The 72,089-nt window shown below is 44.9% G+C and overlaps 1 long non-coding RNA gene across 1 annotated transcript; it reads right to left on the bottom strand.

Annotated features, from left to right (window-relative positions):
- Positions 1–16,528: 16,528 nt before the first annotated feature.
- Positions 16,529–46,186, bottom strand: LOC144772435 (uncharacterized). The gene is made up of 2 exons (XR_013599743.1): positions 46,093–46,186; positions 16,529–18,017 (listed from the first exon to the last, which is right to left on the bottom strand). It is a non-coding gene; the product is annotated as an uncharacterized LOC144772435 (long non-coding RNA).
- Positions 46,187–72,089: the final 25,903 nt, after the last annotated feature.

Here is a 72,089-nt window from a genome sequence, read left to right as displayed (position 1 = left end):
CACACCCTAATATACACACACATCCAAGAGACGGGTCTCAGCGGAGAGTCCAGTCCCTTCGCACATCGTACTATGCACACCTTATACCTGGTAGAAAGGTCTTGGCGGAGAGGCTAGTCTCTCTCCACACCTTACTACGCACACCTATCATCCAAGAGAGAGGTCTCAGTGAACAGGCCAGTTCCTCACCACACCACACTACTGCACAGACCTGTCTCGTATGTGCGGACAGGCCAGTCCCTCCCCACACCCTAGCTGTCATTCCTGACAGGAGTGTCAGTGGAGAGGCCAGTCCCTCAACACACCCTACTATGCACACCTGCCATCCAAGAGAGAGATCTCAGCAGAGAGGCCAGTTACTTGATATACCCAACTACACACCCCTGTCATTCAGGAAAGAGGAGTGAAAGGAGAGACCAGTCCCTTCTCAAACCCTACTTTGCACACCCTACAATCATCCTACATACCCTGAAGAAAGTTTTGGACCTTCAAAACCACATATGGACTGAAACATGTTGGCACTAGGGTCATAGGACCATAATACTCCCATTGACCCATTTTTAAAGATTTTTTACTAACCCTGACAGACCCAAGAATAAAGGGAAACCGGGGATCTGTCTGAGGTTTTTTATCTTTAATGTCCCCCTGGTCTTCAACTATTCCAAAGAGCTCCCAACACTGTGGATGAGCCCACCCCGACTTATAGGCATCGGGGTGACTCGATGATGAAGCATAACACCACTAAGGTGTGTGAGGGTAACTAAACAAAAAGAAATTGCTCCTTGCTCACCTTATGGTGAAGGTATATACCTATCCTCATACTTCATACTTCGCCCCTACCCATCTAAGTGCAATTTTCGTGGTCTAACAATCTGATGTAGGAGGTTTTACTCCAACCAAGGATCCTCCTAAACCTCTAGGCACTGGAAAATGTTTTTTTCCATAGCCTCTTTGTGGACACGTCTGTAGACCTTGGCCTGGTTTAGACCCCGAAAGGCAGCCTGTCGTCCATCAGGGCCACTCCAGCTAGACTTCCTTCGGCCAAATGACGAGATAACCTGCACTCTGCACTGACCTCTCTGCCTTTAGAGGAGGCGGCGTCATGGCATCTTCTCTGAAGACACTGAAACTTTTGTGTGCACCTAGTACAGCCCTTGAGCCCTGCTGTGCCCACCGGAAACAGGTCAGCGCAGTTTGAACCTTGATTCTTAGGGGCCCTAGGCCAATGCATCAATGCTAGCTACACCCCTGTGACAATGTAAAAATATACTGTTTTGGGAGGTGATGCAAAGATTTGAAAGAGAGCAGTAAACCTAAGGCCAGGACTTTGTGCGGAATAGCCTAGATTCAATGCTACATCTATTCAGTTGAGTGAGTGAAGCTCACATTGCTGATGTGTATTTTGTACTCATCTTGGTTTGGTCTGAGGAAAACATATGTTGGTGCTTCCTGTGCATACCTGTTTCCCGTATGAGGCAAACGTTCACTACTTACTACCTGTTCCTGTTCCTGCTACCTGTTCTGTGTACAGGGAAGAATGCACCTCTACTGCCACCTGCAAATGTTCTGTCTGTGAGTGAAGCTTTCACCAGTGCTTCATATGCTTTACGTGTTTTGTCCATGGTTAAAGCCTACCTTTCGCTGCTGTTGATCATGCTGTCCCTTTACTTTGCATGAAAGAAGTTTAAACAATTGCTCTCTGTTGCTGCAACTGTTCAGTATGTGGGAGAATGGTCTAAACAGTAGCTGGTTTTGACGTGTGACTGATTGTTGGACATTGAGTTACTGGTTGAGAGGGTAATTCCTATCAGGGTGAAGTCACGAGCAAACCCCAATTAACTTGTGCTTAACCCTCTGGTAGCTTGGCACAAAAGCAGCCAGGCTTAACTTAGAGGTAATGTGGACAGTATTTATGCAGCACTTCAAACAGTAATAAAGTGAAAACACAACACAATTTAGAAAAATAGAGTATCATTTAATACATTTTCTGAGCGCAAACAACAAAAATTAGACCAGTAAAACGGGAGATAGGCAATTTTAAAGATTTAAGTGGAAATAATGCCTAAAAACACAAACCGCTCAACTGTGAGGTACAAGTCCAGGTCAAATGTGATGGAGCACAGGATTGTAAGATCCAGCATTGAGGATGCATAATGCAGTGGCCGCTCCAAGGAGCCTACATCATTGTTGAGGATGGGATGCTGTTGATAAGCACCTTGCGAAGCAAATTCCTGCGTTGGAGATGTGTCACGCACCAGCAGTTCCAGAGAAGTTGTGGGCGGCAATGAGGAGTTGTTCATTGTTATCAAAGATGCCGTTGAAAGGGGCTTGTGATGTGAAGGCTTACATCGAGGATGCGCCACGCAGGGCCAGTTCCGGAGATGCTGCAGGCTGCAAAGCAAGGCCCTGTGTCAGGGATGCTTCATGCTGTGATGGTTCAGAAGCGGTTGTGAAGACATGAATTGCGCAGCAATGATTCTGGTCACAGGACCACAGTTGGGCTACCAGAGCACCTTCAGGCCTACTTCCAAGAGTCTGGGACTGGGGTTGAACCGTTTTGGGGGCAAGGTTCACAGCTGATGGAGCCCAGGGGACTGGGTTTAAGATAGTTGGAGCCTTTCTGTCCCTGGGCCTTGATCAGGAGGTCAGTCAACTAGCCCTTGAAGTCACTCTGGTGGCCCTGGGTTCAAGGTGCAGGTTCGGTCCTGCACTTTCACGCAGCAGGGCAGCAGTGTAGCAGTCCTTTTGGCAGAGCAGCACAGCAGTCCTTCTGAGTCTTCCACAGGTGTACTGAAGAGTTGGGTCAAAGGCAGCCACGGCCCATGTAGGGCGTTCCACCGGGAGGTGACGTGGGGTGGGGAGGGGCAGGGTGGGGGGGTTGTAAAATACAGGAAACGGACGATTATAGGTAAGTAATGTAAAAAATAAATAAAACTAATTTTGTTGCGCGCGCTGCATTGCCAAATGCGAGTGTGAGTTTCCTCCCATGGCAAGGGGGCATTGAGTACTTTTTTAATGCCCCTTACCATCAGGTTGTTCCTGGAGGTGACAGGCATTGAAAAACGGCTATATGTCTACCCATCTAAATTAGGTGGATGGACATATAGCCAAACCTTCAACAGCCTGATTCCATCAGGCAGTCAGAGGAGTTTAACCACAGCGGAAACAAAGTATTCTCTGCCGCCAACTTCTGGGTGCCTATTGGACTTTGCTCTTCAATAACTGCTTTAAGATCATTTTAAGTACCTATTTGAAGAAGGTTATTCCCTGATCATTAGGTGTTTCTTTGACTCCTGCTGACCTTAGCTAGAATTTCAGTCTTATGTTCCCAAAATTGACGATTTCTCTTTGAATTACTATGACGTAGCCATTCTGTTCCAACAAAGGATGAGATCCTGCCCGCACAGAACAGGTAATACGGTAAATTGAAACATTGTTTCATTAAAGATAAGCAAGTGCCATTGTGCTATTTTAAAACAGCACATGAATATAACTCGAAGCCTACACGCCTGGTTCAAAAGCCACTCACCATAATTGACATTTTTGTAGCTTATGGTGAGAGAAATGTAGCTCTGCCAAAACATAGAAGCACATTTGAACTTTTCAAAATTTAACTCAAAAGGCAATTTGATTGCTTTAAAGTTTAACTTTAAAATCAGGTGTTTGTGTATTTACCTTCCTGGCTTCAACAAACCCAAGTTCACCCCTCTACTTTGCAGCTCAGAGGGAAAGACAGGCTTTTGTACAAAGCTCTGCCATGCCTGCTGGGAAACAATAGAGATATTTGTCAGGTGCTGCTACTAGCTTCAGACCACCTCATACCTACCAACGTACAAAATATTTTCACCGCACTTTACAGCAACCTCCTGAGGCGAAAAGCCGGGAGAAACAATAGCTTTGTCTTTTAAAATTGTATCGTGAATACTTGTGTTTTTAAACTTACCGATCTCCTGGGCACCTGACTTTCAGTCACAGGCATCCCCGCACAGCTGATTTAGCGCTGCCGCGGGTGAGTGCTTTCCACCTTGCCGCCATTTTCGGGTCCCACAGGACACGCCCACTTGTGCTGGCCACGCCCCCATCACCAGGCTACATAACGCGCGCTGAGTTCTAGCGCTGCACTTTACAGCAACCTCCTGAGGCGAAAAGCCGGGAGAAACGATAGCTTTGTCTTTTAAAATTTAATCGTGAATACTTGTGTTTTTAAACTTACCGATCTCCTGGGCACCTGACTTTCAGTCACAGGCATCCCCGCACAGCGGATTTAGCGCTGCCGCGGGTGAGTGCTTTCCACCTTGCCGCCATTTCCTGGTTCCACAGGCCACGCCCACTTGTGCTGGCCACGCCCCCATCACCAGGCTACATAACGCGCGCTGAGTTCTAGCGCTGCACTTTACAGCAACCTCCTGAGGCGAAAAGCCGGGAGAAACAATAGCTTTGTCTTTTAAAATTGTATTGTGAATACTTGTGTTTTTAAACTTACCGATCTCCTGGGCACCTGACTTTCAGTCACAGGCATCCCCGCACAGCGGATTTAGCGCTGCCGCGGGTGAGTGCTTTCCACCTTGCCGCCATTTCCTGGTCCCACAGGACACGCCCACTTGTGCTGGCCACGCCCCCATCACCAGGCTACATAACGCGCGCTGAGTTCTAGCGCTGCACTTTACAGCAACCTCCTGAGGCGAAAAGCCGGGAGAAACGATAGCTTTGTCTTTTAAAATTGTATCGTGAATACTTGTGTTTTTAAACTTACCGATCTCCTGGGCACCTGACTTTCAGTCACAGGCATCCCCGCACAGCGGATTTAGCGCTGCCGCGGGTGAGTGCTTTCCATCTTGCCGCCATTTCCGGGTCCCACAGGACACGCCCACTTGTGCTGGCCACGCCCCCATCCAACACCCTCCCCACTGCCATAAAGCATGCACACCCACTGGAAGCGCAGCGGACGAGCGCAGAGGGCGCGACGATTGCGCTCCGAAGGCGCGCATAAGGCAAGCTCGTCTGCGCTCGTCCGCGCCGAGGCCGGGCCTAGGGCTTTCCCCCCTAGTCCTGCTGCACCACGGACTTCTCCTACTCCTGCATTTTTCAAATACACCTCCTCTCAACTCCGAAATCTCAATCCTCCGGCTAATCTTACACATTCTGTACCATATCTGTTATATACGGACCCCATGGTAGGCCCCCACAAATGCCCTACATGCACTACTTATACCCCTTCCGCTAACACCCCCCACAGGTCTTAGCAGCACTCATCAATGCACGTTCCGTCTCTAAACATAAAACTGAAATCTTAGAATTCATTGAGTCATATAATCTCGATCTATTATTCATCACCGAAACTTGGGGTGATGACGCCTCCGGTCCGGATTTCAAGGCAGCCATCCCCGAAAGCTATGGCGTGCACAGACTAGACAGAATCAAAAGAAAGGGTGGCGGTCTAGCCATCATTTATAGGAATCGCTTCAAAGTCAAATTCACAGATCTTAAATACAATGATTGCGAAGCCTTTTCCTTCTCCATCAGCCTTTCAGGCAACCAGTCATTCGTAGGCATGCTACTCTACCGCCCGCCTGGGTCCAGATCTAAATTCTTCAACAACCTTAACAACCTAATTGAGGTTACAGCCGGAGCTCCACACTTCACCATATTAGGAGATTTCAATTTCCATCTTGAATCCCCTTGCGATACTGATACCATCGCACTAATTGACGATCTAGCAGCAGCCGGTTTTCAACAAACTGTCAATCAGCCCACACACAAGGCAGGTCATACCCTAGATGGGATATTCACAAGTAATCCTTACATTCTGATTTCAGATGTGATCCCTCTTATCTGGACTGATCACTCAGCAGTCTGCTTTTCCATAAAAATCAAATCCCCTCTATCTCCTATCAGATCATCTTCTCCTATCTCCTCCAGAGATTGGAAAAACATCAATACCTCCCATCTTGCCTCTATGCTGACCGAGAGCATCATCATCACTGAACCTAATCCGTCACTTGCCTCTAGTAATTATCTCCTTAGCTTAGACATGGCTTGTTCTAAACTAGCACCTTTAAAAACTTGTCAACGTAATAGAAAGTCACCTTCTGCCCCTTGGTTCACGGAGTCCCTACGTCTTCAGAGACAACAATGCAGAAATTTGGAAAGACATTGGCGCCGCTACTACAACCCCACTGACAAAATCTCATACAAAAGTGCCCTCTCCAAATATAAAGATCTTATCAACAAGGTGGAGAAGTGTGGCTCACTGGTTAGAGGCGGCAGACCCTGAAGCAGAGGTCAGACCCGGGACCAGGGTTCAATTCCCGACGCGGCAGGGTCTTGAGCCCAAATATCCACGGACTCGATAATTCTCGTTTCGGTGCCTACTCGAGTCACAGGTTCACACTCTGCAGCTCTGGGCATTAGCTTGCTTAATCTCCACTACGGCCCCCCCGCGGCGGGATGCCTGGCTTTCACCTTGGAGATGCCCAGTACGGGTATCTCACAGGGAAAAAACCAGGACGGGTTCCCAAGGCAAGCGCCGAGATGCCTACGGGTAATCGAGCGCTATATAAGAACGCATAATAATAATAATAATAATAATCACCTCGGAAAAAACTACGTACTACACCTCCCAAATCAATCAGGCAAAAAATTCTGCAAGAGAAATGTTTCAAGTGGTTAATCAACTCTCAAACCCCCCTGTCCCTCGCTCTGACTTATCTCAATCCCTCTGTAACTCCCTTGCTAATTTCTTTAAGGACAAAGTCACCTCTATTTTTTCTGCCTTCACCCATAAATCTTCCTCCTCTACCACAACCAATCTACCACCACCCACCAATACTCCTCATTTCTCTGTCTTTAAAGCAGTCACTGAGGAACAAATCCTCTGCTTAATTTCTAGCACCAAATCAGGATCCCTCTAGATCTTTGCCCTCCGGCTATTCTCAATCTCATCCCAGAAGCCATTTCCCCCGCTTTGACGAACATTTGCAACGCTATGTTCACTACCGGTTCATATCCCTCAGTTTGGAAAGAGGCTATCATTAAGCCACTTCTAAAAAAAACTACTCTTGATCCCTCTCTCCCATCTAGTTACAGACCCATCGCATGTCTCCTCTTCCCAGCAAAAGTATTTGAAAAAGCTATGAACATACAACTTTCTAAATTCATAGAAAAAAACAACTTACTGGACGAAACCCAGTTTGGGTTTAGACAGGGACACGGAACCGAAACTGCTTTAATAAAAGCGGCAGACGAAATAAGAATGACATTGGACAAAGGAGGAGCGGCAGTATTAATACTGCTAGATCTCTCTGCAGACTTCGACATGGTCGATCATGCCACCCTGATCGACCGTGTCTCAGCAATAGGCATTCAGAATAAGGCCAAAGAACTCCTTGCCTCCTTTCTAGCCAATCGCTCACAGGCAGTAAAAATGGGCCCCTTCACCTCCCATACCTTCTCCCTTCCTTGCGGAGTACCACAGGGCTCCTCGCTAAGTCCGACACTGTTTAACATATATGTTTCGGACTTAGCGAGGGTGATAAAATCCTATGGCATTGCCCTCACGACCTATGCCGACGATACCCAATTGGTGCTATCCGTACACAATGACGGAGCGACAGTTGCTGCAAACTTTCAAAAAGGAATGCTTGCAATCAGTTCCTGGATGTCATCAAACTGTCTCAAGTTAAACTCTGACAAGACAGAGGTGATGACATTCGGGAAACTGGAACCTACTTGGTCCCCTCAATGGTGGCCAACTGAGATGGGACCTCCACCAGAACCTGTCACCAAGGTTCGTAACCTTGGGGTTATTTTCGACAATAAACTGACCTTCCAACATCATGTCAACTCCGTAGTCTCCACTTCCTTCTTCACCCTGAAAAAAATCAAAAAACCTCTTCCCTACCTTCCCATCTCAGCTGGAAAAACCCTAATAAGCACTTTGGTCTTCGGCAAAATAGACTATTGTAACGCCCTCCTTTTTAATGCCCAGGAAAAAGTCCTTAATAGGCTTCAGCTAGTACAGAATGCCTCAGTTAGAATCCTACTGGCCATCCCTAAGTTCACTTTCGTCTCTCCGTACATCCAACAGCTGCACTGGCTGCCCATTAGGAACCGGACAAAATTCAAGGCATTGTGCATTGCCTATAAAGCCATTAACAACTTAGGCCCACAGTTTCTCAAAGACGCCCTCTGCCCGCTAGAAAATCTAAGAACACTTCGTTCCTCCTCAGCTCATCTGCTGAAAGTCCAACGAACAAAAAAGGCCAACTGGGGTGATAGATGCTTTGTGATTTCCACAGCCAAACTTTGGAACACTCTCCCCCTTCACATTAAAACGGCCCCAACGCTCCTTAGCTTTAGGAAGAAATTGAAAACCTGGTTTTTCCCAAATTGAATTCTGCCATAGCTATCGTTCTGCTCATTGAGCGCCGAGACACCCCCGGGTAGTTGTGCGCTATAAAAATTACAAAAAACATAAACATAAACATAAAACCGTGTGAGGAGGGTGCGAGGCCTGGTGCTGAGAGCTAACTAAGAGGCACTCTACCACCACCAAAAAACAAAGGGCCATCAAGGCTGTCGCCATTATCCTGCAGTGTTTTCACACCTTTTATAGACATCGGCTGCTTACAGCCTCTGAAAACGAGCTGACAATCCCCGGTTTACAGTGGTTTTCAGCTCGTTTGCCCTGCAACCATGTGATTTCGGCTACTCACTGGGTGACCGTGTGAAGGGAGCCAAAATAGTGTGACACGTGGTTGCAACATGTGAGTTGGCAGGTCTGCCACCTCCCTCTTGAAACCTATGCCCCAAGAGTAACTGGTACCAGTTTCCTTCCATGCAAATGAGGCATGCCAGCTTACCTGTGTGAGATGGGGAGTGATAGTGTAGAAATTTACAAATGGTTTTACATGTAACTTATAGAAGAGAACTCAAAATCCATGTCAACTCCGTCTCGCAGTCGATAGATCTTTGCCAACATGTTAGAATGGAGAGGAAATCAAAATCATTAACTTACAGCAGTTTAAAGTTCAGTCAATGATGAGAGGGCACGTAAGTTTAAAAAAAATATTTTTCATTAAGTATTTAGCAATAGTTGTTGGTTTAAAAAAACAATCATTCAAATAAGCCACCTATATGCAGTTACAGAAATATCAAGAAAAATTGGTTAGAGGTGGCATAGAAAAAGAAAACATATTCCATAAAGGAAATAATCCCTATCTTAATCTAAAAGGGACTGACCTAACATGAAACCCATAAAGGATTCATTTTGGAAAAGAGCAAAAATTCAGAGAATCAGCAAATAGTTGCAAAAGAGAGAACTCCTCATTAAGATTAGTTTGGGAAAACTCAGTCGAGTTCCCTGATAATTGCAGTAGCAACCATTAACCCAAGTAAAAGGAAATGTAATCGCAGCAGCAGCTATTAATTAATATAAGGAAGTAGGTCTACTCACAAAAGGTAAGGAAACAAAGGGAAAAAGAAATCACCATTAGCAATAGCTCACAGTATTTCAGGAAAGCATAATAAAGTGCTAAGGGATATGGCACGATAGGCGTGCATAGAATGCATGCATTGATTAATCAAATATTGGATTGATTAGAATTTCATAGCATTGCCTCTCTAACTAGGAACACCTATTATATAATAGCATAAACATAAGTTGCAAAAACAGGTGCTTAAGTCATCTTGAACCAATGAAGTAGGATCTTCCGATGGTGCATTGCCTCTCCTCTCTGTTCCCATAGAAAGCATTCGAGTTAACCTAAGGTTATCTGAAGACTGCTAAAGCTTTACAGAGTAGATACATTCGGTGAAGATTCTCACTAGAACCCTCAATAAACCTATTCTATTAGTTGTTCATCATACCATCATACAATAGACTAGTCAAACAAATGAAACATTTTCTATTCGCAATATCCTGGTTAGATCATGGGAAATGTTTTCTACAACAAGCTTGAATTCTACTAAACATTTCTTTTATTACTAACACCTTGTAGTTGACTCTTTTAATACAATGAAATCATATGGTGTAAGGAAAAAAGAAATACCTTTTCTTCAAGCAGGACATTTTCTGACAATGACACTTACTACAGTTAAATCCTGGAATAAATCAGTAGTTCTGAAAGGCATTTTTATTAAAGGGAATTAGAAGGAGAGAAAAGCAGAAAAACATAGGAGGCTCCATTCATGTATGAAATGGGAGCTTTCTGTCACCTAATAAGCTGAACATTTGCTTTTACACATTAAAGAAATGCACATTTCTACAGTTTGTTCTTGTTAAGCATTCTCTATGTTATGGTCTTGGTACATTTAAATTTTCGTGTCAGGCTAATATCGTCTAGAAATTTCCAACTTTATCAGGAGCATTCACCACACTACAAATCCCATAAATCCCATAATGCACAGCAGGAACCAATTTTACCTGACAGAAGGCTTTACAGTCTTGAGTGATATACAGTCCTACAGTATTTCAGCAAATCTTTGATTTAATACTTATGTGGCCAGAAAGTTTCATCAATCAGAATCAGAATAAGTTATTTTTGACTAGCTATACAGCTTCAGAGCTATGTTCAAATTTTAGAAGAGATTCCAGAGTTTGTCTGCCTTCAGAAAAAGATTTTGGTGTCTACATTCTTGGCACTACTGACCATGGATTCTTCACTTGCTGAGATGTTACTCCATTGTAGGTGTGAAGGCTCTCCAAATACCACCCTCGATAAGAGTATTTCTCTATATACATGCCGTTTTGGAAAAATTTGGCATTCAGCCCAAGTATGCATCGGCACATGGGGTTGGCCCTTTGCTTTGTGATAATCGACCCGCAGAGGTCCCATATTATTTGTGTGAGAAGTTTTGAATAAAATTGATATTTCACATGTTAGTAGCTTTGAGACTGTGAGCTATTAGACCATGTATGATTCAGGAATGTATCTATGCCATTTGGCTCAATTCATTCTCAGTTATGGTGCCATCTATGTAAATTTATTGGCAGAATTGCTTTGGCTAGTGTCTACAACTTTTCTGAAGTTGATTGGGGTGACTGTGATCTTCTCATCTAATAATTAGAGATTACCAGGTACTCATGAGTCAGCAGTGTATTTATAAAATGAGTGTCACATCACTCACTATGGCAACATATTGACAGTGTTTTTGCATTTTCATGTCCTACTCACGGGTATTTGCTCCCACATGGGCTATTCCCAAGTGTATGAATACCGTTGAAGAGTTATAGAGGGCTCCCAGGGTCCTACACATTAAATATTTAACAGATAGGTTTCATATTTGGATGACACCATGCTGTAAAACACCACGCAAATGTGTGTTGAAGGATGTGGCTCACATTCTATTACCATTGGGTCTGTGTCATCTGAGTAACCGGGGACATGAGTGGCATTATACCGCATATCCTGCTGCCCACAGGCAACTAAAGGCAGCCTTAAAATGCTCCCCTGAGAAATAGAGTAGTATGCAAGCTTGTAAGATGCACAAGGCCATTTTGAAGGCCAGAAAAAAAGAAAATTAGAAGATCAGCATGGGAGGATCTAGTATCAGCAGGGAGCACAAAAAATAGATATCTTTTTGGGAAATTGTAAATTGCCCAATCTTTACAGAAATATCTGTCCTGAAAGTTGTATGCTTAATTCCAGCAGGCATTTTGGCATCTAATGTCTCCCAGTTGTTTACATCTGATTTTCACATGCTATTGGAAGACGGGAGAAACCAAATAGCTGACTTTGATGCTGCCTTCGAATTAAGTAATTCTATGTGCATTAATGAGTTTGTAAGAGCCATCAAAAAACGCCAATGTGGAAAGGCCCAAGGGTCTGATGGCATTACTGTGAACATCTTCAAAGAGAATATTGATTTGTGGGCCTCTTTACTCACAAGGGTTATTCAGGCAGCAATCGTGGCCCCTTAATTTCTACTTGGCAAGAGGCAACTATCGTTCCTACCTTTAAAACGGGCGATAGGAACCAGCCAATTTTTATTGTCAAACTTTATTGCTGGATTCTACGATACAAATACTGGGCCAGGTTCTCCTCTCAAGAACAGATGAGTGGGCAGGGATTATTAATATTCTGTCAGAGGTCCAATTTGGTTTTAGATCAGGCATTGACACTGTGGAACAATGTTCAAATGTGTCCCTTCTAATTGGAAAGTAAGTCCAAGTAAAGAACAGCGCACTACACTTAGCGTTTATGGACCTCTCAAGGGCATTTGACACTGTACATCGCTCAAAATTATCATCCACACAGGAAATTTTAAAGGTAGAAAAATAACGTCACTTTATGGAGACATTTGTATTGGCATACCACAGTAAGGATTCAATATGGCCTGAAGAGATAGTATACCCCACTGATAAGTTATAAACAGGGTGTCTAACAGGGTTGTAGTTTAGCCTTTTCTTTGTTTGTAATCTAAATTCATATGATGGATAGATACTTATTGCAAAATGGGAGGATGTTTAAAAAATGGTTAAACGGTATGTCCCAACTATGAGGCGTATTAGGATGGCGGATGGACCTGCGTCCGTCCGCCAACCCAGAGGTGGAGGGACCGTCTGCAGGGGCAGCGGCGGTCCCTCCATACCAATTAGTATGTGACCGCCACCCTGGCGGTCACATACCGTATCTTTAACCTTGCGGCGGGTGCTGCTTGAAACAGCACTCGCCGCAAGGTTAAAAATGCATGTTTTGCATTTACATGCACAAAGCGGCAGGCACTGCGCGGTGCCTGCCGCTTTGTGCATGTAAATGCAGGGGTACCATAGGTACCCCCCATGTGCACCCCCCACCCCCGACACCCTGGTGGCCCGCAACGGGCCCCCAAACACAAAAGACCACATGCTTTTCCACGGCAGAAAAGCCGCCGTGGAAAAGCATGTTTCAGCCTGCATCCTAATATGGCTGGCAGTGTCTTGCAGACACCGCCACCATATTTGCGTGCATACACCGCGGATCAGCGGCGGACGGACTTGCCGTCTGCCGCTGATCCCACCGCCATCCTAATGTGGCGGTGGGTGTTTCCAATGTACGCGGCGGTGAATCCGCATCCTCCAGGCCGGCGGTATCTTCCGCCGGCCCGGAGGATGCGGATTCACCGCCATCCTAATCGGCCCCTATATGTGAACAACATAGTTTGCATAGTTTGCTGAAAATGGTTTGCAAACACTGATGGATGCCTCCTCTGGTTTTGTGAGCAAGCTTTATTTTAAGGTAAATTACAACATTCATTATGATTAGCGGTCCCAAATGCACTAAAACTAGAGTGAGTTCAGTTGAAGGTGTTCCTGTTGCTAAAGTGAGATATTTTATCTACGTAGGGATCTCTTTTGGTTCAGATCATACTTGGGGCTCCCTACTGACTCTTAGATCACAGCAATTCTGCAGAGCAGTGGAAGTGCTCTCAAGTTTTGCTTTAAAGTTGGGCCTTAAGCTCATCAGAAAGATGTAGCTCCTTTTGAAGTCTACACGTATCCCAGTTCATTTCTATAGAGACGGTGTCTGGGGATATTCCAATTATAAAATTCTGGAAAACGTGGAAAACAGCTTCTTACGCAGACTTCTAGCTGTTCACCCAAGCTCTGCCACATACATCTGCCTAGAGGATTTAATAAGTTTGGCTCCTTTTTTGCTTTGGCTTAAGATTTTAAGATTTGGCGATCCCCAGAGACAGGTTTTACAAAGTTAATTGTAAAAGATTGCCTGGTTTTGGCTAATATGGCCAACATTCCTTGGTTGGCTTATGTTAGAGATGTTTTTGCAGGTCTTCGTATTCCAAAGCTTTTTGCTAATATGATCCGCTGAAGGGATCCCCAAAACCTGAATCAGGTCTATTTTTTAAACAATGTCACCGTTATCTTATGTTTTGTTACTGTTTTTATAAAGTAAAAGTTCACCAGATCGGTTTCTTGGTGCTGGATAATAGAAGCAAACACACTGCTCACTGCAATTGATATTAGGACTTTCTGAACTGCCAGGTCTTCAAGAGTTGCCTAAATCTAATATAGTTGGGGTGGATCTCATCTGAAGAGGGAGGGAGTTCCAGATGCGTGGGACAAGTACCGAAAATATCTAGCCCCCCCAGTCGCTTCTTTTTGAATGTGGGGATTGTATGGAGATTCATGTGGGTGGATCATAAGTTGCGGTAGGGAGATCATTTATTTTCTGAGAACCAGAATTACAAGTTAGGTACCCATTGTGCCCGAAGAGTGTTGTTGTACTCCTGATTCTCTACAGAAAGAGCATGGCCCAAATCGGGGCCAAAGTGGCAAAATAACGATTTGCGTGACCTGGAATCAGTGAATTTATCTGCATTGCTTCCTTAACTTACCATTTTGAGGTGGCAAGCTCAGAACCAGGAGTACATTTTGAGCCTGTTAAGTACCATTCCCTCCAGTGAAGGTAATTAGCTTGTGGGAAGATTGCAACCCTGAATGTGGGTCATTTGGAGTCAGTGACTCTGTGTTAGAAGAATGCAAACTGATTCTTTAGAAATGTGGTGTACAAGAGAGGATTTGTGCACATAGGCAACAATTATTGGAATGAAAGGGGCATACTGTTTAGACTGAAAATGAACCCATTCACACAATTCTAAAGAGTGTGTGTGTGAGGGCAGACAAGTGCTTGCTAAAGAAAATCAGCAGTAATGAGAATGAGAGGGGGCATTACAGTTAACACTAGGTCTATTAGCGTATTATGTCTTATTGAAAGATATTCCAAAAGTCTAATTTATTGTTTTCCTGGCCCTGTCAGGAAAAATGTAGCCTAGAGAATCCTGAGGCAGGGTTCAATTACCTAAAGATCTGATGTAAACAGCAATTGCATTTTTCAGACAGAAATGATTCACAGTTTTTTTTCCACTGGGTGTGAAAAAGAATTTCCAAATTGCTTTCTGATTGGTGGAAATCACATGTGCAGATCTGACACCTGCTGCAGGCAGTATTAAACTATGTTTTGACAATACACCAACAGGGAGTGTTGAGGACACCATGACTGATATGCCTGATTGGTTTGATCTGCCTGCTTAAGACTTGAGACGTGGGCCCATTTGCTCTCTTTGCCACTGACCCCAAGCTGTACCTGGCTGTTAAGCCCCCATCTGGGTGAAGCAGGTCTTAGGTTGCTTGTGTTCAGTTTGATGAGAACCTGGCCTTGCAGTTCCATCTGGACTGCTCTCACGAGGAGCAGTGTGAAGGTTGGGATGCATATGGGAGAGGTGTGGCGCCACGGCCAGGGCGACTGACGCTGGAATCTGGGGATCAGGGTTCGATCCCCGGGTCCGGCGGCAGATTAGCCCAGCACCATGCGACTCTGGGCAATAGCTTGCTTAATCTTCCCGACGGCCCCCAGCGCCTAGAGACCCTAACGGGTGATTGTGCGCTATACAAATGTGGATTATTATTATTATTATTATTATTATTATTATTATTATCATAAGGCGGCTCTCAAACTAAGGTAGCTTGGTGAACAAAAGAACGATGGGTTGGTATGCTACTCTAAGCAATTGCCAGTGGTTAGACAAATTGCAAGCATTCCTCCCTTCACCTTTTTTGTGTTTGGTGTACCACCCTAAGTGGCAAGGCTATGCCCAGACATGGGTCCAGTGTTCACTGTGCCACTAGAACCAAGCTATACCTGGCTGATGAGGCCTTATCAGGGAGAAACTGGTTCTAGTTTGATCGTTTTCTGGTTCGCTAAGGACCTGGCCTGGAAGTTCAGGCTGGGCTGTTCCCATGAGGAGAAAAGTCAAGGCTGATGCATATGATTGGGTCCAGACTGAGGTGGCATTGTGAGCAAAAGAACAATGGGTTGGGATGCTACCCAGAGCTATTGCCAGTGGTTAAAAAAATAGCAAGCATTCCTCTCATCACCTTTTGTGTGTTTAAGGTGCTGACCTTCCCAAGGTACTGTTGCTGTGTTGTGGGTCCTTTAGAAAACAGTTTTTCCTTCCAGAATATTTAGGTGAAGTGGTAAAGCTGAGATTGGATGTCAAGTATCCCAGTTCCATGGCTAAAATGTATCCACTGGACAAGGTGCAGTGGCAATAGGCAGTAACTAAGCAGTAAGTATATGTGGCAGATACCGATATTTATCACTGGAGTTTCAAAGCTTAAGACTGTTTTATTCTGTTTGGGTACCGAAGTTGTTCATTTTCTAAACTGGTCTCTCAAAAGTTGCAACAGTGAGCAGTTAAGGCTTACTGCAGGAGGTGCCGACTGGATTTGAACTCAAATAGAACATGAATAGTAATCACACTCAAAAAGCTCAATCTGTGGTTGTCTTATATATTTCAAGTTGCCCTGAATTGGAGGAGTGGGATTTAGGATGACACCGCAAAAATGCACAAAGTGAATAATTGTCCCCACATGTGCAATGTGTCTTCATAAGCACAAAGTGTTCTGCAAAGTTATGATGGACGGTTGGCCACTCTAGGTATACGTGAAGAAATAGAAACCTTCTAAGGGGTTCACTGATACACATGATTCTTTAAACCAACAAAGAAGAAATTGGCATGGAAGCTGTAATATAAAAACAGTGCATTTATTAACCTCACATGAGGGAGAATGTGTCATACGGTACCCTCAGGCCGCTGTAGGAGCCAGTTTAAGGAGTACAGGGGCCTTATATATGCATAGGTTACATAGTCAGCATAAAACCAAGAGGAGGTCCTGGCACATACAAGCATGCTTATTGACTAATATGGGTATACAACATTTGCTTGCTCAACACAGTGGGAGGAGAGACATTTCTCCTTACATCAGCAAGAATAGCCTGACAGTTCTATACTAGGAGCAGGTGCATTCTTCCAGCTAGGCCTTTCTGAGCATGTGCAAGGAAGAGGGAAGAGGGGAAAGCACATGGCGAGCACATGGCTAACTAAAATGGCTGCCAAGAATAAAATGGCTTCAGCTCATGCTAACAGCAATTCCTGCAATCTTTAACAGATAGTCCTTTTAGCATGAGCTAAAGACATTCCTATGATCTAGTAGGAACATAGAAAATATTTTACACATTTATTCTCATAAATTCATCAATATCCTAATCCTTTGCTAAGTGGGCATTTTTCATTCTAGTCCAATTCTATATAAAAAACATTTTTAATAGACTTTTTCAGTGTTCCTTTTATAAAGGCTAGACTATCAATTAATATAGTCAAAAATAATCCTGGCTCCAGGGCACCAGGAGGACCACAGAGGGTAATAGGAATTAGGACGAGGAGCCGCAAAGGGCTGTTCCTCCTCAAAAATGGAACGACTAAATGGGTGCATTACTAACAAAAAGAAATCCATGGGAAATTGAAGCCGCTGTACAACCACCCAGAGGGGAGTCTTCTCCCTGTGTCCGTTTGAGCCTCACAGGCAGGCTCTTGTTGTTCCCACGGTGGAGCTGCACAACTCGCAACTCAGGAATCACGGCCCAGTTTGAGAAGAAAAAGTCTTTCAACGATCCTGTCCAGTGTCTCAGGCAGTGCACCAGTTTTCTTCACTTTGATCTAGCAGGCACCAAGGGCACAGCATCTGTACCCAGAACTCAAGTCCTTCCCTAACTCCTGTATTGCTCTGCTGGCGCTCTGCTCTTTTGTTGGGGCCAAATATTGTATGCCATATGTCCAGGCACTCTTGATCAACAAACAAAGGTGCAAACTTTTCATTCACTTTGGGACCAGGATTTAGGAACCTGATGCTGGGATCTCTGAAGCAACCCTCGTTTCAAAAGGGGTAACCTCAAGCAAAAGCCTCCTTGCCGTTCTGTTTGGTGTTTGACTCTCTCAGCTGGGTATCAAAGACTTGATCCACGACTTCTCCTTTCTGATTTGTGACCCCGTGTTTTGCCCAAGACAGTGGTAGAGGTACACACTTCACATCCCAGTGCTTCTGCCTTCACTGAGGTCCTAGCTGCCAGCAACGCCTGGGCTGTTTACCTTCACCTTGGCTTCAAGCTGGACTGGTGCTGACTTCCAGGCTGGATCTGATGTCTGGGCCCCTCTGGCAATGGTTGTAAGGTAGCAAATATCTATTGGTGGACAGAACAAAAGGTCTTTAGACAAGGCATACAAATATACTATCAACAGAGAGGATAGTCTTAGAATACTTCCTAGTGTTGGGACGCCCCATATATTAGCAAGTCACCCAAGAACCACTTCCTCTATCTGAGAGTAAAAAAAAACCTGGACCTATTAAACTATTTAAAGCAGCTAAGGAAGTCTGTGTTCATTTACTAAATTCTGAGGAAAAGAGAAAAACAATACAGACATACTCTAAACCCTCACATTTGTGTATTCCTATATTATTCATCTGAAGAACCATCAAGAGAAAAGGAAATGTTCTACACTTTTACTCATAGACTTTACATTATATGTACAGGACTGCAGACACTTCTAAAGTTATTTCTCTTAATAAAAGCACCTACATTGTATGCTTAGGACCATGCTCTCATGTTATAGGTGCAGCAGGAAAATCGAAAACTGCTGATTTAACAGGGATTCTTCTTACATAAAGAACTAAAAACTTCAACATAGTGGGTACATAAATTCTCCAGAACATGTTGTGACAAACAAACTCCTATAAAACAATATTTCCTTTTAAAAAATGTTTGCTGAGGATCACATGGGCGTCTTTCCTGCGTTCTACTTTTCACGATCCAAACTATGCAACATCAGCTCTAATAAGGACTGTCAGTCTATTTACACAGACTAGCTAATAAAAGACTAACAATGCCCTTGTAAAACTGTATGTAGCATGAGAATAACATAAACAATAATGGTGTTATCAGCTAAGATTTTAGAACAAAAACTACTCACATCTAGTTCTCCTTAAAGGTCAAATAAGGGAACAGCAATCTAGACTACTCAACCTTTCATAATTTCATCAGACAGGATGGGCAGTAACATAGCATATTTATTTATTCTTTTTATTAATGCTAACAATTTTTAAAACAGTATTACTGAATAGCCAATTAAATGTCTCATGGCTGTGTCCCAGACAGCTTAGAGAGGCTCAAAAGAGAGTGAGAAAAAAAAGACAGAAAACATAAATTTGCCTAGGAGCTAACCTCCTTCCCCCATTTCGACAGTAGGAAACCTGAAACTGGTTTACTTCTGTCGACACTATCTACCCCTATTTGTGGCAGCTGGGCGCAAACAAACTTGTAGGAGGTAAATAGCACGTTGAGCTAGATTAGAAAACATTAACAACCAATTCCTTTAACAATTGTACTAGTTGTAACTTGAGGGCGAATGAATACAAACTAAATCCCATTGCCTCCTTATTTCAGCCCTTGCAAGGTAATCTTTAAGCTAAAACTATTATTTTTATATACAGAGCTATTCTATACACAGGGCCCAAATACACCACTAACTTTCCTTCTGATCATATGAGTGCATAAAACTTGCTTTTGCCAAGAATAGTAAGCAAAACTTCTCTTTCCCTCCCTGCGCTGTCATCTCGTCTTTCAAAAAGTTTCAGAGGTCGAAGTGTCAAAGCAAACCTTGCCTTTAGCCCTGCTAGGCTGCTAAATGCAAGACTCGACCTTTAACCCTTACCAGCTGTCCTATTTTTGTGCAAGGCTTTCCATGCGGCTTTTCCAATTCAAAGCAACTTATGGAAACTCACAGCTGAAAAGCAATCCTATCCGTTCCTGTTTGCCAGTAATTTAGAGGTAGGATAATAACTTCTGATTTTTTTATACCTAGTTTCATTTGTGTGCAGTGTGTGGTGTGCTTTTCTAGCAGTATAAAGGTCAGCTGTTCAATCTATACTTACATGTGTGCATTTATTGAAGCCTAAGATCTGTTTGAAAAATGCTCTGAGTGGCAAAACTGCTTTTAAACAGTAAATTTTGCCCAAATTCGACTTTGGTGCTAGGGGCACTAAAACATTAATAACCTACAATGTTTTGGCATATTAGTAATCCCCAGAGTGTCCCCTAGATATCCCAGGAATAGGGGGGATCAGAAATGTATAAGGTACACCCTTATAAAAATTTGTTTTGTACGCCTGGGTAAAGGGACATTTCACATTTTAGTTTCCCCCCATTGTGACAAAGCGTCGCTTAAATTCAACTTTGATGCTAAGAGTCATATAATATTCACAGTAGGAATATTAGATATTATAAGGATCAAAAACGATTATAATGCAATTTATTTTTAACAAAAAATGATTTCCATATAGTGAAAATTCCCCTTTTTTTTAAATAATGATCACCAACCCTTTTGATGGTTCCAACTATGAAAAGCAAGGCTCATTCCTATCATCTTTGAATGTATTCATTTATAACCCTAAGCACAGAAGCCTTACTTGAAATATGAAAAGTCTTCGCCACTTTTTAAAGGACAATTATTTTTTTAACATCAGAACCACAGATGTGCTTATGTAAAAAAGCATTAAGAAAGGAAATCCCTACTTTCAATCTTTTCTCTGTTATCCAAAAAAATGAAACTGTCCTTTGTAACTTTTAAAATCAGCAGTCTGTAATGCAGTCCTTTATACCGTGTTTACACTAACTTAAAATCTAGTTGACTCAGCAGTTTCCTTGTGGCTTTGGACCAAGAATAGCTATGTATTATTGACGCAGCTGTTGCTCTTACCAGCAGGCGTTGAATTCGACACCTTTCTCAGGAGAAAAAAAAACCTTTTTCTGTATTTGCAATGTCCTGACAAAGTTTAATCTCCGTTGCTTATTTCAGACAGCTACTTCTCAGTGAGGCAGCTTAAACACAGCTGTTTAAAAGCTTTTTCTAGTGTTGAAATGTAAGCACGTCACAGACTATTTAGAAGTCAGGCATTTCCAGGCAGTCAAAATCTATAGTTTTGATAATGTCGTGTTTATTGCAGCAACAACTAATTCATTCAGATTATGTGAATGCCTTTTAATATCTAATACAATATATCTAAGGAAAATGCTATAACATTTTGTATCCTAGTCCTAGTTATTGCAAAGCACACAATTTTGTTTTTTTCCCTTCCTATGAGGCCTATTTTATTCCTATTGAATGTGAATTCTAATTTTATCTCTAGCATTGTGGCAATTTGCACACATGTATAGGTTCTTACTTTGTCAATTTAATAGAGGCATGCAGCTGTTTAGCATATGTTATATAGTTCATTTCTGGATTTTTTATTTAATATGTAATTAATTAAATACCTTTTTGCCTAACAGAATGATGACAAAAAAACCACACATTGAGCTCATTCCAGACATTTTCAAGGGGGTCATACACTCAGAACATACAATACAGCGCGCTTAAGGCTAGCCATTATTACAAAAAGAGCGCAATCGCTACTCACTCACACAAGTACCTTTTTTTTTTTTAAAGACAACCATATAAATCCGGATGTAGAACAGGTTCTGCGTCCCCAAAGACCAACATTTCTGTCTTTTTTTATTAATTCGGTAGCCCCCTACAGCCTCGAATTCTTAAAAAATCTTAATAGCCTGTGCTTGTGATCGAAGATCCGGCTTAATTAATAACATAATGTCATTCGCGTATAGTTTGATCTTGGCCATAGAAATGACCGGGGGAACAATCTGTACGCAATTCCTAATAGCTACAGCAAGTGGCTCGATAAAATAAGCAAAAAGAACAGGAGACAAGGGGCACCCTTGCCTAGTTCCCGCAGAACTAAAATTGAGCCCGCTACCAGTTTATTGATAATTATATTAGCTGTTGCACCAGTGTACAAATTCTGTATTAAAATGATAATTTGTTGTGGAATCCCGAAATGTTTCAAAATAATGAAAAGTGTATCCCAAACCACCAAATCAAAAGCTTTTTCTGCATCTAATAATAAAACCAAAGCCTGTAGTCCCCGTGACTCAAAAAAATCTAATGCCTCAATCAAAAAATGCGTATTTGTGAATAGCTGTTTGCCCACAATAAACCCGTTTTGATAAGGATGGATTAAATCTGCTGAATTAATATTAAAACGAAGTGACAATAATTTGGTGGCAATTTTATAATCGGAATTTAATAGTGTAATCGGTCTGTATGAATTGGGGTCTTTAGAATCTGTCCCTTTTTTCAAGAAACTAACAACCGTCCCTTCATGGAAAGATGCGGGAACTTGCCCGCCTTCGAGCATGGAATTTAATATTAACAGAAACAAATCACCGAGTGAACTAAAGAAAACTGTAAAAAAAACTCTGCAGGAAAGCCATCAGGGCCGCAGGCCTTACTCAATGGGAGGTCCTTTACAATCGAATCAACTTCTGCCCGAGAAAATGGGCGTCGCGTATTTAGTTGGTCATCTAAAGATAGGCTTGGAAGTACATGTCTCCCCAAAAAATTGGACAACTGTTGATGGTCAATGGAATACTGTGTACTATAGATGTTATGATAGTGGGAGAGCATTATTGAGCTTATTTCTGCCTGACTAGATGTCTCAATATGAGTGACAGAATTTTTCAAAGAATGTATTATATTTGAGGCAGCTTGTGCTTTAACCTGCCAGGCTAAAAGTTTCCCATGAAGTTACTTTCTTCGTAAACTTTTTGAGATTGTTTACGAAAAACCTCTTCACTCTGTAAATAGTAATAGGCATTCAGTTCCCTCTTTGCCTCGTTAAGTTGTTCCTGGACATTAGGAGTTGGGTTAAAATATCGTTGTGTTATTAAATCGTGAATTTTTTGTGAAAGAGAGTTCCTGATTTTTTTTGTGACCAGCCATTCAGCTGCGTCTTTACTTATGATTATGCCCCGAATAAAAGCCTTCGGAGAATCCCAGATGATATGTATAGGAGCTGATCCTAGATTTCGAGTTATAAAATCTGAAATCTCTGATTTAAGTACCGTCACCCAATTTATCTCTTGTAAGTAAGCTCTATTGAAAATCCAGCGTTTAGGTATTTTAGTATTATTGTTACCCAAAACAAAATTAATAACCAGCATTGCATGAACTGAGAAACCATCATGACAAATTTTCTGTGAAGAAAAATTAAGCTGTCTAGATACCAGAAAGAAATCAATTCGGGAGGATGTTTTAAACCTACCCGACCAGCAAGTAAAATCACTTTTCTGTGGATTTTTCACATGCAATGGATCACATAAATCGAATGTTGTCATATTATTTAGCATAGTCCGAAGGGTCTTAGGTTTAGACTGTCTTTTAGAGGATGAAGTGGAATCTAGCTTAGGGTTCATGAGTATATTAAAATCGCCACCTATGACAATATCCCCTCCTAGCAGTAACAAGGACTGAAACATTGCATCATAAATCTGGGAGTTATCCTCTATAGGGGCGTAAAAGCTGACAAAGGTAATGGGTCTTTGTTGAATTTTGAAACGGCATGAAGCCCAACACCAGCGACCTAGACCATCCTAATCCGTCTGAATGATTTCAACTTCCAGTTTTTTATTCAGAGAGAGGGCAACACCACGTTGTGAGCTAGTAGCGCATGAAAACCCCCAAAACGAAGCCCATGTTTTGAACATCGGATAATCCTCCTTTTTAGTAGCAGAAAGATGGGTTTCCTGTAACATTAGAACAGCCGGATTCTCAGTCCGAATCCATGATTCTATGGCATGCATTTTTTTCCTGTTATTAAGACCATTTACATTAAACAAAATTAATTTCAATCCCCCATTAACAGACATAATGCAATTTGTTTACTTGTATTAATCAAACATTGCGACATCAAAAATAGCACAGTGCCTGCGAAGCACTTTTTCACAAAACACCATCCGACTGCAAAAAAACTTGATTTTTCCCCCTTTTTTTGACCCCACCCACTAAACCCCTCCCAAACTTCACCCGTGGCCATCCTCCTACTCACCCACGCCTGCCACTGGGTCTGAACCCCTACCATAGAGGTGTCTTGGAATAACACCCCATAACCTCCCAAACCCTCCCCCTCCCACTCCTCCACGTCTCCACCGTATCCACCATATACATGTCCAATATATAACCGTCGTCTAGAAAAATAAAAAAAATAAAAAAAGAAAGAAAAGGGCACTTAAGTAACCAAGCATCTAACCAGGCGACATTTTGCTGAGCAGATCATTAGCCTCGTCAACATCTGTCAACAGGTAAAATGTGCCTTTAATCAGCACCTTTAGTTTTGACTGTTGTGCTATGGAGGCTTGTGCCCCCTTAGCTTTGAATAGGTGCAAGATTTTCACGAACTCCTTTCTGCGCCGAGCAGCGGCAGCAGACATGTCGGAAATAATCCGACATTTTGTAGTGGCATTTGCTGCAAATTGACCCTGTTTAATGGCCCTTGACAAGATTTTTTCTTTAATACGAATATCTGCAAAATTTAACAGAATAGTACGGGGAAGAGAGGAATTTGGGAATGGCTGAGCAGGCAACCGATGAGCTCGGGTGATTGTCAAATCTCCTTTGAATTCCGGGATGACTTCGTGCAACAGAAAAGAAGTGACCCATTGGACCATATTCGAACCCTCGATTTTCTCCGGATCCCCTACTATTCTGAGATTTGATCTACGATTGAAATTCTCCAGTTCATCCAGCTTGACTTCCAGAGCCTTTGACGATTTGGAAACGTCCTTGCCATCCTTTTTGAGCTTGGGCATCTCATCCTCTAGGCTTGAAATTCTGGCTTCAGCTTCCTGAAGTCGAGGAGGAAATGTAGATACAATGTCCTCAATTTTATCCAAGCGATTTTGAATTTCGACAAACTCTGCCCTCTGGAACTGTTTGACTTCACGAATCTCATCTAAGATTAAATTTAACATGTCTTTGACTGATAATTGCAGCGTGCCTGTACCTGCAGTCTGAATAGTCTCAGTATCCAAGGACAAGATAGGGCTCAATATATCCATTTGTTCCACACCCCAGACGCTTTATATTAGGTGGCTGAATTCACCTGGTTAGCGACTCCATTGTTTAGATTAGTGACTGCTGCTGTTACTGGAAGGACCCCTACGTTCGGGACCAATATTGAAGCTGTACTGGGGTCTTTGATGAGGTCTAAACCAGGAGTAAGCAAAGTAGGACAGCTCAGTGCGGACGAATTACTTTTGGCCTCAAACAAGGGAAACTGTTTTAAAGGCTTATTAGTAGCCATCACCTTCAGCTGTGCGCCAGCATCCGCCAGAGGCACAGAATCTTGTCGAAGAGTGTCCGCCTGCATTATTTCAAGTGGAAAGATACCCCCCAAAGTCACTACTGGAGATTCTATAATCGCCTCGATCTCCCCCTCAGAACTCACAGAAGAAATCTCCGCCCTATCTTCCTGCTGACCCACTAATTTTGCCGCTGCAGCCTCTTCTTTAGCCTGAAGGCGCGGGCTCTCGCCTTAGCACGGGCGCCTGTTAGTTTGCCCATCAAAGACTGAAGATTTAGAAAGTGGGTAGAAAACAAAGAGATACGAAACGGAAGGAAGCTGCCACTAGAGGAGGCCAGTCCGCAAAAATAATACGTAAAGCCCACTCACCAACAAACTTCCCTTTCTTCCCGCACTTTGCCCCAGGGGGGCAGGGATAAAGCAAAGCAAAGCAGCAAGGGGAGATGGGAGACGTAGTCCACTCTGCACCGCAGTTACCACAAACAGCTTTTATTATTACGAGCAAAAAGCTGGAAATCTCGAAAATCGGCGTCTGCAGAGAATAAGCAAATATCTGGTCCAAAACGCGCTGCAGTGTCAGTAAAGGAGCCCAGGTCCCTTAGGGCGTGAAAAACATGCTGCTATCAATGTGGGGAGGAACGCCGTCTTCGGGATTGACTGCTCACGTCAGCTCCCATTGAGTCCGTCACTCGTTGGAGCCGCCGAGTCTATCACCTCCGCAAGAACCTCCGCATCGCCGGGTGTCTCGTGAATGTCCCGTGAATGCACCACAGAAAGCAGCCAGAGCAGCAGCAGCCGCCCGCAGGTCCGTCACTCGTTAGAGCCGCAAGAGCCCCCGCATCGCAGGGTATCCCGTGAATGTCCCGAAGAAAAGTTCAGCAACAGCCCAGCAACACAGACAGCCGCCAGTGCAGCTGCAGCCACCCGTAGGTAGACGCCATCGCCATCGCACTCGTGGTGGGAGGAGGAGCGAGAAAACGGGAGCTCAGGTGCTACGTGGAGGCGTGGAGCTCCACCGTAGCAGCCCAATGTTGCACTCACACAAGTACCACCTGTGTCAAACCACATAGACATTTAAACACATAATTAACCCACAAATCAACACTTAAGACAGAAACAAAAGACAGCCCACAGACTGTACTGAAACCAAACCATTTGTAAATATTAGTTGTAAGTCATATTTACAAGAAAAGCTCTCAAAAGTAGCCCAAAAAGACTACACAAGAAACAGCCCAAAGACTTTTCCATGTTCAAGAAGCCAAAATACACCAAATTCGCTAGTTGTGGCTGGCAGAACACCCAAAAAAAATGCTCAGCATATCACCACTTATGAAAGTTAAAGTGCACAAATCAGGATCCTTTTGTATGTACATATTTAATTCCATGGGTACTTAGTCAACAAGGAAGAAATGCGTTTTTTATATCTAAACCTATTCAGGTATCCCCTCTAGGGGAGCCGGCTGAATCCGTTCTAGTTCCATATTGGTACCTCCAAGAAAGCAACACATTCTACGATGTGTGCTAAGAACAGGCATGCCAAGAATATTGCAGCATATACAATATTATTCAAAAAGTAGCACTTAACTCAATGTGTGCTGTTCAAGTTTAAAAAAAGTTAGAGAAAAATCTCCTCATTACCTGTCTATATTAATTGCAATTCATATATATCCAAGCAAGTTCCAAGATTTTTGGCCAAAACAAGCAAGAAAATGTCGACGACCTTACCAAGCACAAATCTCCAGCTTCTCTCTGCCAAGTTCTGAGAGAACTAAGAGTTGTTTTTAGAATACTCACGCCAAAAAGGTTCTCAGTCTGGAGCGGCAAACACTTGGAAGTTCAATTCCGGGAGACCAGAAATATACTGGGCTGCAGAGGCAGACAATCTCCAAGCGCAGGATACCTCCTTAGTAGATTCCTGTCCTGTCCTCCTCAGTAGATTCCCGTCTCTCATCAAGACCACTCCCTTGGATAGCCGTTTCTCCGATGAGGTCCACATTTCAAGCGCCATTTGAAGAAATAGAAAACTTCTAAGGGGTTCACTGATACACCTGGTCCTTTAAACCAGCAAAGAAGAAATTGGCACGGAAACCGAAATATAAAAACAGTGCATGTATGAACCTCACATGAGGGAGACTGCATCATACGGTACCCTCAGGCCACTGTAGGAGCCAGGCTAAGAAGTACAGAGAACAGGGGCCTTATATATGCATAAGTTACATAGTCAGCATAAAACCAAGGGGCGGTCCTGGCACATACAAACATGCTTATTGACTAATATGGGTATACAAAATTTGATTTGCTTGCTCAACAAATTGGGAGGAGAGACATTTCTCCTCACATCTGCAAGAATAGCCTGACAGGTTTATACTAGGAGCAGGTGCATTCTTCCAGCTAGGCCTTTCTGAGCATGTGCAAAGTTCTGGAAGAGGGAGAAAGCACATGGTGAAAACATGGCTAACTTATATGGCTGCCAAGAATAAAATGGCTTCAGCACATGCTAACAGCCATTCCTCAATCTTTAACATATGCAAAAACTAAAGGTCAGATGTGATTGTACTTTGCCTGTCGTACACAATTTTGTGACATTTTGATTCCAAATGCTACTAGTTTCTTTTTTAATTGTAAATGCAAATTCTGCAGTGTTGCAAATTTCTAGATCTGGGATGCAGAGAAAGACTTGCATTGAGTTTACAACTTTTCAGTTCAAGAATCTTCAACTAAATGTTGCATCACTGTTAGAAATTTGGGTTTCTGGTTGGCCGACATCCAAGCAGGAACCACAATCCTAGTCAGGGTAAGTCAGATACACTCCCTAAATTAACCTGTGGTCACTCTCTAGTAGCTTTGCACAGAGCAGTCAGGCTTAACTTAAGAGGCAATGTGTAAATTATTTGTGCAACACACAAAAATAATCCACACCAGGTTAGAACAATAGAGCTTAATTTAATGAAGAAAACAAGACCAAAACAACAAACCTTCAATAATTAGAACCACATTCATGAATTTTTAAAGAATATCCTGAATTATATTGCTTAGAGTCATAAAGTGCCAACCGGTGCTATCTGGTCACACTGGACCGGGTCAAATCTGAAAAGTCAAGCCAAGCATAAGGGAGCGCGGGTCGGATACAGGAACCATGCAGACATGGCTGGAACAGTACCTTCACGGAGTAAGCACCAATGTTGAGGAACAGCTACGAGGAGAAGTCAGAGGTGATGTGTCAGCATCGATCTGAAGGATTGTAGGTGAAGCATCAGTTTTGAACCGCGCAGTTGGGGGATGCGTCAGCGTCAAACCCTTGATGTTATGTTATGTTATGTTATGTTATGTTACTTTGGTTTATATAGCGCCAACTCACCAACAGGTCTCGAGGCGCTCCAGACCAAAAGAAACACACAATATTCTTACTAGCAGAAAAGAAGAAGTATTATACAAGTTAACCTGTGGATCCAAAAGCCTCCCTAAACAGGATAGTTTTCAACTGTTTTCTAAAGCAAAGAAGGTTAGGCTCTTTGCGTAAGGAAACTGGCAACTTATTCCATAACAGTGGAGTAAGTATGGAAAAAGACCTTCCACCTTTTGTGGCCATTTTAAACCGAGGACAAGTCAGCAGCTGAGCATCCGACGATCTTAAAGATCGTTTCGGGTTGTAAGGCATTAGACGATCCTTGATATAGACAGGAGCCTGCCCATGTATTGCCTTATGTGCAATGCACAGGCTCTTGAATTCTACCCTCTGTTTCACAGGGAGCCAATGATGCTTAAACAATAGAGGGGATGCATGAGATCTTCTCGGAAGTTTGAAGATTAGACGTGCAGCGTCGTTCAGTACAACCTGCAATCTACTAATCAAGTTCTTTGGTAGGCCTAAATAGAGGGCATTGCCATAGTCCAATCTTGATAGTATAGTGGCCGAAACCACCGTCCGAAGCATAGATTCGGATAGAAGAGGGACTAATCTACGCAATTGCCTGATTAGGCCAATGCAGGTTACTACGACAGCAGCAATCTGGGTGGTCATTGACAAGTCCTTGTCAATTTTTATACCCAGACTTTTCACATTTGGCACTGGTGTTGGCGTGGGCCCAAGATCTCTTGGCCAAAACAGATCTCCCCATGGTGAAATGCCAGTTGACACCACCAGAACCTCCGTCTTCTCTGGGTTAATTTTCAGCAGATTGTCACTCATCCAGCTGACTGTATACCTAAGAGCCTCCTGCATATGTAACTGTGCTCCTTTGGAGTTCTCAATGCTAAATAGCAGTTGGGTGTCGTCAGCGTAGTTGAACACCCGACAACCCATCTGTACTAAGGACTCGATAAGGAGTTGCAGGTAAAGGTTAAAAAGTAGCGGTGATAACGCAGAGCCCTGCGGAACCCCACAGTTCACACTGCCCACCTCCGAAATCTCCTCTCCCAGTTGGATCCTCTGCTGCCTCCCTGTCAAAAAGGACCCTAGCCATTTATAGGCTGTGTCATTTATTCCAAACCTCGCCAGTCTGTCCAGGAGCAGATCATGGCTGACAGTGTCGAATGCCGCTGATAGGTCTAAAAGTATCAGGGCACTCGGTTTCCTACTGTCAGCCATGTCCCTGAGCTCATCCAACACCGAGAGCATCACCAACTCGATGAAGGCGAAGTATTGCTGTTTGCCGCACTGTCGGCACTGTGGTTTCCTTGAAGCAGCAATGTGTCGAGTCAAAGAGAATGCGCCGGTTCCAACCGGCACACAGTCAGCACTGTGTGGATTTTACAGAAACAGGCAGAAAAACCACCTCCAAGGGCCCAGGACTGGATTGGCACCACTTTGCAGGGCAGAACCTACAGTTGACAGAGTCCAGAGGTTGTAACAGATTGAAAGGAAGTCTTTGATGTCCCAAAGAGTTCAGAACAGAAGGTAAGCCAGCAAGACCTTGAACTCACTTGGTTCTAGAAATGCTACCTTGCTACCAGGGGTTAGTAAGGTTGCCGAGAGGTTGGTAAACCGTCAGCTATCCAACTTTCTCGAGGAGAATGGCCGGTTGAGGGACTCCCAGACGGGATTCCGACCGGGTCATGGAACTGACACAGCTCTGCTAGCAGTGGTAGAGGAGGCCAGAAGCACTTTGGACGCAGGGGGGTCAGTGGCAGTGATCCTCCTGGACCTTAGTGCGGCCTTCAATACCGTCAATCATGGAGTGCTGATACAACGTCTAGCTGAGTCGGGTGTCACAGGAGTGGCCCTGGAATGGTTGGCCTCTTTTCTGTAGGGGCGTACCTTTGAGGTTTGGGAAGGAAACGCAAAATCTCCTCCCCTCCCACTTCATTGCGGGGTGCCCCAGGGCTCATCCTTGAGCCCCACGTTATTTAACGTGTATATGGCACCCCTGGAGGGTGTGGTGTCTCCGTTTGGCTTTAAGATCATAAGCTATGCGGATGACACCCAGCTAGTGGTGGGTCTGACACAGCTGGAGAAACAGCCCGAGACGCTCCATTCATGCTTGAGAGAGGTGTTTGACTGGATGACCAGGTCATCGCTCAAATTGAACGGCTCAAAAACTGAGCTGATGATCTTGGGCCAGTCAAGTTTTGCCCTCTCGCCGAGCCGCTGGCCCAATTGTATGGGCACCCCGCCTGACCCAAAAAAGGAGATTAAGAGCCTGGGGGTCTGGCTGGAGCCGGATTTGTCCTTTAGGACACACGCCAAGAAGATCGCTGGCGTGTGTTATGGAATGCTCCGGTCGGCCCGTAAGGTTCTCCCCCTGTTACCAGAACTCTCCCGGAAGCTGTTAGTCCAAGGTCTAATCATCTCACGCCTGGACTACAGTAATGCACTCTTTCTCGGAGCCCCGGAGTCAACGTTCAAGATCCTGCAACAAGTGCAGAACGCGGCAGCAAGGCTGCTGCGGAACGTTCCGGCCAGGCAGTCAGCCAGGCCTGCTTTAAAAGCACTACACTGGCTTCCTGTCAGAGAGAGAGTGACCTTCAAGGCTCTCTGCATTGCCCACAAGAGCATACAGGGGAAAGGACCAGCCATTCTGAAGGACATGATTCGGCCCTACAAGCCCACAAGAGCTCTACGCTCTGACAACAAACACCTCCTTCAGATAAAGAGAATTAGGAGAGCCCGTTCAGGTGGCAGGAGTTTTTCCATCCATACAGCGCGCGCCTGGAACTCCCTCCCATTCTCACTACGTTCTGAACCAAATCTTCTTAGGTTCCGGAAACTTCTGAAAACTTACTTATTTCCAGAATAAGTGTAGCTCTTTCTGCTCTGTATTAGCAGCTTGCTCTAGGTCTCTATATGCGCTGGGATGCCCCTGGGTAACCGTGCGCGGTACAAAATTCGTTAATAATAATAATAATAATAATAATAAATGTAGAGATTCAGGTCCAGTCCTTTTCACTATCAAGCAAGGAGGGCAGCAGGCAGCAAGGCAGGTACAGCAGAGCACAAGTGCAGCAAAGTCCTTTCAGGTGCACTGCAGTCCTTCTTGGCAGAGTGTCCTCCAGTCCAGAAGTGTACTGAGTTGGTGGTGTCAGGGGTCCAACATTTAAAGCCAGTTGTGCCTTTGAAGTGGGGAGGCTTCAAAGAGAGTCCTTTGAAATGCAGGTCCCTGCCCCTCCTGTCTTGGCCTCAGGCTCACTACAGGGGTGTATGCAGCTCTTTGTGTGTGGACAGGCACAGCCCATTTCAAGTGCAAGTGGCAGTTCCTCCCTCCCTCCCACCCAGCCCAGAAATACACAGCAGCCTGGTGATGGGCCATCTGGAAGTGAATGTCCCATCAGGCACACCTCAGCTCCCTTTGTGTGTGACTTTCTAGAGGGAATATACAAAGCCCAGCTGTCACTCACCCAGACGTGTATTCAGACTCAGGCACAGTGACAGGATGGTTAAAGTAAGAAAATGCCAACTTTCTATAAGAGTGACATTATCAGACTTACGCTTTAAAATCCAACTTTATCATAAGTTGTGATTTTAAATTGTGAATCCAGAAACAAACCTCCAAATATCTATCTTGTCCCAGTTGGAAATTCCACTTATAAGATATAATGAGGTAATCCCAATGTTAACCAATTGGATAGATGGGCCTTGCAGTAGTGAAAAAATAATTTACTAGTGTTTCGCTACCAGGAAATATAAAACTTAAAAGTACATGTCCAACTTGTTAAATACACTGCACCCTGCCCTTTGGGTTGTCTAGGGTCATATCATAGGGGTGACTTATATGTATTATAAAGGAAGGTTTTGGCTTGGCAAGTGGGTTATCTTGCCAGGTTGACATGGCAATTTAAACTGCTCACACAGGCTTGGCAATGGCAGGCCTGAGACATATTTAAAGGGTGAGTGAATTGGGAGGCACAATCAGTACTGCGGCCCACTAGTAGTATTTAATTTACAGGCCCTGGGAACATTTAGTGCACTTTACAAGGAATGTATAAGTAAATTAAATATGCCAATTGTGAATAAGCTAATGTTACCTTGTTTTAGGGAAAGAGCAACTGCACGTTGCCATGGACAGCAGTTGTAAATTGCAAAGAATCCTAAAGCCAGCAAAAATTAGGTCAGCAAAACATGAGGTCAGAAAGCAAAAAAGTCGGGGTGGGGGCGCTAGAGGGCACACAGCAAGATGGCTGCGCATTAATTCAGCTCTGCCGGCTGATCTGTATTCCGACCAATAATCTGCATAAAGAGGCAGAAAAGTTTGGCAAAAAGGAGACGTATTGACAACTAAGGGGCCCCGGATTAGCGTGTGACAATTGCTGGCTCTGATAAAGCTTTCCCCGGCCGTGATTCTGTTGGCTGGCTGGGCGGCCCTGAATATCAACATGGCAACCAGCGACGGTGTGGGGCGGTCGCTCTTATCTGCAGGTGAGATCTTGCTGGGCTAGGCGTGCCCGCATGTGCGGCGGGTTGGCTGCCTCGCCTGTTGGGTCTGATCGGTGACTGGAGGGGAGCTACGCCTGTCTGACTGCTCCACAGCAGCCAAATCACTGAATAGAGGCCTCTCTGGCCTGCAAGGACCATATTGAAGAGGAAGCGGGCTGGGACAGTGTTGTGGGACCCGCAGCACCGCCGCTGTGTGGGCGAGCGGTGATCTGAAGCCAGACTAAGGATACGCCTTGTAGGCGGTGACTCTCTCCCTGGGTGGTGCCGGCTGCAACGGGGAGGCGGTGTAGTGCATGGAACTGGCTGCCGTGCTGAGGCCTGTGAAACTGGGCCTTCCCCACCGAAAACAGCACTTTCCTGAGGCCTGCAGCTGCAAAGGGACCAAGCGCCCGCCGCAACTGAACTTTGAGCACTGGATGTGCTGAACTAAAGTCTCGGCGGCTGATTGCTATTGCGAGGGTGCTCTAAGGGGGCCATATTATTTGCTGGAATAGAAGTGGTGCACACCATTGCTGTGGAGGCTCTAGTGAGTCTGTCACTTACCTGGGGCGATTGCTTGGTAGGGGCTCAGGGTGGTACCCCATCGCTGTGTCGCTGTGCTTCGCACTGCGGTTGGCTTAGTCTGCTGGATGAGGATTGTGGCAGCATGACAGTACGATGGGTCTGAGCCGGGACTGTGGTGCCATCACATAGAGCCCACCTGTGTTTTTTGCCAAACCAGCGGTGTGGGCACAACTGACTGGACGGTGGTGAGTGGAGTCAGACTGCGCCATACGAGAGGTATTAAACATGGGCAAAGCCGACAAATCGCAACCCCAACTCTCATTTGAGATGTGAAAACCGGGAAGATCACTATCAAAGCACGCTTCGGACTCTGAGGCGGATGCCTCAGCGGAAGTTGCCCCCCCTTCTCTTGAGGACATGCTCATTGCGATGTAGCACAGCCTCCAGTCGATCGATGGCAAGATTGATGCCCTGAATCTATGGATGGATCATATGGCCATGAAGCTGGACAAACAGGGCACCAGCCAGGGGGAGGTTGAGCAGAGGGTCTCAAAAGCGGAGGATGAACTGCATACCGTCCCCAATAAAACCCTAAATATGGAGAAAGTGTTGGCGGTCATACAGGCAAAGAATGAGGATTCGGAAGTGAGATCTAGGAGAAACAACCTTAGAATCACTGGGCTGCCGGAATCGACCAACACTGGTAAATGGAGATCTTTGTGGAGGCAATGCTAAAAGACATATTTGGTGTGGACAATCGAATTCAAATTCAAATTCAAAATAAGCTTTATTCGATTTTAAAATTGTTGAAAATCATAAAAGCATACACATGATCCAATAATACATTTGCATTCTATACATTTCATTATTCCATTTATCTTATAGCTCTGATCAGGTGTCCCTTGATTCAGTAGTTAACTGCTTTTCTAGTCCTCACAACATTCTTTAGGAATCTCACCATTGACCCAATGCAGTAATAATTTTCAAGCATCTGTAAATAAATAAAGGCAGGGCGGCATTGTTTCCATCCGCCCCGCTTTAATAAGGGTATTAGCCATCTTCTCCTCTCTTTGTTATATAATTTACAGAATCAAACTACGTGCATGGTGCTTTGTCCGGATACATCGTCACATGGGCATTTGCATAATACTCTTGACCAGTCGTTTACGGTTGAATATGAAATTAAATGGTGGAAAATCCCAAACCTGAATCTTGTCAAAAGATATCTGTCATATCTGCCCTGTACACACAGCAAATAAGGTTGTATATAAACAGTTGTCAGGGTCAGTTGGTGGCTAATCACCATTTGCTTCTTTGGCTCAGATGCTAATCTGATTTCGTCTAGATGCTGCATAACCACTTTTTTAAAATCTTTACATTTTATATCGTTCATGCAGTCGGGCTTGGAATAGTATTCTGAGTGGCCAATATCCTGCATGAAATCTCCCACGTATTTTAGCCATGGTATTTTACAAGATTTATCCAACCTCATCGAGTCCTGAATAATTTCTCTGTTTAGTCTTGCATTCACGGTGGTCCAAATTCTGTGCCATAACAATAATGGTTGTGCCTTAATCAAATCAGAGATATGTGTGACCCCCATTTCTGAAAGGCAGTTAAAAACAGGGGTACTATTTGGGAGACTTAGCAAAGATCTCAAAAATGTATTTTCAATTCGTTGAATAACACTGCAGTCTTGAAAACCCCAAATACCTGCCCCATAAATTGCAGTACTCACACAACGTGCATGATATATTTTTAGTACTATATCCGGTGGCCTTTTTCCCTAATTTCTTAGAGAAATTAAAAAGTGCTGCAATAGATTTCATGAAAAGCAGGGACCTGGCCTTAACGGCTGGTAACCAAGAGCCAGATTTATCAAAAAGCTCTCCCAGATAGCTAAAGGCGGGGGTAGTCTCCACCTTTCCCTCCCACCCCCGCCTGAAAGGTTCTGGTCTTCTTTCTACTGTAACCACATGACATCACAAAGCTTTTATTTGCATTCAGTTTAAATCCAAGATTGGCCATAAAACTTGTATAAAAACAGAGGGCCCTTTGTAGTCCTATTTGTGTACGGGACATGAGGACGGCATCGTCCGCATACAGGAGGGAAGCAATTGGGCGGAAATTTACTGTTGGTGGGTCCCTGGTGTTTGACACCATCTCCTGTTCTAGTGCGTTGGTGTATAATGAGAACAGGAGAGGTGCCAATACACAGCCCTGCCTTATACCACTCGCGGTGCACTCGCCCTCAGTACCGTATCGGACCTTTGCTGTGGCTCCTGTGTATAGCTGTTTTAAATATTGTATTAAAACGGAGTCAACTTTCATATCTTTTAAAATCCCCCATAGTTTCTCATGGACTACACAATCGAAGGCCGCTGAAAGGTCCTGAAAGGCCAAATAAAAATTACCGCTCTTTACTCTAACATATTTATCGATTAAAATACTTAAATTCAAAATCTGTTCATTAGTGCCCAATCCAACTCTAAAACCATATTGAACTTCACTTAAAATGTTATTATCTTCGGTCCATCCCTGTAATTTTTCTTAAATAATTCTGCCCGAAACTTTCATCAAAGAGTCCAGGAGGGAAATCGGGCGATAGGAGGCGGGATTCTCTCGATCGCCCTTTTTGAAAATAGGTACGATGATAGATTCCGACCATGTTGAAATAAAACCTCTTGTGCAACACGCTTTTAAAACTCTTGTTAAAATCGGGCCCCATACCTCGAGATTGGATTTAAATAAATCGATGGGGATCCCATCAGGACCGGCGGCCTTGCCACTCTTGCTTGCATTTACTGCCATAATTACATCTTCAATTGCGATATCAAGTTTAACGGGAGAAAAGGGCTTTTAGATAGTCTCTGTTTCCAGTCTCTCAAGGATGGGCTCATATGAATTATGACTTGAGTAGACAGTAGAGAAAAAGTTAATCCATGTCTGTTCTTCAATTGCCAGCTCAATTGTAGGTTCGTCTATTTTGTTGGCAAGGAAAGGTGCATTTACGGTGGCCCAAAATTTCATGGTATCTTTAGACTCTGCAGCCTCAATCAGGTCTTCCCAGGCTCTATTCTTTAGTTCTATCAACCAATTTTTTTGGGCTGCCTTATATCGTTTCCTGCATTCCCTAATGATGACCATATCTCTAGCTTCGCAGTGCAATGCCTTTTTCAATCTGCTATAACTATTAGAGCAATTTCTATCCAACCATACTTTTTTACCATTTTGGGAACGCTTGGTTTCTTTGAAGAGGGTAGTTTTAATCACCTCAGTAATGTCTTGAAAAGCTAATAAAATGTTGTCATGTGTCGAGCTATCACTTAGACATTTTAAAATGGGGTCAAGAGCTTTAGCTATAATTACGTTACCCAGTTCTGAGCAATCCCGATTTTCCCAACGGATGGTATATCTATTTTTTTTCCCAAGCGTTATATCTCGGACCCATGCTATCTTATTGGCAATTTTGCTACAATTCCTGCTTGGAATGGTTATACTCACACTGATAACCCGGTGGTCACTCATTACATTTTGATGGGTGGAAAAAGCCTTCACAAGTCTCGGGTACCGATTTGGAATGATGATATAATCTATGAGTGATTGCGTACCTCTACCAAGGAAGGAATTTTCAAACTTTACAGTAGGGGAACTCAGGGGATTAGAAAAACCCAGGTCATGTTTAAACATGGCCTCGTTAAACTGGTCACCCTTGGCGGTGTGTTGAAAATGAAATGAAGGATCGGCATCATATAAGGTTAACCCGCACTTTCCGTCACCTGCCCGTGAGCACAGGTAGGTGTTAAAATCCCCCCCCCCAAATGGTTATTGTCTCAACGTTAAGATTTGGAGAGGACTTGGCCATATCTCTACTTAGTTTTCCTAAGATTGATCCTAAGAGTTCTGGTTCGATATTATTATAAACGTTTACAAGAAACAAGGCATTGTTAATATCCGTCTGGACTAACACTGTTTGATAGAATATTTCTGAATTTACCATCGCACACTTTTGTGTGGCCAGTCGGTTCAGAATATATATACATAATCCACCTTTTGGCCTACCACTAGGGGAATGTATCGCAGGTGTATGAAAAGTTTTAAACCCATTTAAGTGGATGGTTTCAGTTGACCAGGTCTCTTGAAGACACAGAACATCAAATTTATCAATGTAGGTTAACCAAGCCTGATCCCCCGACTTGTTTTTTAGGCCCGCCACGTTCCAAAACAGAATTCTGAGTACACCTTCCGGGTTATCTTTAAGGGGCTGAGCACCACTACTGTGGCTTAAGTTGTTTTCTACATCCACCTCGTTAACTCTTGGCTGTACTATCTTATTAGCCGTGTTCTCATGGGGAGACCGTGGGACGCTGCTAATAGCTAGATTGTGTTCAACTGCGTCCGCTTTATCTCCTACCTGTGTGATCTTGTTACCCTCAATATCAGGTTGTACTATGGGCCCAGGTTTATCGCCATCCCTTATGGTTTGATATCAGTCAATCCCGTCCAAAGAGCTAAGGGGGCCAAATCTATTTGACGTGGGAACTGAATAATCTGTTTCCCACTGTCTCCAACCTGTCCTATCTAAGTTAGCCAGGATTTTAGGGTTTTGGGGTGGATAAAAATACCCCAGGGGGTATACTTGAATGCTGGTATCAGATAAGTTTGCTTTGTATATTCTGCTTAGTACTTCTCTAGCTAGGGACGGTACTCCTAGGGACAATACTATGCAATCACCTTTATGGGCTTTATCACGTTTACCCTCCTAGGCCACCCTCCTCACCATTTTAAAGTCTTTAAAGAGGGCGTTTGTTAGGCCTGTCCTACTGCCCTGGCAATTAATTGTTTTATTCCTCAGAGCAGGCCAGGTTTCTTCGATATGAGATGATAATTTAGGGACATTTGCTAAGATGATAGTGTAAGGTGTTGCCGCAGGGGGGAGATTGAGTGTTTGGGCATTATCAGGCATCCCACCAACGCTGTTTGCCTGCCTGTAGCTATTAGTACCATCCCCAGGCTCGGCCCCTGTAGTCTGGCCCTCCCATCCTAGTGTCTTAGAGGTGGGTCCCTCTTCCCTCAGTGTATATTTATTCCCCCAGGGGGTATATGCAGTGACTTGTTGTTCACAATGAACATTGTGTCTTTCGAATTTTCCTTTTTTCTGGGGAAATCGTGATAGTATTACTCATCTCAGGTTGCACGCTATTCCCCAAAGATTTCTTATTTTGCACATCCCTATCTGTTTTGTTTGTCTGGAGATCTCGGAGGAGTTTTCCTACATTGGCTTCGATTTTGTCCAGCCTACAGGTTAAAGAATTGATTGATAATAGCATAGACACTTCAAGATGTTTTATTGCTTGTAGCACTTCTGCTGTCTCGCAAGGGAATGTGGTAGCTGTTTTTCTCCCCATTTAGGTACCCGTATCCCTCGGTGTTTTATTCCTACCCCCCTGTGTTTTTACATGCAGCTTTTTTGTCGGGGCTTATTAAATCTAGGAATGGTAGATGGTACTGGGTGTATCAAGACTAAGGGGGTCATTAGGATGTCGGGCGGATTGCCCCCGCCAGGCTGGCGGTAGCCACCGCCAGCCTGGCGGGGGCAATCCACCCGACATCCTTCCCTGAATTCCCCCCCGCCATATTACAATGGCGGGGGGACCGCAGTGGAGAGAAACACCGCCGGCAAGTTTTCCGCCCCGGTCGCCTTGCGACCGGGGCGGAAAATGTTTAATATGGTGACGGTGTCTATTAGACATAGCCAGCCATATTACAATGGGCTTTGGCAGATGCCTTCGCTGCCACGGAAAGGCATGCGGTCTTCACTCTGGGGGCCCCTTGCGGGCCCCCAGAGTGAAAGAGGGGTGGGAATTCCACATGGGGGGTACCTGTGGTACCCTCCTTCATTTGCATGAACAAAGCGGCAGGCACTGTGCGGTGCCTGCCGCTTTGTCTATGCAAATGCTGAAAAACATTTCTAGGATTCTGGCAGGCGGTGCAGAGAGCACCGCCCGCCACAATGCTAGAAATGTAGGATGCGCCTGCCACAGTGGCGGGCACATCCTAATGCCACCCCCGAGACCCCCGCCCTTATGGCGGGCGGTCCCAAACCCTTTGTCCGCCCGTCATCCTAATGACCCCCTAAGTTTCCAGATTTATTGGACGTTGCCACTCCTTTGGGCGGATTGCAACCAGTTTTCCTTGGGGGTGGCTCTATTGCTTCGACCACATCAGCTGAAAGATCTTCATCAATTATCTGAACACACCCATTGTTAATTTTAGCGCGGCTATCTTTGACCAGTATATCTATACTCTCTGTCGGGCTGGTTTCATACATCGCTTTAATAGCCACAGCCTGATGTTGTGGGGGCGAAGTTGCATAGTCATTAGTTATTTTTTCTTCCACTGAAATAATCTGCCTCTCAATGTCGCCGACAGCCCCAGTTAGATAGTCCAATGAGGACATGTTAACTTTCCTATGTTTACTCGGGGCTTTCAGATTGTGACTTGCAGCTTGCTTTCTTTTCCCCATTATTATGTTGTTACTCCTACAAGCACAATTCAGCACTTTGTCGGCCCCTCGATCCTGTTAACACAATGTTCTATCACATAATAAATAGTTAAAAATGCACAAAAACCTAGATCTCCCACAAGGACCCTTGCTTATCGGGGGTGATTTCTACATGACAATGAATGACGCCCAAGATCGACACCCCCAGCGCACATCGCACAAGCCGAGCTCAGATCTATCTAACTTCACACAGACAATGGGGCTTGAAGACCTGTGGCGCTCGTCCCACCCGACTACCTCAAACTTCACACACTACTCAAACGCCCACAACAGTAGCTCTCGTATAGATTATCTGTTCACTCCTACCACCGATCTGGAGTTTTTTCGCCACCCCGAAGGGCTCCCTAGGGGAATCTTTGACCACTCCCCCCTTACTGTGGAATTCACACATTACCGCCAGAGATCTCGTGGCCCCATAATCATAACACCCTGGCTCCTAAAAATCCCTGACATAAAAGACTGCCTGTTGGAACATACAGAATACTACTTCGCGGAAAATGTGGGCTCCGTGAAATCGACCATAACTATATGGGAGGCGTACAAGGCAGTAATTAAGGGTAAGGCGTTAGCTCTCAAAACAGGCTACATCCATAAACAGAGTGAACATCTAATTCAGGTTGAAATAGACCTGACCCACCTGGAATCCCTCCACAATGCAAACCCCACAGACGAAACGGCGACTCGCCTCCGCACGAAACAACTAGAATACAAAGCATTGGCTCTTGAGAAAGCATAAGCCAAGCTCTTGAAGACCCGCCATCGTGTTTATGAATTGGGGGACAGGGCAGGTAAACTGCTGGCATGGCTCAAAAAACGAGAGCAGGGATCTCGATGGATCCCAGAGATGACCGTACCAGACCACTCTACTGTCACGGACCCGGGTGAAATAGCAGAGGCCTTTGCCACCCACCTAGAAGGTGTCTACACAGCCAGAGCACATTACAGCGCTGAAGAATCTAAACTACTCCTGGCCGAGATGAGACTTCCCACTCTTTCCGAATCTGAAGTGCAGGAATTGGAGGCAGACCTCCCAGCAGAGAAGGTTGGCAATGCAGCTTTTTTGTCGGGGCTTATTAAATCTAGGAATGGTAGATGGTACTGGGTGTATCAAGACTAAGGGGGTCATTAGGATGTCGGGCGGATTGCCCCCGCCAGGCTGGCGGTAGCCACCGCCAGCCTGGCGGGGGCAATCCACCCGACATCCTTCCCTGAATTCCCCCCCGCCATATTACAATGGCGGGGGGACCGCAGTGGAGAGAAACACCGCCGGCAAGTTTTCCGCCCCGGTCGCCTTGCGACCGGGGCGGAAAATGTTTAATATGGTGACGGTGTCTATTAGACATAGCCAGCCATATTACAATGGGCTTTGGCAGATGCCTTCGCTGCCACGGAAAGGCATGCGGTCTTCACTCTGGGGGCCCCTTGCGGGCCCCCAGAGTGAAAGAGGGGTGGGAATTCCACATGGGGGGTACCTGTGGTACCCTCCTTCATTTGCATGAACAAAGCGGCAGGCACTGTGCGGTGCCTGCCGCTTTGTCTATGCAAATGCTGAAAAACATTTCTAGGATTCTGGCAGGCGGTGCAGAGAGCACCGCCCGCCACAATGCTAGAAATGTAGGATGCGCCTGCCACAGTGGCGGGCACATCCTAATGCCACCCCCGGGACCCCCGCCCTTATGGCGGGCGGTCCCAAACCCTTTGTCCGCCCGTCATCCTAATGACCCCCTAAGTTTCCAGATTTATTGGACGTTGCCACTCCTTTGGGCGGATTGCAACCAGTTTTCCTTGGGGGTGGCTCTATTGCTTCGACCACATCAGCTGAAAGATCTTCATCAATTATCTGAACACACCCATTGTTAATTTTAGCGCGGCTATCTTTGACCAGTATATCTATACTCTCTGTCGGGCTGGTTTCATACATCGCTTTAATAGCCACAGCCTGATGTTGTGGGGGCGAAGTTGCATAGTCATTAGTTATTTTTTCTTCCACTGAAATAATCTGCCTCTCAATGTCGCCGACAGCCCCAGTTAGATAGTCCAATGAGGACATGTTAACTTTCCTATGTTTACTCGGGGCTTTCAGATTGTGACTTGCAGCTTGCTTTCTTTTCCCCATTATTATGTTGTTACTCCTACAAGCACAATTCAGCACTTTGTCGGCCCCTCGATCCTGTTAACACAATGTTCTATCACATAATAAATAGTTAAAAATGCACAAAAACCTAGATCTCCCACAAGGACCCTTGCTTATCGGGGGTGATTTCTACATGACAATGAATGACGCCCAAGATCGACACCCCCAGCGCACATCGCACAAGCCGAGCTCAGATCTATCTAACTTCACACAGACAATGGGGCTTGAAGACCTGTGGCGCTCGTCCCACCCGACTACCTCAAACTTCACACACTACTCAAACGCCCACAACAGTAGCTCTCGTATAGATTATCTGTTCACTCCTACCACCGATCTGGAGTTTTTTCGCCACCCCGAAGGGCTCCCTAGGGGAATCTTTGACCACTCCCCCCTTACTGTGGAATTCACACATTACCGCCAGAGATCTCGTGGCCCCATAATCATAACACCCTGGCTCCTAAAAATCCCTGACATAAAAGACTGCCTGTTGGAACATACAGAATACTACTTCGCGGAAAATGTGGGCTCCGTGAAATCGACCATAACTATATGGGAGGCGTACAAGGCAGTAATTAAGGGTAAGGCGTTAGCTCTCAAAACAGGCTACATCCATAAACAGAGTGAACATCTAATTCAGGTTGAAATAGACCTGACCCACCTGGAATCCCTCCACAATGCAAACCCCACAGACGAAACGGCGACTCGCCTCCGCACGAAACAACTAGAATACAAAGCATTGGCTCTTGAGAAAGCATAAGCCAAGCTCTTGAAGACCCGCCATCGTGTTTATGAATTGGGGGACAGGGCAGGTAAACTGCTGGCATGGCTCAAAAAACGAGAGCAGGGATCTCGATGGATCCCAGAGATGACCGTACCAGACCACTCTACTGTCACGGACCCGGGTGAAATAGCAGAGGCCTTTGCCACCCACCTAGAAGGTGTCTACACAGCCAGAGCACATTACAGCGCTGAAGAATCTAAACTACTCCTGGCCGAGATGAGACTTCCCACTCTTTCCGAATCTGAAGTGCAGGAATTGGAGGCAGACCTCCCAGCAGAGAAGGTTGGCAATGCCTTGTTCGCCGTGCAATCAGGTAAAGCCATGGGCCCCAACGGTGTCCCTATCGAGTTTCTAAAGGGCATGGCAGGTGAGATCCCCCCACACCTTAAAGCAATGTTTGAGGAGAGCCGAGATGTAGGATGGCTCCCGCTGGACCAACGGTTGGCATCAATAGTGGTCGTTCGTAAACCTAACAAACCGGCTAATGATTGCAGTTCCTACCGACCAATTTCTCTTATCAACTCCGAGGTGAAAGTCCTAGCGAAACTCCTCGCTACCCGACTTATGACAGTCCTCCCCGCCCTGATACATGAGGATCAGTCGGGCTTCTTGCCAGGCCGTAATACGGCGCTTAACCTCCGACGGGTTCATAACGTAATGAGCAGGATACCGCATCTTCAAGAGGACGCAGCTATCCTCTCCCTTGACGCTACACTTGCCTTTGATTCTATAGAATGGTCATACCTTTTCGAGGTCCTACTCCGCTATGGTTTCGGTCCCAAATTCATTCAGTGGATCCGACTCCTGCACACTGATCTCTGGGGTCAAGTTTATGTTAAAGGATATACATCCAGGCGATTTCCCTTGCATAGAGGTACAAGACAGGGATGCCCTCTGTCCCCTTTGTTGTTCGCACTTACCCTTGAACCTCTGGCTCATTGGATCAGAACTGACATTTCCATCCGCGGCCTCCGATGGAATGCCGATACGGTTGACAAGATCTCGTTATACGCAGACGACATCCTCGTCTACGTCTCCTACCCCAAATCCTCTCCTAACAGTCTGCTACACGTCATCACTGACTTTGGCAAATACTCGGGCTTCCCCATCAATTGATCCAAATCAATACTGTACGTACTACACGGCCCACCCCCTCCCCCTCCCACGAAGCTACTCAATTAAAATCGCCCTGGACGGTTTCAAATATCTCGGAATCTTTATCACTCCAGACCCAAAAATATTTTACGACCGCAATCTAAAAGGCCCACTTCAAAGACTCCATAGCGACATCTCCCATTAGAGATCACTTCCTCTCTCTCTCTCCCAGGCAGAGCGGCCCTATTTAAAATGCTCGCACTCCCTCGATTTTTGTATGCCCTGCAAAATTGTCCATTTCCCATAGCCGACTCCTATTTCGGCACACTCGAAGGAGACCTCTGCCTCCTCTTATGGGACGGCGGTTCTCCCCGCATTGCTCTCCTTTCACTTACACAGGGGTGGTACGATGGAGGTATTGCCCTACCAAATGTTCGACTTTACTATTGGGCTACTGAATTGATCGCCACTAACTCATGGATTTATGGTTCACCCACGAACCCTGCTTTTCACCTAGAGAAGTAGCAAGCAGGCCGCGGGGGATATCTTGAGGCTCTGTATGGCAAACACTCTTGCGCCCGATATATAGGCCCGATGTCCCACACAATAACAATCTGGCACCGTGCGAACAAGCAACTCGGTGGGCTAACACCCTCACATTATCCACCCCACTCTGGACTTCACATAAGCTGGGCTCCCTCTGTCACTATCGGGGCTTCGATAAGTGGGACACAATTGGCATCTCCACCATAGGTGACATGCTTCACAAGGGCAGATTACTGACATTCGAAGAGCTCCAGAAGACACATGACTTAGCCCAATCTGAGGCCTTCCGCTACCTCCAAATCAAATATGCCATACTCATCAACGTCCCTGACCTCTCTTCTCTTCCACAATCCTTGCCCCTCAAGGACAAACTCCTGTCAGAACCCCTCCAGGCCAAAGCGATATCCTACACCTACTGTAAATTATGTAATAACATGCCAAACACCTTCCACCTTTTGCGAGGTAAATGGCAGACCGACGTCGGAATCTTGGATGAGGCTGAGTGGCAGGCGGCATTGATGTCACCGCGCGAATCAGCTATCAATCACAGATTTAGACTTATACAATTAAAGATATTGAATAGAACATACATGTCCGCTCCCCTTCTGGCCAGAATCGGTAGACGCCCAACTGACCTTTGTCTCCGTAACTGCGGTCAGATTGGTACCTTCTACCACATTCTTTGGGAGTGCCCGGTGATTCAAGACCTTTGGGAGCGCGCCACTCAGAAAATGACCGATGCTCTAGGAAAGCCCGTCCCTCTGACTCCTAAATGCGAACTCCTCAATGTATGGGACCCCAATGATGTAACTGCGATGGAACAGCAGTGGGCGGCTCGGGTTTTCTCTTATTGAAACGTGAAATAGCTATGCAATGGGGCTCGCCATCCAACCCGCTCTTGATTAGGTGGGTTGCCGCTATGGATGTGTGTATGTTGTCCGAGAAAAACGGTCTACAAGATCAGGGGGTGTCTTGGTGTTTGGGATAAGAAATGGGGTCATTGGAATGTTTATAGAGGTGAACTGTGTACTTCCCCTTCAACTGACATGGCAATGGCTAGACCCGGTCCACCATTGTAATCGTGTCTGTGGTGCATTGCTGAAAAAGTGCGTATTCTATGTCAAGACTGTAACTCATGACTGTTTGCTAAACACTACCTCTGCTTTTGTTCAATAAAATATTTTAAACAAAAAAAAATGCACAAAAACCTGAAGGTATGGAAGCCCTAATAACCACTGGTTAAAAAAAAAATGTAAATGATATCAAAAAGTCCAAGAATAAACTAATCGTGTGCAAAGAGCAAAGTACAAATTACGAAGTCCAAGTTTGTTTTAGCAGCCTTTAGTCTCTTTATGTGCAAAGATATGCTTGCATAAAGTGCTTGATGCAATGTCATATAAAACGTGTGCAGAAGGACGAGGTACAAATTACGAAGTCCAAATAGGATTAGCAGCCTTTGGTCTCTTATGTGCAAAACTGTGCTCGTATTAGGTGCTTGGTGCAATGACATGTAGAACACTGGTCCACAAGGCTCAGAGGGAGTCCACCGAATATGACAAAATGACAGTACCTTACTTCTTGGTGTGATGGTTGTCTCTTGGCTGGAAACCCAGCCTCTTCCGGCCTTTGACGGGCAGCGCCCGCGCGCATCCCGCGCTGCTGGACGCGCCAAGTGGATTTAAGCGCTTCCGCCGCTTGGAGATGACGAGGATGGTGCGCACCGCGCGAGGGAGCCTGGGAGATGTAGTGTCAGAGCCCAAGGCAACCCCTCGCGCTGGCCGGCAAGAACAGCAGGAATCACGGGCACCGGCCCCCCTCCGCGCTCCAAGCGCGATGACAGCACAAGCCTGCTCCCTACAGTGATCCTGGGCAAAGTTCATTTCCAAAGAGGTCCCGCGCCGCGGGAGGCACCAAGTGGATTTAAGTGCCTCCGCCGCTTGGAGAAGACGAGGATGGTGCGCGCGAGGGAGCCTGGGAGATGTAGTGTCAGAGCCCAAGGCAACCCCTCGCGCTGGCCGGCAAGAACAGCAGGAATCACGGGCACCGGCCCCCCTCGGTGCTCCAAGCGCGATGACAGCACAAGCCTGCTCCCAACAGTGACCCTGGGCAAAGTTCATTTCCAAAGAGGTCCCGGGCAAAGTTAATTTCCAAAGAGGACAATCTATCTCCCATGCTAATAGTGGAGCATGCAGACCACTCACTGGCGGCCCATCCAAACCCTAGATCACCACCACCCCTCATCATAGCTCATCTATTAAACTATAGGGATCGGGTTACAATACTTCATATGGCCAGAGAAAAAGGCTCCTTCAGCTACAAAGGAAATGCATTGGTGTTTTTTTCCAGATTTCACTACTGCTGTAGAGGGCCAGGTGGGTGTTTGTGCCAGTCAAAAAGCTGCTGATGGTGGAAGAGATCCCTATGCAATGCTTTACCTTGCTCGCCTAAGGATTGGCCCCGATGGGGCCTCCAAGATTTTCAGCAATCCAAAAGCTGCAATGGATCACGCAAAAAGCTTGAAAAAGCGATGACGTGAAGCCCCTAATGATCCTAATGATGTGGAACAATAAGTCTTGGCCTTTGTTTTGTACACAAATAGGGAGAAGTGGTGACCTTTGGTTGCTGCCTAGATGCTTAGTGGGCTCATGAGTGGAGGATGTCCTACCAAACTTTGATTAATGTGGATATGATGTTTGTCTCGGGGTGCCTGCGCTGTGGGCCCAACCTTCGCTGTCCATATTAGTTCGGATAAAGGGTGATTTAACTTTGGGCCAACTGGTATGGACCTCTGACTTTGATAACATGCCGCCACGATGGGACAGATCTGCCACTATATGGAGGCTGAATGCACTCTAGCATTCCCCGATGGGTGCACCCTATTTGGTTCCTTTGATGCTATGTTTATGGGGGGGTTTGTTATTTTCTAAGTTGGATGGCTTTAGCAATTTGGGGGTGCTGAAGTGGGTTTGCAAATGTGGGGGGAAATGGTAGAAATGGTGCAGTGATTGCAGTCCCTCTGTTACTATGATGTCTCTATATGGGTAATAAGGGAGATTTATATTGTTAGAAAGGTCTCCTCCTTGTCTGTGTAGTACTGTGAAGTTCTTTACATGGAATGGACATGGACTTAACAACCCAAAAAAGATTTGCAGTGTTTTAGCTTATTTAGACAGGCAGGATGTGCAGGTCGCATTTCTCCAGGAAACGCAACTAAGTATACCACAAAAAATGTGGGTGCTAGGTGGTCAGCAATGCGGGTAGAGGCATCGTATTCCTCTTACTCTAGAGGCATGATGATATTAATCAAGAGAGGCACACCGTTTACCCTGAGTAGATCTGACGTGGATGAACAGGGCAGGGTAGCTATAGCTCTGGGCAAACTGGGAGGTACAACTGTATTACTGGTGAATGTACATGGGCCCAACATTGATAACCCTGCTTTTTTTTCAATGATGTGTGGGGGTGTATCTCCTCATGTCCCCCCGCCGTTGTGTTCTGGGGAGGTGATTTTAATGTATGCATTGATGCCAGCTTGGACTGCTCACAGGATGCAGCAGGGCATGGCAAGCTGGTGGCACAAGTGTTGTCCGAATGAATGGAGGCTGAGGGTCTTAGAGATATATTGAGACTCCGGAACCTGGCTGCCAGGGAGAGTACATTTGTCTCCACGGTGCATGGAACCTGGTCCAGACTGGACTATTGGCTGGCATCCGAGGAAGCCTGCCCCTGGACTGTCACAATCAATAAGTTGGCAAAAATGCTCTCTGATCATTCCCCTGTTCTGCTGGAGTTGCATGTCCCAGAGTTTGAAAGACCTCCGATCCAGTGCAGTATCAGTCCCCCCTAACAGACTCCGGCTTTCGGACTACAATAGGCAATGCTATCAAAAATGTTTTTGCGGAAAATGAGGGATGGGTGGATAGCACTGGGACAGTTTGGGAGGCTTTCAAGGTCACCATTAGGAGCGAATGTATTGGGGCACAGTCAGGAGTCTTGAAAGATCTTCGAAATAGGATCCGAGTGCTAGTGGCACAGATTTTCGTGCTGGAACGGGAATATGAGTTGAGCCCCTCACTTGCCTTACTCGCCCGAATCAGGAAACTAATTTCAGAATACAATCAAACTGCTGATCAAGAGATCCTGCACAGTTCCAGAAGATGCAAAGCATGTTACTATGATGAGGGTGGTAGGCCCAGTCATTCCCTTGCTCATAAAATCTCGCTGCCCAGGGGACAGGAACACATTGTGGAGATGTTAGATGGGGACTCCGTCATGCGGCACTCCACTTCGGACATTAGCAAGATATTCCTTTATTTTTACACCGCATTGTATGGGGCTAGACCTTCTGCGAGCGATGCTGAGGTCACCAGCTATCTGGAGGATGTTGTGCTTGGCTGGTTTCGGTTAGCCAGCGGGAAGATATGAAGGAAGTTATAATGTCCCTCCCTACATGAAAGGCTTTGGGCCTGGATGGGCTGGCCAGTGAATTTTATAAGGCCTATATTGACGCTCTGGCACCGAGACAGCTTGATGTATATGCTGAAGCATATGAGACAGGCATCTTGCCTCCCACTTTTAGGCAGGCTCTTCACACTTCTAAAGCCTGAGAAGGAAGCAAATAAATATGATTCATATAGGCTGCTGTCCTTGATAAACATTGATACTAAGATTCTGGTGAAAATAATTGTGAATAGATTACAACCTCTTGTCCCAAAGCTGATTCTCCCTGATCAGTCGGGATTCGTCCCTAAGCGGTCAACCGTTCATAATTTACAGACCATTTTTGCTGTTTTACACTACCTTGACTCGGACTTCCCAGCAGTTGCAGTGCTGCTGTATGTGGCAAAAGCCTTCGACCCACTGCAATGGGGGTATATGTTTGTTGTATTGCAGAGAATGGGTATACCACCATTCTTTCTGAAATGGGTGCATTAACTCTTTGCCGATCCGGTAGCCAGGTTGCGGGTAATTGGGTGGGTTTCAGACCCATTTCCAATAAACAAAGGCACCAGGCACGGATGCCCCCTTTCCCCTATGCTTTTCTCTTTGGCGCTTGGGCCTCTAGCCTGCAAGATCTGGCAACAACATGCAGATGCCGCTCTGCGGTTTAGACAGCGACACTTAGCTATCTCTTTGTCGGCTCTCGGTCTTTTGACATCCTTTCTGAACCAACGTGCCCAACAGGTCAAACTGGGTGACTTCCTTTCCTCTCCCAAGCCTTTGCATTGTGGGGTCCCGCAGGGCTCATCTTTGAGCCCCACTTTATTCAACATATATGTGGCCCCACTTGCAAGGCTTGTTAGATCTTTTGGATTGGAAGTCTTATCGTACGCCGATGATACCCAGATAATGGTCTCCCTATCTCATTCTGTGGAGTCCACGGCCCTTAATTTTAAAAAATGCATGGAAGCCGTGGCAGGTTGGATGTCCTCAAACTTCCTCAAGCTCAACGGGGAAAAGACCGAGATTCTTATCTTTGGTGGCAAACAGGATCTATGTTCAGATGAATGGTGGCCTCCTTCCCTTGGAATTTGTCCTAAGCCGTCCCTGGCCACCAGAAATCTGGGGGTTACCTTTGACACCTCGCTTTCATTTGATAAACAAGTGAATACAACTGTTTCGACTTGCTGTGGAGTCCTAAGGACCCTCAGGAAATTAGTTCACTTCCTCTCCCCTGTAGCACCGTAAACAGGTAGTAGTAGCCCTCATCTCACCACGCCTGGACTATTGCAATGCCCTTTATCTTGGCATTTGCAAAAAGCTTATTCAGCGTCTCCAGGTCATTCAGAACACTGCAGCCAGGTTCGAGGTGAATGCCCCTAGGCGTGCCTCTGTTACAGAAATCAGAAAAACTCTTCATTGGTTACCGGTCCAGGCCAGAATTAACTTTAAGGTTCTGGTTCTGACCTACTGTGCCTTACACGGCCTGGGTGCTGAGGACATTGGATCTCTCGTGTCCTTTTACACCCCGGTAGAGCTTTGAGATCGGCTCACAAAAACCTTCTGCCGACCCCCCCGGATCCTCAAGGCCAGATGGGGAGGGAGAGCCTTTTTCTCTCTCGCCCCCAAACTGTGGAACATCCTTCCCGCTGATCTTAAGGGTCAATCTTCTCTTGCCCTTTTTCGGAAGAATTTAAAAACCTGGCTATTTGCAGAATTCTACATGTAATATCTGTCTCCTCCTTCTGCCCCCGACCATTCAGCTGTTTATTGGTCCATCTGATGCGCTTTGACGCCCTCGGGTTTAGTTGCGCCTATATAAATTGCTAAATCAATCAATCTTTGTATGCAGACAATATGATGCTGTACATCCGTGAGCCGGCCACATACCTCCCTGCCCTGCTGCAGGAATATGTGGTCTTTGAGAGGTATTCGGGTCTGGAATACATTAGGCAAAGTCCACAGTGTGCCCGCTGGCCTGCTGCACTCAGGAGACAGTCCTGGAATTCCCTGTCTCCTGGTCAACTGACCTGGTGAAGTATCTGGGGATGTGGGTACATAGAAACCAGGAGGTGGTTCTGACTATGAACTTTGGACGGGTTATCACTAAGATTACTGAACAGACTACACGCTAGACCCGCTTGCCCCTTTCACTTGCAGATGGGATTGCAGTAGTAAAAATGACTGTACTGCCCAAACTTCTTTATTTATTTTTGAACATCCCAATACGACTGAACATGGCACATATCACAATACTTCAGTCCTGCCTATCATCGTTGGTGTGGGCTGGAAAGCAACCAAGATATAGCCGGAGCCCTCTCACACTACTCTTTGATCACGGCAGATTTAAGGCACCTGATCTGCACTTGTATTATCTGTGTACTCAAGTGCATTTTGTGCACTAATGGCATTTTCCACAATGCTACGTGCCTTACACAGCTGTGGAGGCAGATACAGCACATCCAATCCCGTCACATGCTATGGTACCGCTAGATGGGGAGGTTGCCACTCGGTTGAGTGCACCGCTGGGGGATGGAAGACCCTTGCTAAGCGTGCACCACTGGAGTACATATATGCCTCAGGCATGCCGATTCATGCTCAGCTGGATATCTCTGCGGCCCAGGAACGTGATGCCCTAATAGTACTACAGAAAGCAGGGGTTGGCGACATGTACCTGAATGGTTCCATCTTGTCTCTTGTTGACTTTCAGGTAGGATAAACGTATAATGCAATGATAAGATTTATGTATTCCAGAGTGCGCCAGGCGGTTCAGACCAGTTCCCTGCAGAGCCGAAGACCCTAAAAGCACCACAGGCGTTCATGGCGGGAGGGGAGAACAGAGGGCTGGTTACTAGATTATACAACTCTTCCCAAAGGGAAATGGGGCTGGCAAACTCCCCTTGGCTCGATAAATGGAATAATTTGCTTGTGACCCCCTTAGAGTTGGGAGTTCTGCTGTGAGTTGACAGGTCACCTGACCGCTAACTGTAACTTTCACATTATACAGTTCAAGTATTTACATCAGATGTATTACACACCTGTGCAGTTGTTGAGATTTGGGCTGAGGGAGGATGCAAGATGACCAGGGGCGCAACTAGGTCTTCATTTCGGGGGGGGCTAACATGGCAAAAGAAGGGGCGTGGCTAATGTTAATCAATGGGGCGGAGCTAAAATGGCAGATAATCAGGATCGGGTAATGCCCCCTCACACCTTAAAACCCATACCCACCCTGAACCCTAAAAGGACCCCTGGCACCCCAAAACCCATACCCGCAGTGATCCCTAAAATTACACCCTTGCCCCTCCAAAACCCATACTCACCCTGAATCTTAAAATTACCCCTGACACACCAAAACACATACCCACGCTGAACCCTAACATTAACCCCTCACACCCTAAAACTCATACCCGCCCTGAACCCTAAAATTACCCCTGGCACCCCAAAACCCATACCGATCCCTAAAATTATCCCCCCGGCACCCCAAGACCCATACCCACCCCACACCCTAAAATTACCCCCTGGCACCCCAAAACCCATTACCACCCTGAACCCTAAAATCACCCCCCTGAAGCCCCAAAACCCATACCCGCCCTGAACCCTAAATTTACCCCTGGCACCCCAAAACCCATTCCCATGCTGAACCATAAATTCCCCCCGGCACCCCATAACCCATACCCAACCTGAACCCTAAAATTGCCCCCTGACACCGCAAAACCCATTACCACCCTGAACCCTAAAATCACCCCCCTGGAGCCCCAAAACCCATACCCACGCTGAACCCTAAAATTAATCCCATGGCACCCCAAAACCCACACCCACCCTGAACCCTAAAAGTATCCCCCCCTGGCACCCCAAAACCCATACCCACCCCACACCCTAAAATTACCCCCTGGCACCCCAAAACCCATACCCATGCTGAACCATAAATACCCCCAGCACCCCATAATCCATACCCACCCTGAACCCTAAAATTGCCCCCTGGCACCCCAAAACCCATACCCATGCTGAACCATAAATACCCCCGGCACCCCATAATCCATACCCACCCTGAACCCTAAAATTGCCCCCTGATACCCCAAAACCCATAACCACCCTGAACCCTAAAATCACCCCCCTGGAGCCCCAAAACCCATACCCGCCCTGAACCCTAAATTTACCCCTGGCACCCCAAAACCCATACCCACCCTGAACCCTAAAATTACCCCTGGCACCCCAAAACCCATACCCACCCCACACCCTAAAATTACCCTCTGGCACCCAAAAACCCATACCCACCCTGAACCATAAATTCCCCCGGCACCCCATAACCCATACCCACCCTGAACCCTAAAATTGCCCGCTGACACCCCAATACCCACACCTTCCCTGAACCCTAAAATTACCCCTGGCACACCAAAACACATACCCATGCTGAACCCTAAAATGACCCCTGGCACCCCAAAACCCATACCCACCCTAAACCCTAAAATTGCCCCCTGGAACCCCAAAACCCATACCCGCTCAGAACCCTAAAATTAACCCCTGCTGCCTGCTCCTCTGATACTATACTGTGGAATCGGGCTGATCAGCAGCACTGCGTCCAGGCATCCAGCCCCTCGAAGGTCTCAGAGTAGATAGGTCTCCTGGATTCTCCTTGCCTGGGCCTCCTCTGCTTCTTCGCTGCTGCCCTTCGATGCGAAAATAGAAAGATCCATGGCCCTGTTCACCATTTATCTGGTGAGCAGTGCGGTGGATGTGAATTCCATCCAAGTGCACAGACAGCAGGGTGAAAGGGATGGCAGTGCAGGTGACGCTTTTCCATTGTAAATTAATTTTTGCTGGTGTCTTAGCCCAGGGTTTGCTGTCTGTGCACTTGTATGGAATACACATCCTTACAAGTGCACAGACAGCACACCCTGGGCTATGACACCAGCAGAAATTCCCATACAAAAGAAAAGCGTCAACTGCACTGGCCATGCCTTCCCCCCTGCTGTGCACTTCACACCCCATGCTTATAACCCATCAAGTGCTTAGGTGAAATCCCTGCCTTCAGGCAAGGATTTCACCTCGGCGGCGCCACTCTAAAGGCAATCAAGAGGTGTGGGCAGGGGGTGTTCACTCGAGGAAACTGTTCAGAGGCTGGCTGTCTGCTCGGGCTGCTGGGCCTCTCAGAATGCATAATAAAAATCACATTCTCGGCTCCGATGCACAGCGTTAGTTAATGATTTCAGTGCGTGTCATCTTAGCCCGGGCAGAGGAGGCGAGGGGGGGGGGGGGCTGAAGCCCGGTGAGCCCAATGGGTGTTGCGCGTCCCAGATGTGGGCAGGATGGGGCTGACTTCATGCACCTGGCATGGGAAAGTTCTGTTATATTTGTTTTTTGGCAGCTAGTTGTAAAGGTGCTCACTTAAATGACACTAGAAAAGATTGCATGTTCACCTGAACTGTGCCTGCTTTGATTGATAAAAAAGCTTAAACCATGCAATAGGCGTATTGTGGCAATATCTACCTTGTTTGCTAAGCGTGCCGTTGCAATGCATGGGGCGACAAGACGAGCCCCACGCTGGTGAAGTGGGCATGCAAATGATCATATGAAGCAATACGATGCATTATTGGAAAAACTAGGTTCTGAAACAAATTGTGTTAGGAATTATCAGGAATTCTGATCAAGGAGGGAATTCAGTCCTGTTGCCTTTGAATGAATATATGAATGAAGCATACATAAAAAAAGAAAGCAAAAACGTCAGGGGAACCACACCAAGGATGCCAGGTCTAACAGTCACAGATATTATTTGCTTCAGTATTACACTTCTGATCATCCACTGGGCACTTCTCAGAGTGTCCCTAACTGGGAATGATATGGCCTATGATACTGCGATAGTGCCCTAGAATGATATTTCTCTGGCACTTTGGATATCCTGCGCTGTTGCTGTACCTCCTCTCACAGTTTGCCATTATACAGTAGCAGTTGCCTCTTATCCCATCCCGGCTAATGCATTTCAAATGCATCATTTCACTCGTCTCCTATTACCGCACTTTCCATACTACTATATTTAAACATTGCATTGTGCTCTTTTTGAGAACTGCGCCGTGGCTCACCGTTTACAACGAGACGTTTCTCTCAGTATTATTTTTGCATTTACAACCTAAGGTTACCCGCGATTACTTCACACTGAATTCATTTTTAGAACTCTCCACAGACCCATTTTAATTGTGTTTCTTTTACTTCTAAGTTTTATCTCATTATTTCAGCATAAATTTGCAGCAAAACTCACACTTTCGTTAACATTGCAAGTGACATATTTGCCTTTAGTTTTCCATGAAATATATGTTCAAGTTATTGCCCTTAGCAACAGGAATTTTCCCAGTCTCCCATCCCTGCAGGTGTGCTCACAAGTGTATTTGTGGAGGGCTTTTTTAAGCACGTGTTGGCTTCAGAAAACCCCATTGCCATGAACATGAAAACCGCAATATGAAACCTCAGTATGGTCACACTAAGGCTGAGGCTGGGCCTATGAAACGGGTAGGAGACGGAAGGCGAGAGTTTGGAAATTGCCATTAGCCCTGATAGGTTGATGATTTCTGCTTAACATATAGGGGGAGAGGAATGAGGATGACAGGGAGTAAACTAATATGACCATGCATTGGAAGTGAGGGCGGGGGTAGACAAATGCGAAAACAACAATTGATGGATGAAATGCTGAACATTGTCAAATACTCATCCTTAGTACAGAGATCTGGGCCAAAATCCCTAGTTGCTCACCACGCCACCCCAGTTTGGACCTACCCATATTCAAATCAGTCTTGTCTCTGCTCACTATGGGAATAGTTCAGCCCGAACTGCCAGGCCCGGTCCTCTCTGGACCGGAAAAAAGCATCCTAGGACCGGTATCGGGGTATCACCCCTGATCAGCCAGGATAGTTTCAATCCAGTGGCATGGTGAGCACAGGACCCACGTCTGGGCATTCCTGCCCCAATCGGGGTGACAAATGCAAAAAAAAACATTTTATGGACGGAATGGTGAACACTGTCAAACACTTAGCCCCAGTATAGCAGTCCGGGCCTAAATCCAGCATTCTTTTGCTCACCATTTCACCCCATTTTGGGCCTAGTTTTAAGCAAATCAGTCTTGACACTGATCCACATGGGAACAGTTCAGCACAAACTGCCAGGCCAGGCCCTCCCTGAACTGGAAACAAGCACCCTTGGACCAGTTTCGGGATATCACCCCTCATCAGCCAGGATAGTTTGAATCTGGTGGCAAGGTGAGCACGGGACCCATGGATGGGCATCGCCATTCCACTTGGGTCCAGTGCTCGCCATGCCACTTGAGTCAAGCTATCCTGGCTGAGGAAGGGTGACACCCCGATACCGGTCCTAGGATGCTTATTCCAAGTAGGACTTGGCCTGGCAGTTCAGGTTGGCCTGTTCCCATGGGGAGCAGGGTCAAGACTGATCTGCATATGGCTAGGTTCAAACTAGAACGACATGATGGGCAGAAAAACGATGGATTTAGGCCCAGATGTTTGTACTGGGGTGAATGGATGACATTGTTCTGCATTCTGTCCATCAATTGTTCTTTTTTGCATTTGTTGCCCTAAGTGGGACAGCTATTCCCAGATGTGGGTCCCGTGCTAGCCATGCCACTGGAATCAAGCTATCCTGCCTGTGAGTAGTGATACCCTGAAACAGGTCCTAGGATGCTGGTTTCCAGTCCAGGAAAGACATGGCCTAGCAGTTCGAGCTGGACTGTTCTCATGGGGAGCAGGGTCAAGACTGATTTGCATAAGGTTGGGTCCAGATTGGAATTGCACGGTGAGCAAAAAAACAATGGACTTGGGCCAAATCTCTGAATTGGAGTGAATGTTTGACATTGTTCAGCATTCGGTCCATCAATTGTTCTCTTTGCATTTGGGGGGAGAGCAGCATGCGGTTAAGTTTTTGTTTTGATTCAATGGTATGTTGTAATACGCTGAGTTTTCCTCAAATGGTGATTGGCTGGCCACATGAACAGGAGTGCTCACGCAAGTGTACATTTATATACTCTACCTTTGTACCACCTGTCGAATATGTACCCATGCTTATGTTGTTATGTAAACATGTTACACTGTGATAAAACAATAAAGATATATTTTTTTTATTAAAGCTCAGTAGGTATATTTAGCTATGTGCAGTATGAAAATGTAGCCTTTTTTCCAAGAATGGATGCTCAGAATGACTATTAGTTATTGGTTGGTAAGCATATGTACCCACTTTATTTAGACATATTTTAACACATTTTCCTTAATTCAATGGCACAGCTTAAGCAATATCCTGACATCACCCCCTGATGGGTTTTCACAGATATAAACATATTTAGCAAGTGTGAAAGTTCAGCATGCATATTTACCCATGCTTAGTGTCAAACCCATTCAGGTGGCCTTAGGGCCATCAGGAGCAACGGTGCCACAGCAGTGGTGGTTAGGGTTGTTTGACTCTGGAGCACCGGGATCCGTCCTACTATGGCTCTGTGTTTCCATCCTCATATTTTTCAGTGTCTGAGTCTCCATTCTCCAGTCTCAAGACTGCAAGCAATACAGTCTCATTGTCTGGGAAGATGTATCCACCCTCACTTTTGTGGTATGCTGATGAAGGGGACATACAAAATAGACCCAACTAGTCCCAGTACTCAGACTCTCACCACTCATACTACTACACTTGTGTTATACATCCACTGCACAAGTGCACTCAACAAACATATAGAACGTCAGAGCAAGAAAAAGGAGCCCACACTCAGCAGAACTGTACACTAGAAGGGTCAGTAGACTGCACTTTTGGTCTTGTGTATGAAAGACTTTAGCATTCGCAAATCCTCCGACTCAGTAAATCAGAGGGTCTGCGAAAGTTAAAACCCTTTTTCAAATGTATTTTTCCCATTTAGTAATTTGAAAGGGTCTTTTGATTTGCTGAATGGGTTTAGAAATGGTTTCAGAATTGTTATCTGGAACGGGGGATATTGTGGGTGCTGTAAGAAATGGGAGTACTGGAGTATTAGTTGAAGGGGCGAGAAACCACTTCAAATAATAATCACAATTCTTATCAGGGTGATCCACAAAAGTTACTAAAGAAACATGTGCTCAACCAGCTGGTAGTTGTGGCACAGAGCAGGTAGGCCTAACTTTAAAGGCAGTGTGTAAAGCTGTCGTGCAGTACTAAAACAGTATTGAAATGAAAACACAACACAAGAAAAATCCCACATCAAATTAGAAAAGTAGAGAATATTTTAATAAAGAAAATGACACCAAAACGACAAAAATCCAATTAGAACCAGAGCTAAGATTTTTTTTATTTGAATTAAAGAATAGGCCAAAAAGACACATTTTTATCCCCTTCAGTGAGACAAATAGGCAAGTGATTCGACATCTATGGCTGCAGCTTTGACAGCACCCCAGTCTCCGTCCCCAGGCAGAAAGTTGGTAAACAGTTCTAAGTTCCACTCCTTGCAGTTTGGGAACAGAAGGAGTACACTTGAATCCTAGCCCAGGGTTCAGACCTTGGGGGGCATCACTTGAAGGTTAGTACTCATTCCAATGGAGGCAAGCAGCAGGGTTCAGGGCAGGCCAAGTCTGAACTGGTCAACTGGCAGAGAGGACTCTAGAAGTTTGTTGTGTCTCTATAGCTCACAAAGGTCAACCACCTGACCCTTGGAGTCACTACTTTTGTCCTGGGTTCAAGGCAAGTAGGTCCAGTCTTCTTTCACATTCTGTAGACAGTAGGGCAATCCATCTGATTGCTCACAGATTAAGGAGTTTTCTGAGGAGAGGTCTGTGTGATCCACATTTATGCCCAGTGCCAACCTGTGGATGGAGGGCAATCATTTGTCCACCCCCTAAACCAGTTCTGGTTAGTCCCTCCCCTCACATCAGGTTTGGGGCCAGTTTGACAAGAGAAACAAAAGGAAAGCAGGCCTATGTGTGATCTTCATCTGCCTGTGACAGGAAGGCATCCTTTCGCGCAGGAAGGAGCTGGGCACATCCCCCAAGCCATCCTGTCAAGGGAGTAGCCTCTCTCCATACACACAGAACCCTTTGTCCACTGTCTTAGAGCAATACACATATCACCACAGGGGTGCCTTCAGGGGTCAGGTGACATCTGGACACTGGTAGGAAAGCTTTTTGGTTTTAGACAGTACAAAGACAATTTTCTAAAAATCTAATTTCCAAAATAGTAATGTGAAATCCTACTTGACCGTTAGTTTGAATTTTAAATTACTATTAAATGAGTCCATGAAACATTTTTCTAGCTGTTGCAAAATTCAATTTAGAACTCATTAAGGGCCAGATGTAGGTCAATTCAATTTAGCGAGTCCTTAATAGCGATTTTTACCAAATCGCTATTTAGGACTTGCTAAATTGAATGTAGCTAAGAATCGCTAAAATATTTGCAATTCCTTAATTGCGAATTGCAAATTGAGATTCGCAATCAAGGAATACCATCCCATTCATTCCTATGGGCCAAGAGGCCCATAGGAATGAATAGGATTTGCAACCGCAATTTGCGAGTGACCAAGAGACACTCGCAAATTGCGGGTGCAATTTCAAGGGTGCAAGGGTTCCAAAAGGACACCCTATTACACCCCTGAAATGTGCATGTGTGCACATGTGGTGCACATACATGCCCTAAGGGCATGAATGTGTGCCACAAGGCACTTTAAACAAAGCAAAAAAGTATTTTTAAAGGAAATTGCTCATTACCACCAAGTTGATGGTAATTAGCAATTCCTTAAGGCTCGAGTGCACTTTCTTTTGTGCTACTTACATTGCATTTAAGGAATCACAATTTGTGATTCCTTAAATTCAATTGCAAAATGGGAAATCACAATTTTTGCGATTCCTTATTTTGCGAGTAGGTGTAATCTTACGGGAATGGAAGTAGAAAACTGGGCAGCCAGGCTGAAGTGGTAGGTCTGGAGCCATGCGTTACAGGATTACTGTAGTAGGAGGCACATTGAGTGCTGCATTTCACTAGTAGCATTTTATTTACCAGCCCCTGGTGCAGGTAGTACCATGTACTAGGGACTTGTGAGTAAATTAAATGTGTCAATTACCTGTAAGCATATTTTACCATTTTTAAAAAAGAGAGCACAAGTACTTTACCACGGGTTGGCAGAGGTAAAGTGCACTGGGTTCTTTGGGGGAAAAAATGGGTTCAGCAACAGAAGGCAAAAGTCCTGGAGATTACCATGCAGAAGATGAACATTTCTAGCAGTTGCATTCCAAATATTGATTGACCCTGATGTATCAATGTTTTGCAACCGTAATCCTGCTGCACAACATTAAAAAGTTACAAACTCCTAAGTGGAGGTAGTAACTGATTGGTAAAGGGGAAGAAGTCCCCTTTGGACTGATAGAGATCGGGGGTCACCTGACCAATAATTTCACCATATAGTTTTCCGGGCCCATAAATTTCAATTCACCATATACATTAATCAGGCGACCTCACAAATCTACCATCAGCAACCCTGATTCCTTCCTTTTATTTTAGTGTACCCGACTTACCAATCCACCGTTACGGGTACCTATGACCACAATGGATCAGGGAGCTAGCTGTGAAAGAAAGGCAGGCAAAATACAAACCCAACTTCATAAACTTTTGATTTTCATAAAATGACCACGGACAACTGAGAAGTTTTAAAGGTTTTATCTAGTAATCAGTATCTGCGAGTATTAGGCTTACAGTTAAAAGGCAATCAATAATCAAGATAACAAAAAGCACGTAACCATACAAGAAAAGTGTACGGGCAATCATTAAATTTGTAACTAGAGTGACAGGGAACACGCGAAGTAGACTTAAACTGAAACTCAGGAATGGACACCTATAAATGAGCAAGCTTATTGCATGTACTAAAATTATGCTATTGGGACGTACTTCATGAGAGAGAATTTAGAAACTTATACACCTATAGAAAGGGTAAAAGGTAGAAACCGCTATAATTCTAACGGTATATCATTAACTGTAGTTTTCAGGAGAGAAATATAAAACACATCTAATTCATAAACAGTACGGGGAAGAATTGTGCTCTAAAAGGTAAGGTAACATAGAAACGTACTATGAGAATAAAATGCAATAGGTTTTCATATGGTAGACTGCGGAAAGCATGGAAAATATAACATGTGCAAAGGTATGTCTTTATTGAAGCAAAGACAGAAAATAGAAAGGTGCAGTAATAGAGTTCTCAGCCCTATATATTTACCTAGAATGGTGTGAAAACCAACCCTGGCCACGGATCAGTCAAGGACAGGAAATACCCCAAGGAATAGCAGTCATCAATGGGACAGCAGGTGCAGAATGGACACCCCAGGACAGGACAGGAAACCCAGATTAGGATCAGGACAGGACCACCAAGGCACGACCAGCACCCGCAGTTCGAAAGCAACGCCAGCGCTCCACCCTCTCTGCAGCTATCAGTCAGAACCCCGATTGGGTTAGCGAACTCCCCAGCAAAGTGCTCCGCCAGCACTTAAGGTTTAGTAAAACCTTTAAAAGTCTATGGTCAATTTTTCGGACAGAGTGCTCCGCAGCGCTCTGTAAATTCAGTCACCTATTGAGTGCGTTGGGTCAGTGACAGGTCAGCTATTCAGACAAGTCGGACAAATTCTATAGCCAAACCTAGGCTAGATATACTGTTTTCGGGTCAGTGTACCACCCCCCAATGTTGCAAAGTGTCAGAATCCACAATTTCGATTGGTCCCAAAGTAGGCTAGGTTAACACACCAATCAGAATTTACTTCTACAAGCTCACATTTGCATTTTTGGGTACCGCCTAGCAAGATTGGGGTTCCCATGAGAAGTCGCACTGATACAATAGGAAGAATACATTGTTATTAAAGTAACAGTTTTCAGCTTCTCTGGCTGGGTGAAGGTGCATCTTCCCAGGCACATCTTGGCAGCGACTTTCTCTTGGTGCTGTGTCAATGCCACCTCGCTACTTCTGATTCTGCGCAGTACTGCACGCCAACATTTACTCCCAAGCACCCCATCACCCCTCCGTACCGAGGATACATGAAAAGTAAGCGAAAACAAATTAAAACATAGAAATAAATGAATCAACTACATAACATGATTGTGTACTAATGATTTATCACTATAAAAATATACTATGCAGTTATGTTTTAGTGCAATACACAATAACACGAGAGCATCTGCACAAGCTTCATCATATTATTACACAAGCAGCCATCTTGTGGCTATTACGCATGCGCACCCTTTCCCTCCAAAATCACAACTACGTCACGTCACATGAGTGTGACTAACGCATGCGCAGAAGCAATATTCTAAACGGCGGCCATGTTAAAGACACAAATTAATCGTATTAGTAAAACACATAGGCAAGCATCACTAGGATACATGTATATAGTAAAAATAAAGGAAATTAGTAAGACGTACGATTGGATTACAGAGTTATACATGAATCGAGGTTCTTGATTTCAGCAAGTCGCGTAATGTGCGAAATCTTGCTTCATCAATCCCCTGTTTGATGATATTTACTATCATCACAAATACAAATGGAACCAGATGCCAACTTTTCACACTTTATGCATCTCAATCTCTTCCAACAAGCGATTCAATTTCTCTTTCACATCTTTATCAGGGTGAGAATTTTTCACCTTTTTGTAAATCTGATTATTCATTTCTTCCAATTCAAGCTCATCCACACTCCGTTTCACACCTCTTCTATTCACAGTGTATTTCTTTGTGTGTTTGCGACATTTGCAACAGACAAATATGAGAAAGATTATGATACCTATCACTCCAATTGGCATCAGTACCTTGAACAATAAACTTCTACCTAAATTAGCAAACCAATGACCTACATTGGAGAGACCATCGACAAGTCTCTACCAGGCACTGTCAACCTCCAGTGGTTTGAGTTCCTTTTCCAAATTAGTAATGTTTTTCACACATCTTTTGATCTGTACACTTTTGTCCGGTATGTAAGTGCAACAATGTTGCGCCTTCAGCATCCGGCAGACTCCGACTCTTTTGCTAATAAGGTGTCTAGCGCAAGTCTGTTCTGCAAAACCATTGATCTGATCGCAACCATTTCGGTATTGACCAGCAGAAATCCATGAGCTGTGTCAGTAGACAACACATCCACTATTGTGGATAATTTGCAAATTCTGTGGGTGTTCAGAACCACTCCCACTCCAGGTATCAGTGCACTAAAAATACTACCCATTATTTCACCTACGCTTTCTCTTCTACTACGCACTAAGCCATTAGTGTTTTCATTGCTTCCAGCAATTTCTTTCCCATGGTATATTTTCGGGAAAACAATGCCAAAGTAGCAGCTTCCATACCAGTGATCCGGCAATTTGAAATAAGCCTTGTTTCCACATATATAATAAATTCCGGGAAACACAGGTTCTGACCCATTTTTGAAACCCCAACCTCCAATTACCTTGTAATTGTGTTCACATTGACTGGAACCAATGAAAATGTTATTATAATAACTAGTCTTCTCGCGATGAAGACAAAGTTTTCCTTTCCTTTCGAAATCCAGCAACAAAGCAGGACCACTCCCACCATTTGAGGTGCCTTCCATGTTTTCAGCCCATTTAGGAGTTTTCTGTCTCTTGTCATTTGCTTTTCTTTGGAAACTCTCCCTTCTTTTCTCTGCCATGTTTAAAAACATTTTCTCTTGTTCATGTAATGAACAGGTCAAGTTGTCTCTGTGTGCTTCATTTAAGTCTATAGTACCTATAGTCAGAAAGTATTCTCCCATATAACGTGTAACGTCACTTTTGGTATGTACAGGATTCAGATTTCCACGTATAGGAAGTTCAGAAAATATCAGGTCTGAATTAGAATAGTAATACTGTAATGGTCCTCTTTTGTAAAATAAACTAGCTAAAATGCTACAGGAAATTCCATAAGTCAGAGGTAGGTGATGATAAGTCACGCCTTCAGCTACAGAAGTAGGTAGCTTCATGCAGACATAGCAGTCTTCTATTTCCATAGTTTCTATATAGTGCACTAAAAGATTAGCGAAAACATTTAACTGTGTCTGGTTCCTAACTCCATGATAATGTAGTCCTTCCTCATCTGATGCTTCTAAGTCTCGTTTTGTTTGTCTGAGTGCTTTTTCACGTCTTTCTACACTTCGTGTTGTCAGTTCTTCAGTATCAGTAGTCACAGTCTGAGTAGGGTCAATATTAGTATTTTTGCTTACCATAAAAGGAATGAAAACTGTTAGTCCTATCCAAATTATAATCACTATAGCTATACTACATATACATACTTTGCAGCATGTTTTGCAACAACTGCGTCTAGGCCTTCCATTCACGTTTGAATCAGACATTTTCGTTCAGAAGAAGATTTCTCAACCCCTCTCTGTAACTTTGCACAGTTAGCTTACTTTGTGCAATTTCAGGTTAATTTGTCTTCCTCTTCTGTAGACTGATCAGCAATCGGTTCTCCGTCACTTTCGTCAGTTAAATCAAGATCCTCAAAATCTTCCAAAATTAAAAAGGTCCATTCAGGATCTTGGTATTTCTCGTTCAGTCTTTTTATTCGATCACTCCTTCTTTTGGAGCTTTCTCCAGCTTGTTCTGCAATTCGAGGACTTTTTCTTCTTTCTGCAAGTTTTTCTTCTACTGTTTTTATTCTCAGTCTCAGTTTCTTAATAAATCCCGGTTCAATATTTTTCTTTTTCTTGAGTCTTTTAGCTGGCACTGTGATTTGGCTTTCTTCTAATACTCTTTTATTTTCGTTAGTTTGTGGCACTTCTGTCTCTGTCTCTTCCCTTCCAATCTGACTAATCCCAGGTCTTGTATCTTTGTCTTCTGCCTGGTTACTAAGCTGGCCTTGTTCAGGTGAATTTTGATTTTGGCTTTCGAGTGTCTCTGTTTCTGTGTCCTGAACACGTTCTTCTAATTCTATCTGATCCTGTTCAAGCACTTCGATCTCTTGATTTTCTTCTGCTCGAACTTTTGTACTAGTTCTAGTCTGTCCCTTTTCAATTTCAGGAGTCAGTGGAGGAGTATCGATCACTTGTTCTGTCCCTGTCTGACCTCCCTCTTCGTCCTCAGATTTGATGTGAATCTCAATGATCCGAGGGTCTTCGCCTGTGCCTATCTCTTCCTCTTTATTCCACTCTCTATCTTCTTGGTTCCGCTCTCTTGTTCTGATTGGGTCTTCAGTTAAGTCGATTATGGGTATCCAATCATCTTGGCTGGTGCTCGGTTGTTCGTCATCAGCTACTTCAGGACCGGTGTCTGCAGACCCCTCAGCTGGACAACCTCCAGCTCCAGGTTCTTTGTCCGGAACTACTTTCTGTGTATGGCTGGCATGGATCCACTTAGGAACGCCTGCACACTTCACTGCTGTCGTGGTCACCAGTATTATCTGGCGATTTTCTCCCCACCTTGGTGCAAGGCAACTCGAACGAGTATGCTTCTTGATTCTAACCCAGTCACCAGGAACCAACTTGTGAACTGGAGTTGTCGGGTTGGCGATGGCGTCTTCCCCAATCTGGCGAGAGATAGAACGCACTTGGTCACCCAGTTGCTTGCAGTATTCAAGTACCAAATCATCAGTAATGCTTAACAGTTTGTATCCTGGTACCCATGCTTGTCTCATCACTCTTCCCATTAGGATTTCATGGGAGCTCAGGCCTGTTTTCCGGTCTGGAATACTTCTGAGTCCCATCAGAACAAGAGGCAAGGCAGTAATCCAATTCATGCCAGTAGAGTCACACATTTTTGCTAATCTTGATTTTATAGTGCCATTTATTTGCTCTACTACTCCAGAAGCCTCTGGACGATGTGCACAGTGCAGCTTTTGTGAAATTCCAAATGCTTTACAGAGCTGAGCCATTATCTCATTCTGAAAATGACCGCCTCTATCTGATTCAATAGTGACTGGAACCCCGAACCTAGGTATCAATTCTTTCAGTAACAGTTTGGCTACTGTTATGGCATCATTCTGTGTGGCAGGGTAAGCTTCCACCCATTTTGAAAACAGGCAGACAATGACAAGGACATACCTTTTCCCCTCACAACGAGGCATGGTGATGAAGTCAATCTGAATTCTTACAAAGGGACCCCCTGATCTTCCAATTTTCCCCAGTTCAACTACTGTACTTTTACCAGCGTTGAACTGTTGACATGTCAAGCACCTCTGGCAGAGTGATTCTGCTACCTTCCTGAACTTCGGATTGTACCATGTTTGTTGGAAAACCAGAACCATGGCGTCCCTACCAGTGTGTGAACTGCCATGTATCAATCTTGCCATAGAGGAGAGCAGGTGTCTAGGTAACACAGGCATACCCTTTGGGCCCACAATGACACCATCCTCACTCCTTGGTCGACAACCAAGTTCCTTCCACTTCTCTTTCTCTTCCCAAGGCACAGCATGCTGCCATTCTCTCACCTCATCCCAGGTAGGCACTTCTTCAAACACCATAAGTTGGCAGCTTTTTCCAGTCCCTCCCAGTTTGATATTTATTGACATGCGATCCATAGCACATTGTTTTGCCACTCGATCAGCAAAATCATTTCCCATAGATACAGCGTCAAGGCCCTTCTTATGGGCAACACATTTGACCACTGCTAATTCTTTTGGTAATTGGATTGCCTCCAGTAAATTTTGTACAATCCTTCCATTCCGAATGGGGGTACCTGATGAAGTCAGGAATTCTCTTTGTAGCCATAATTGGCCAAAGTCATGCACAACCCCATAACAGTACTGACTGTCAGTATACACTGTTTTTTTTGTCTTTTCCCAATTTGCAAGCTCTTATCAATGCTATCAATTTGACTACTTGTGCAGACTTTACTCCAAATAAACATGATGCTTCTTTAATGCTGTCTAAAGAGACTACAGCATAAGCAGCACTTAGGCCCACCAGTTCGTGTCTCATACATGAGCCATCCACAAACCATTCCTCATCATGTACAGGCAAAGGGGTTTCTTTAATGTCTGGGCGGGGTTTAGTACTGAATTCTGTCAGGTCAATGCAGTCATGCTCGTTCTCTCCCTGGTCTTCTACAACCATTGAGTCAGGGAGTAGGGTGGCTGGGTTCAGTATATTACACCGAGTAATAACTACATTTGCAGCACCCACGAGAATCCTCTCGTATTTAGTCAGCCGACTAGGGGTGAGATACTGAGTCTTGGTTCGGGTCAGTAAAATTACAACTGCATGTGGAACATACACAGTTACAGGATGTCCCATTACAATGGATTCACTCTGCTCTAAGCTCGTGCAAGTGGCAGCTACTGCTTTCAGACATCCAGGTAATCCAGCAGCCACTGGATCCAAAGTGGCAGAAAAATATGCCACTGGGCGTCTAATCAACCCATGCTCCTGGGTTAAGACTGACAATGCACAATTGTCTTGTGTGTCACAGAACAGGGCAAACTCTTTAGAATAGTCAGGCATTCCTAAAGCAGGGGCTGTACACAGGCAGTCTCGTAATTTAGTGAATGCTGTCAAACTTTCATCATCCCATTCAACTGGGTCCTTTCTTGGTCATATTTATCAAAGGCTTTGCTAGGACTGCGAATCCCACAATCCATTGCCTGCAGTAACCTACAACCCCAAGAAACATTCTGATCTCTTTCTGAGTACGGGGTAATTGCATCTTTTGAATTATACTGACTCTCTCTGAAGTGACTTTTCTGATGCCTTTTTCTATCTGGTGCCCCAGATATTTCACTGATTTTGAACAGAACTGCAATTTTTCAGGGGCCACTTTATGTCCCTTTTCACCTAGGTGATTCAGCAAGGCAATGGTGTCAATCACACAATCTCTATGACTTTTAGACGCCACCAAAAGGTCATCTATATATTGTACCAAAACAGACTTTCCAGGTAAGACTAAAGATTCGAGGCATTTTTTCAGGATCTGATTAAAGATAGAGGGGCTTTCTGTGTACCCTTGGGGGACCCTATTCCAAACGTACACGTGACTATTGAAAGCAAATGAGAAAAGAAATTTGCTGTCTGAATGCAATGGGATAGAAAAGAATGCATGACATAGGTCAATCACGGTGAACCACTCAGCATCCCAAGGAATTTGGTACAGGATTACTGCGGGGTTCGGGACAATAGGACAGCAAGGAACAACGATCTTGTTTACCTTTCTCAGGTCCTGCACTACTCTGTACTTGCCACTAGGTTTCTTGATTCCAATTATGGGAGAATTACAAGGGCTGCTCATCACTTCTTGTATGATGTTTGCTTCTAACAATTTCTGTATTTCAATGGCAACTCCTGCTCTTACTTCGGCACTCATTCTATAAGGCTTGGTATTGAGGTAAACTGCATTTTCTTTCATGGCTATTTGTATGGGATCTACATTTGCCATTAATCCTACATCCTTTCCAGTAAAGTCCCACACTTCTGATTTCACTGTCTTTTGAAGTTCTTCGGGTAAGTCTTGTACAGTCATTCGTTTAATTTCTGAGTCAGGTCTGATTAACATTAATTTGTAGATGCCATCTTCGTCTGGGGTCTGAATTTCAACGCCTTTTGGTGTGCAAAAGATAGTACAGTTCATTTTGCACAACAAATCACGTCCCAGTAAGTTTACTGGACTAGTGTCACAAACGACAAATCTATGCATTTCTTTAAAGTTTCCTATTGTAATCTCCATGGGCTCAGTAACTGGGGTACTAATCAATTGATTAGATACACCTACTACCTGGATTGCTTCTCCCGAGAGGGGTAGGTTTGGAACGTCCGCTGTTCTCACAGTAGAACGGGTAGCACCAGTGTCCAACAGAAAGGTGACATCATTTCCATCAACCTTTCCTTCAATGTATGGCCCTGACTGGTCTACCGGCAAGGAGGCGCCAAGTACACACTCCTTGTCCTCCCCTCTCAGGCCCCGTCAGTACTCGTCGTCACAGAGAAAAGTGTCATTTAATAAATACTGCGAAGTTGCTGCATTTCTGTTCTCATTGCCTCCCCAGATCTCTATGTCGTCACCCTGCGGTGATTTTCCCTTAAAATTAGGTTTTGGCGCTCGGGGCACTTGGATTGTTTTTACCTGCTGCTGAGTCTTTCTTGGTCTTTCATTCTGCGTCTGTGGAATTAAATCAGTGGTTTGGGTATTATCATGCTGTAAATACGGACACTCGTCTCGCCAATGTCCAATTTCCCCGCACTGGTGGCAGGGGAATTTCTTTTTAGCTTCTTCTCTGCTCATTTTTACTTTGGGCTTTCCCCCACCCCCAGGGCCTTGATTTTGGGTACTCTTACTCAATTTACTTAATTGCTTTTCCTGCTGTTCTGCGAGCTTTACTTGTGCCCACATCACCTTTTCCTTGAGGGCCTTTTTCTTATCTGCCATCTCGTCCTCACAGTATTTTGCATACCGTAGGACCTCGTCTATTTTCTTGGACTGCCAACAGATTTTGTTATCTTTTATCCACTGACAAATTTCGGGTCTTAGACCGTTTACAAACCTGTAAATGAAGTGGGTCATATCCTTCATCTCGATGTTATCTATACCACTGTATGTTTTAAACACCTGTAACAGTCTTTCATAAAAGGAGTGCACAGTCTCGTCCCTTTCCTGCGTGGTTCTATCTATTTTTGTCCAATCAGTTTCCTTTGCGGGCACTTTTAGCTTCAAATGTTGAATTACTTGATCATATTTTCTCATCACTTCTTTAGAGGGTTCCCCTGTTCTAGAGTCCCTCGGGTACTCCTCACTAGGCCATGCTATGGCTATTTTACACTCGGTCCATAAGTCTACCGGAACCACGATATCAAAGAACCCATCCAAATCTTTCCACAGGCATTTTTGAACCTTTACAAACCTTTCCACCTGTCTGTACCAGTCCACAGGCTTCTCTCGTAATTTTGGGAAATCATTTGTAAAGGACACAATATCCTGTCTGGACCATGGAACATGTACGTATTTTCCACCTGGCACTTCACGCATAGGACATAACTGTTCTGCTTTATCAGCTTCTTTTAGAACGAACTGAGGAGTCACTTGTTTGGATCTAGCCTCATCTTTCTTTTTGGCCCACCTGGCTTTCCATCTGTCCACATCTCCCCATTTCTGTAATACTGTCAATAACTCTTTGACCTGTGCCTTCTTCCCTGACATGTTCAGGTTTTCCAGATCCTTGTCTGAGAAGTCTGCTCTGTACGGTTTTTGCAAAGGCTTTGATTTTGAGATATCTATTCCCATACTAGCTGCAGTGTCAGTTAGTTTTTCATGGAGTACCCTGGCATTTCGAGTAAGGCTCTTGCAGATAAACAACAGCTCTTCTTCTGTGTAGGTATTTATTCGATCTAATCCTACATTTCCTGCCATAAGTTCTTCTATTTCTACTCTCAGTTTGTAGAGATCTAGAGGTTTTGACTGAAGAGTTTGTTTTTCTAATTCTCGACTCCATCTCTCAATTTCTTCAGGAGTTACTACCGTGACACTTTTAGTGCCCGAAGTTGATTCCATTTGAATCTCCCTCGCATTAAAAGGATTATGTCTTTTCTGCATCTTTTTTCCTGGTTCCCTAATGGGCAGATCCATTAGCGACACTTCAGACTCACATTCACTCGTTAAGTCGTCTACATTTAAGGGCTCTGATCTCGGTTGGGCTACAACTGGGGTAATAACTGGAGTTCTTGGACTTCCCTGTCGGTCCCCATACAATGGAACCACTGGTTCAATAGTAACCGGAATTGTTAAAGACTCAGGACTTGCATTTAACTGAGAAATCCTCTGAACTATTTCAGCTCTCTGCTTAGCTAGTGCTTCTCGTTCTCTGTCCTCCAATATCCTTTCGACGGAATTGTCATGTAATACTTGTGGAGTCAAAGTTGGAGCACAACTCGGGGCAGTGGGAGGTGTCTCTCTGGGTCTTTCACCATAACTAGGTCTAGGGTGCAAAGTACCTGTGCCTAGGGATCTTGGTTCTTCCTCATATGGAGGGTTTAGGAACGGCATTCCTGAACTGGGTGGTCTTGCCTCATCTTCGTAGGGAGATCTAGAGCAAAAGTCTCTTTCACTGGAGTATCTTGTGTCCCCACTAGCTGGCATCCTTGGATAAATATCCCTCGCATCTACGGGACCTAAACTCTCGGTATAGGGAGGCATGAAGCAACCCCCTCCCACACTGGCAGATCGGGCCTCTTCCTGGGGCTGAGGTCTTCGAGAATTATCCCCCTCACTAGAAGGTCGGTGTCCTTCATTATAAGGAGGTGGACTTCTTAAAAACAGGTCATCTAACAATTCATCATCCGACTCTCCAATAGGTACCCAGTGTTTGCACTTTTCTGTTTTCTTTTCCCCTGCAGGAGGACCACCTGCTGGCATCATTGGAAACAGTCCCTCTACAATCATATTCTGTCTCCACTGTTTCATCTTTTTGTCACGGGTCTCTTGTTTCAGTTTCGGATAAAATGTAGTTAATCCTTTATCCATTCGTGGCTTATCCCTTTCAAAAGCTTCAATCTCCCATAATTCTAGTGCTTCATACTGCGTTAATCTAGGTCTGGGATGTAAGTCATTCATTCGGGTTCTCAAATTAAATAAAATTCTGCCATTAAATGTACCGTCTAACGGAAAAGCCAATACTCCGTCATCCTTGGTGTACTCCACCCAATTTTCCAACCATACGCAGGTATGGTACCCTTTGTCAAACAGCATGAAAGATGCGGGAGTATTTGGTGGCGGAATGACAACACCTTCTCTGGTTCTAATCGGTTTGTCCTTTTTGAAGTAATTCTTTACTTTCTTTACAAGGGACACTTTTCTTTTGTTTCCGTACACAATGTCGTTTTTTACACCTTTCCACTGATCGTTCTCAAATCCCATATGCCGAGGATCAGGTCGAGTATGCGGTCTATACGAATGCCACATACGACTTCTGCGAGCGGCTTTGTTTACAAGTCGCTCCCAATTCTAGTGCGTCTCTTATTTTCGTACGACCAATACAATGCACGAATTCAAATAATTTCGACCAATGGGTGCGCGGCCTTTCGCGAGACAGGTTCTCACGCTTCGGCACTCACCCCTCCTTTACAATTCCAGCTCCGCTACGCACCCGCTGCGTCTACCAATCCCAGCGCGGCACAGAGTGACGTCAGAGCAGCTTCGCGACTGACTCCCTCCTTCACAAGGTAACGGAAACTTTCTTTCTTTC

The sequence above is a fragment of the Lissotriton helveticus genome, chromosome 1_1 (assembly GCF_964261635.1).
Source record: "Lissotriton helveticus chromosome 1_1, aLisHel1.1, whole genome shotgun sequence".
NCBI classification, from domain to species: Eukaryota; Metazoa; Chordata; class Amphibia; order Caudata; family Salamandridae; genus Lissotriton; species Lissotriton helveticus.
The sequence above is the reverse complement of the archived record's forward strand: the minus strand, read 5'-3'. Positions and strand labels throughout refer to the sequence as shown.